Below are 69,928 nucleotides of genomic sequence, written 5' to 3'. Positions count from 1 at the left end.
ACATTAATACGTCTCTTCTTACATTTAAGCAAATTTGTAATCATCGCCATATTAATTGCTTAATACTAAAAAGGAAAAAAGTCCAAATTTCTTTTAGTCTTATCTCTTAGACTTAAGCATGCATGACTCTGAAGAGGGTACAGCTCCTGCACAAACTTGTGGAGTCTGTGCCAGCTCGAGTGCACAGTCATTAACCCCTTACCAAGCATTTACCAAGTTTTATAACACTTATTACACATTATACTTCCATTACCTGAGAAAAGCTCCATTAGTTTGCACTGAAGTCCCCGTAATTAGTCAGTAATAAGCTTTAGTATGTAATAAGCTTGTAATGTTAAGGGGTTAAAGCAAATTGGCGCTGGCAAACCATATTTAATACTAAGAAATGCTGAAATTCATACCAAAATTTCAAAGATTCGACCCTTTTACTTAAACTGCTATGCTGATAACATGATTTTTAATGAAAATCACGAATGAAATTAATAACAAATGCAAAACATAAACATTTCCTGCAGTGTTCTCAGAGATCACATAAGCCTGTCCTTCCTGCTTAACAACAACAATTTTCATATACTGGCCACTTAATTAGACACCATGTAGACCATGTAGACACCATGTAGACCCATGTGATGGAGCTTATAGAGGCATTAAGCTCTTCAGATTTGTAGTTCCTATCTCCACCACTGTGTTCAGTTCAGGTTATAAGAACAGTCTGAATGACATGTTGAATAAATGACATGATTATTTAAGCATGAAATTATTCTATATAGAACTCATATGTAACTTATGATAGACTCCTATAGAAATGTTTAAAAAATCAGTGGAATCGTCCTTTAAGCTGCCAGTGTAGGTGAAGATTTGTGTAAGAATAAACTGGAGACATAACATGTTGCCATAAAGCAACAGTTGAAGTGTGTCTGCATTTTGGCCAACAGGTTATTAGGAAACATGATCTTTGGAAAGAAACGAACAAGACCTCTTCAGTTTATTCATACCGTTCAACGGTCAGACAGTTAGACATATGTGGCAAACATGAACCACAAATAAATTAAGCCATTCAAGCAAAGCCGTCCTACTCAATCAAAGAATCAAGAGTCTGTGTAAAACGAGACAATCGGTTTTCCATTTTTCCAGATCTAATTTCTCCATATCCATTTTCGGAAGAAAACTTCGTATCTCCAAAATGACTTTACGGCAAAATAAAAAAAAGTCAATGGCACCAGACTTTTTTCTAATTAATTTTGGGTCATTTCTTTTGGTCAATTCTTCACGGAATTTACATACCATGTAATTCAAACTATTTCAAAAACTGAAAAACTATAGAGTTATATGGCTGAATTCAGCTCAGCACTACAACCGCTCGAGCACAAATACTACACTCTTAAAAAAGTGGTTCTTCCAGGTTTCTTTAGTAAAGACAACAGGGGTGCAAGGATTAACCGACTGAGTCGACTAAAATCAACGGGCAAATTAGCTTGCGACTAATTTCAAAGTCGAGTAGTTTATGATGTCATCATGGGTGTTTCTTGTGTTAACTAGTGTTTTGACGTTGACACTGGAGAGTTAACAAAAGTGCCACGGCAGCCTCAAGAACAAAACGTTGGGAGGCATTTCACACTAGACTCACACTAAAGTCACCTCACTGAATGAAGAACATACATCTCAGTAAGATAGTTTGTTTTCTCAGTAAGACAGTTTCAATATTTGTTTCAAAAGTAGACAGATGATCAAAATAGTCATTTGTTGCAGCCCTAAAAAGATAATGGTTCTGCTTAAAACCTTGAACACTCAAATAACCAATTCATCTTTTATACGTTTACGCACACACACACACACACACACACACACACAAACACACACACACACACACACTGGTGGAATTCTGTGTCTATGAATGTTTATATATTTGCAAGTTGTGGTTTTACATTTTAGCCTCTGTTGAAACACCAACACAAATATCAAGCAGCAAAACACTGTAGCCTTTTGCACGTTGTGCAGTCAAAAAGAGCTGCAGTATTGATCGTGTATAATAAAATCTCTTCACAGCAAATATAAGCAAGTTGAATAGCAAGTCAAAGAAACATGAGACTGATTGTGTTTGCTTATGCCACATCAGACTGAGCAGCAGGCATTGTTTACTCAGTGAGAGGGCTGAGGATGGCTGCCTTTGCAGACAGTGCTCTGTAATGGAGGGGGAAGCGTTCTCCCAGAAGCCGTTTCTCCAGCTAGGGACAGGGGGTACTGGACCATTTTAGGAGTCAACATGTAGCACCTGGATAGACAAAGTAGGAAGGTGATAAATTCAGACATAAATTCAGATATTCTTGTCCATTATTGGAAACATATGAACGATATTAGCGAGAGAAGCTACAAACACAGCAGAACACAGAATTAGTCACATTTCCATGTCACAGTAACATGCTTTTGTGCTGGACATGTCATCTGACACTGCTTTGGGGTACTAATTTATGATTACTCAAGGGTGTCTCTCTCATAATCAAACCAGCAATGTCACAAAATATGGCTGTGGAAAACAATGAGTACAATTTTTTTATTTTTCTTGTCTTTTTTTTCTCTCCATTTAATTACAAGCAACAGGAAAAATCAAAAGATTAGTCAAAATTTTATAAAGTATTGTAATTCATTCATCAATTCTGTATGCAGTTTATGCACATTATATGGCCAAAAGTATGTGGACATGAAATTTCATGAGAATAGCTGTTTCCTGACAATTATGCATTTATAGCTAGGGTTCCTTTGAGACAGTCAGAATGTGTGACTCTCACCCTTTGCATGGAATGGAAGCTGCAGTGCTGGCTCTCTTCAGCGGGAGAATGCTTGGCTTGCTGTCTAGTTCCCACAGTTTCTCTGTTGTGTGAGCAGCTATGAGTTTGCTGATAGGAACCAGACATCAAACCTCCTTGGGAGCCAAAATATTTTATGTTCATTTTACCATCTTGGCTGTAAAACGTATCAGTATGTGCTAATGTACCAGTGTAGACTAACACTGTAAACAAAACGCAGCTTTAGGCCATTTACGACATTGTGACTCCTGGTTCCTATCACCACCACTGTAAAGAAATCAGTCTATAAATTTCACATCAAACCACTCTGAACAATGAGGGTCAGTGATTGACTTCTGCAGATGTATTGGTGGGATTTTCCATTAAGATAACCACTAACTTTACAATAGATAGTGAAGATATAGAAGTGGTGGGTAGCTTTAGCTTTAGCTTTAGCTCAAATCAATCACTAACAATAGAGACACAGCATTCCAGAAATATGACACAGGCTGGCACTTGGCAGAACAAGGATGAAGGAGCTTGAAAACAGCTTCAAATGCACTGATGCATCTCGACACAGTACAGAGTGTGGTCTTTTCTGTAGATGTTTATGGATGTGAATGTTGGACAATAAAAAATTGTACAGATGCTTTTAAACGTTGGCTCTCGCAAATACTTTTGAGAGTACCTTGGACAGCAAAGACAACAAACGGATCTTTGACCAAATCAAACGTCACCTCTCACTCAAAGCCGTGGTAAACAAACTGAAGCTCTTACTTTGGACATATTCTGAGAAAAAATTATTAATTTCAAAAGACAAATATAATTGTAACAGTAGAAGGTAAAAGAGGAAGAGGACAGCCAGCTTAAAGAAACTTAAAGACCAAAACGCAAGACAGGATATCCTGGAGCAACACTATCCATATGTTGGCTAGGAGTCATCTCTGCCTTCTACACTGTAGACTGGGGTTCAATCCCCACCTGGGCAAACACCCTACACTATACCAATAAGAGTCCTTGGGCAAGATTCCTAACACCGCCTTGGCCTGCCTGTGTGAAATGATCAAATTGTAAGTCGCTCTGGATAAGAGCGTCAGCCAAGTGCCATAAATGTAAATGTAAATCTCTTTCACTGAATTTAATTATAGTAGTTTGGGTCTACATGGTGGGTCTACATGGTGTCTACATGGTCTACATGGTGTCTAATTAAGTGGCCAGTATATGAAAATTGTTGTTGTTAAGCAGGAAGGACAGGCTTATGTGATCTCTGAGGCTGGACATTTCTACAGTGCACGTGTCAGGGCTGAAAAACCCAGTGCTGGATTCTGTTCAGCTCCAAATCTTTTCTACTCTGCCAAATGCACCCTCTCCCTCCTCACTGCCTGCAGATATTCATGACTACAACAAAATCAGAGAGGGGAAGAAGAAAAGGCAGTAAGACGAGAACATCTAATGCCCCAGAGAACATTTTATTGGGGATTTGCTTTAGCATGTATGTACTCTCACATACTTCAGCAACAAGTACACTCACTGATGCAGCTGTTCTTCCATCCAGTTGTTAGCACTCTGTGCTCTTCTCCTCTTCATTTTTCTACCTTTCTTTGATTTGATCAGGACAATGACTTGGCAGTTGTTTATTATTTACTTTGCCAATTATTATGCATTCACTGGCCACTTTATTAGGTATGCTACACTCAATCTATCCGGTTTATCTACTATATAGATGCACCATTTATTACATATTGCAGTACATCTGTTTTTGTGCCACCCCTCTTTATCTTATTCATCAATGGTCAGGATCCCCACAGGAGCACCCCAGAGCAGGAATAATTTGGGTGGTAGATCATTCTCATCACTGAGGTGACACTGATGTTGTGGTCTATTAGTATGTGTTGTGCTGGTACAAGTGGATCAGACAGTGTTACTGGAGCTTTTGAACACCTCAGTGTCACTGCTGGACTGAGGACCAAATATATCTAGCCAACAGCGTCCTATGGGCAGCATTATGGATCCACTGAAGACTAGAGGATGACCAACACAAACATTAGATGAACTATCATTAATAACTTTACATCTACAAGGTGGACCAATAAGGTAGGAGTGTCTAATAGAGTGGACAGTGTTTAAAAAGTCCAACTGCACTGTTTCTGACCCACTCCACACCACCACCACATCAGCATAACTGCAGTGCTGAGAATGATCCACAACCCAAATAGTACCTGCTCTGTGGTGGTCCTGTGGGGGTCCTGACCATTGAAGAACAGGGAGATAGGGGCTAACAAAGTATGCAGATAAACAGATGGACTACAGTCTGTAAATGTAGAACTACAAAGTGCATCTATATGGTAAGTGCAGCTGATAAAATGGATTAAATTAAATGGATAAAATTTTGATTTAAAGGTTTCAATAAAACTGCTTGTTATATCAAAAGATACCTTTTTATTGATTTTGCTTCTTTAGAATGAGTCTGAGGAATGAGAGAATGAATCATTTACTTGCTGATTTGCAACTCTCTGCTACTATTAGGAGACAAAGTTGTACCTGTATTTACTGTTGATACACTGTGTTTATTCTATATGAACTCTAATAAGCAATGGCAAAAACTTACCATGTCTGTTTCAGCCCGTGTCTGATCACAGTGTGCTTCTCGACCAGCTACTGGGACAAGGAGAAGGCAGATTAATAAGGCACTGCTTAGTGAATCGCAAAGCACTAGAGTGAACAATATTAAAACTTATACTGAAGGACATAACTCAGATGCCTTTATGGATATTTATTATTCTTTTGTGGGACAACTATGAGACAAAAATAGATTGGCAAGAAAGTGTACTTAGCTTATATCCCATTGGGGAAAACAGCTCTATTAAACAATCTAAACTCACATTTAAAAGTTTGGAACAATATTAATAATTGCTGTTATTTTATTCCATTAATTTGAACTAATATTGTGTAGACTGAAATATCATAAGCTAGATGCCAGAAGATGTTTTATATAATATTTTAAGTTATCTATCTGAGATTTAATCACTATGTTTTAAATGTGAGGCACTCTGGTTGTTCATTTTATTAAACATTCTTTCTCAATGTTATTCAACTTTCTCCATCATTATGGAATCATCTACAGCTCGGTTCATCATTCTTTTTTACATAGTTTCCTACTAGACTGAAAAAATGGTTCATGATTTACTTTGTGAAGTGGTTGCATACAAAGCATGCTTTCTTTAAGTTCATTTATTTTAGCAATTTGAAACATTTTAAGTGCCATTTTTTTCAGGGCAACTGAAATCTGTGGAGTTCTAGAGCAGTAGCACCATAATATAATTATTTCACGCATTTATCTGCAACATTTTTTAAAATTATTGTAAACAGTGACCCACAAACCTTTGACTGCACCTGAAGCGCCTTTGTTGCTACACTCTTAAAGAAGGTGGCTCTTCAAGGGTTCTTTAATAAAGATTCTGTATAGAACCATGAACACTCATGATTTGCATGATTAAAGCATTCTCTGCATCATGAAAGGGTTCTTCAGATTGATACGTAATGTGTTGTAGATGAAAGTTTTCGTAAATGGTTCTATATAGCACCTCAAAGCTTGTTACAATAAAATACCCCTTTAGCTGTTTTATAGAACCATCCACAGTTCTAGGTGAATAAGTTTTAGTGATACCTAAAGAAATGTTTCAAATACAGTCAGAGTGCCGGTATCAGGAGATACTGAGTATGGTATAATAACATTACTGCACACTGTATTGCGTTACATCTTACCTGTGCTTGTGAAGGAAAGTTGGGAATGCCTTTGGAAAAGCTCTGGCTCAAAGTATAATGGAAGCTGTGGACATATAAAGCAGTCACACAATAATTTTTGTGCGTTTTCTTCTGACACCGTTTAGTGCTGCATTACTATAATAATCACTTACATCTGTTTCACTCAAAGGACCGCCAGCCTTCATCTCTCCACCTCAATGAAACATTCCATCCACGTATGCCTTCCTTTCTATCTGCCACTGATCAGCTTTGGGAAGATAGAACTGGCCCATTTGTCTTTTGTCATCAAGAGGAGTCTCGTGTTTATTCCCAAAGGGATGCTCATTCTTCTTTTTCCATTCCACCTCTCCTTCCAAACCTTCCAGCTCCTCCACACTGTCTCCCCGCTCCTCACCCATGACCTCTTACTCTGGAAAAGTCTCTCTGAGTCATTCATCACATTCTTTTTCATTTGTCCTCTCCTCCACAAACTCCTTCACCCATTCATCTTTCAGCTTTCACCTTTTCTGGCCTGTTTCTCCACAGAGAGAAAGGCTTTAGATGTCTTCTTCAAGTGTCCTAGGAGTTTTCTCCTTACTGTGGGCTTCTGAAGTTCTCTGTATTGGAGCACCTGATCAGTATCACACAAAATCCTCTTCCTTGTGCTCAACTCTGTGTAAGATAGACTGTAGGAACAGCATGGTACTACATATCATCTCATTAACCATTAAGCAAGAAAAATAAACCTTGAATGCACTGGGTGTTTTTTCTCCAGCCATGTAAATCTTATGTTTCAATGATCTATTCACAATTTTTTTAGCCATGGTCAAATTCACCTGTTAGTTAGGCTCCTATCACACTGCCATTAAACTGGGAGAGTAAAGGTTAGCATGAGTTTCTGAGAAAAGTGAGCTGCCGCTGATGTAATGTCTTTGGAAAATTCAACATGCACTGAGGTGAACACTAATGGCCACTTCTATTACACCAGCTAATAAAATGCTCACATTGAGTAGCATCATGCTCAGCAACCAACCCAGAGAGAGCCAATTATGCTCTATTTTTAGTGTCACTGGGAAGTGGGTTTGACAACCACCTTTCAGATATAAGGCATTCTGGATGTTTATTTAAAACTTTGTTTTGTTTCTTAATTTGCTATCCTTGCTTTTTCAGCTTCCTAGCATTATAATAATTATATGAAAGCTACAAAGTTTCAGAGAACTGAATTCATTCACAAACACATACACACATTCTCTAAGCCACTTCTCCTTCTGGGTCACGGGGGGGTGTGTGGGGGGGGGGGGGGGGGGGGGTTTGGGGGGTGCTGGAGCCTATTCCAGCAGTAATCGGGCAGAAGGTAGGATACACCCTGGATAGGTCGCCAGTCCATTACAGGGCTGAATTCATTCAATGTATTTATATTGAGGTTATACAAATTGCCTTGAAAGCAGAAAATCATCAACAATAACAAACTAAGAAATGGACTTTGTTAGATTTTTACATATAAAAATGCATAAATGAAAGACATTAATTTAAGGGTTAACCCAAAGTCAAAAGTTAAAGTCTATGAAACTATTCACTGTTCTATATTACTGTTTGTTGGTATTAGATTGTTGACACATTTTGGTTATTGGAAACAGACTGGTGTAGGTACTACCTGTACCAGCATGAACAGTGGCAAGAATGGGCCATGGCTTTTGTCTGGGTGTAAACCTTTTGGTTTATTAGGACCGACTCCAAGAAACATGTTTTCTTTTTCCTGGTGCAAAATTAATATATGTGACAATTAATAAGATTAATCATTTCTAATAACAAAACAAACCACATGTATTTATTTACCTAAACATTGTGCATAAGCATCAGTGCAAAAACACAACATAATGTGTATATTACAGAACCAACTGAAGACATCACATAAAGTAATGTGCTTATAAATAGCAACCAAATTCAGCGACACACCACTGAGCACAGAAATTGTGAAAATATCAAGCTGTATAGTTTTTTATTTTTATGAGCTAAAGGTTAGCAGCAGTTATTACTTGCGGTTAACAGTTAGTGAGAGCAGTGGTTGTTTTCCACCAAAGTATCTTTCAAAACATCACTGAACAAAGAATCAACCCAACCTCCTCTGCGTAAAGAAATAAAACTCATGACGCTGGTGTTTTCTCTGGCTTTATTTTGATTGGATTGGCAGGGTTTAAGGTGTCTCAGCCTCAACACAGCTGCCTTGACAGCAGGCAGATCCTCTTCATGCAGACCGGTACTTGAACCCCTTTTATCTCTGTTGTGCAGTACTTACTGCATGCAAACACTGTAACCAGAGATAGAGCGTTACCTTTTTACCTTTGGTGACCTTTGCCCTGGTGCTATTGGCCTCTTCCTGAGGTTCTTGAGATAGATGTTTGGTTCAGGTCACTTTAGATGGCACACTTGCCCTTTCTTTGACCTGACCTCTGGAATCAGCAAAATGGGCCAGTGACTGCCTGCTTTTCTTGGTATTCTGTAACACAGATGAAATGCTTGGTCAGTAGACAGTCGGTCACTACAGGTCAAGTTTATAGTCAGGTCAAATGCTCTGCTGTTTAAAAGTTGACATACAGTTCAAAGGCATTGCCAGCCTTGATCAGATTCCAGCTATTCATAGTAATTCATAGTGGTTATATAATTATTATTTTATTATACAAGATATAATAAAATATTAGCAGAAATGTGAGGGGTGTACTCACTTTATCTATCTATCTATCTATCTATCTATCTATCTATCTATCTATCTATCTATCTATCTATCTATCTATATGTACATACACAGTATCTCACAAAAGTGAGTACATCCCTCACATTTCTGCAAACATTTTATTATATATTTTCATGAGACAGCATTGGAATGAAACTTGGATATAACTTAGTCAGTGTACAGCTTGGATAGCAGTATATATTTACTGTCCTCTGAAAATAACTCAACACACAGAGAATAATGTCTAAAAAGCTGGCAACACAAGTGAGTACACTTCACAGTGAACATGTCCAAATTGTGCCCAATTGTGTCGTTGTCCCTGGTGTCATGTGACTCGTTAGAGTTACAAGGTTCCAGGTGTGAATGGTGTGAATTTGGTCTGACAAGACCAAAATAAACTTGTTTGGCTCAGAAGGTGTCCAGCATGTGTGGTGGCACTCTGGTGAAGAGTACCAAGACAACTGTCTCTTGCCTACAGTCAAGCATGTTGGTGCTAGCATCATGCTCTGGAGCTGCACAAGTGCTGCCGGCACTGGGGAGCTGCGGTTCATTGAGGGAAACATGAATTCCAACATTTACTGTGACATTCTGAAGCAAAGCATAATCCCCGATAATCCCCCAAGATAACGACCCCAAACACACCTCCAAGATGACAACTGCCCTGCTGAAGGTAAAGGTGATGGATTGGCCAAGTATGTCTCCAGATCTGAACCCAATTGATCACCTGTGGGGCATCCTCAAGCAGAAGGAGGAAGAGCACAAGGTGTCTAACATCCACCAGCTCCATGATGCCATCATGGAGGAGCGGAAGAGGATTCCAGTAGCAACCTGTGCAGCTCTGGTGAATTCCATGCCCAAGAGGGTTAAGGCAGTGCTAGATAATAATGGTGGCCACATAAAATATTTACACTTGTGTTGCCAGCTATTTAGACATTAATGGCTGTGTATTATTTTCAGAGGACAGTAAATCTATACTGCTATACAAGCTGTACACTGACTATTTTAAGTTATATCCAGTTTTCATTTCTAAAGTGCTGTCCCATGAAAAAGATATAATAAAATATTTGCAGAAATGTGAGGGGTGTGATCACTTTTGTAAGATACTGCATATACACACACACACACACACACACACACACACACACACACACACACACACACACACAGATATATGTATATATATATATATATATATATATATATATATATGCATACACATATATCACTTCTTTTTGGCTATAAAATAAATCAGTGTACAGTCTACATTAAACCATTGCACTTCAAACCACTCTCAGTGAAAGAATTGTGCATATATACATAAAAACTGCTGAATTTTCTTCAGAAAAAGGGCTGTGAAGTGTTCAATTCAATGCCATATGGTGGGTAAGGCTATCATTAGTTATTACTTATTATTATTAGTTATCACTTATGAAGTTACTAAGCATTTTTTTAAATGAATGATGAGTTTATTGCTTATCAGAAGCTACTGTGAATTGAAGATAAACAGAGGTACACTGTGGAGGCTTCTTCCATCCATTCTGTAACAATGGCTGATGTAAAAACATTTTTAGAGGCATAGACATTCTTAGAGAGGGTGTGTGGTCTTTTACCTGTTTCCTCTGCAGGGCTGGGAAGAACAATACACCCCTCTAAAAGGGTGATGTGAACACTAGATCATCCACTGTTTTTACTCTGGGTACCTGCTGAGAATTTTGAGTTACTGTGTAAATACAGATCCAACAGTAACTCTGCACAGCCATGTGATGCCATACCATGCTAATTTGTACTTTTATTTTCAGATTTACCACTACATATATATATATATATATATAGTAATCCTGTCTTCTCTTGTGGTTTATAGGATATGTTTCTGTATTCACTCTCTCTAACTGGACACTCCACTCAGCAGGTTTGTAATGATTGCTGACCCAAGGCTCAGGGTGTGTGGAGTCAGCTTCCAAGGCACTGCTACCAGGTAGTGGAGACTCCTCTACAATCAGGTCTTCTGCTACTACCAGTGATTTTTACACAGACTTAATTCTTGTCTGCAGTACTACAGTACTGTGCCAAAGTTTTTAGCCAGGCAAGAAAACTGCTTAAGACTATCGATCTGAGCAGTCACTGTGTTTCTGTTAAAACAGTACACACTACGCACATAAGTGTAAATAAAGTTTCATTCACTAAAAAATAAAAACATTTAAAATCTTGTTTCAAAATTGTTGCTACTCAGATAAATCACTATTATAGGAGATTTTTCTTGAGTCTTTTTTCTCTGAAGTCCACTTATGACATTAGTGGGGTTTGCTTACCAAAAAAGCCATAAATTATTTTAATATTTTCAAAAATCTCTTCATCGCTTAAAATTAAACTGGCTCTTAGGACTAATCCCATTTCTCATTTTACCACTACCACTTGTTTTTGAGTGTCACCTTGCCCCTTGGAATTGAGTTACAAGGGTAGTGGTTGAAATCTTGCCCTACCAAATGGGATGATCCTCAAATGAAGAACATTACTTTATTAACAGGCTACTAGCAGAGCTCTGTAGATGACCATGCCAGTCTGCAGTGATAGCACAGGGCGGAAAAGTTCAGCGACCTCACTGCTGGGCTTCCGCTAAGTTTAGGGCATCATATGCTCTTAAAGAGGGGGATAACACAATTATTTATTATCGCCTACCTTTAATTCTTCAATCACATGAAGCTGAAGTCAGCTATTTGCCAGCTTCAAATTTTCCTGTTCCACATCAAATAGAGCAGCAGTTACATTCTGGCGCTTCAGGTGTCAATACTGCTGGAATATTTCAGATTCAGATTCCTTTATTGATCCCAGGGGGAAATTGCAGTTGTTACAGTTGCAGCCATTTCTGTAAAAATAAACACTTTACTAATAATTTAAGACAATATATAAGGTGGTATGGGAAATTTGGCTAGCAAGCTCTTGAGACAGCAGCATACTAGTAGTGATTTTTATGCTTGCTATAAAGAAAAGGCCCATAATACATTGAAAAGACAATAATATGTATCATAAAATGTCACTTTTATCAGAGAATATGCGCATATTTGTGGGTTTCTTCATATGCAGCCATCTTGCCCCACCCCTCTTTCTTAGCAAAAATCAGGACACCCTACCCCTAGACATGAATGTGCAAAATGGAGGGCTAGGGGCTAAGTGGTAGGGGCAAGGGGTGAAAGGGGATATTTGGTTTTAATGCATTTATGCATAATATATGTAAAATACTGCATCTCTGTTGCAATTTGCTGCTCTGTATTGCACCTCATTCAAAAAGCAGAGTATGAACAGTGTGTTTTGAAACATTACACACATCAAAATCTTTTATTTAAAAAAAGATATTAACATGAGGCTTTCTGTAATACAAGCCTGTTAAATATAGTTTCCTTATGTCCTTTAAGACTTCTGCACTGTAATGTATGCTGAGTCTAACAGATGCCCAAATATGAGAATGTAGAGAGTTTGTGTGTAAGAATGTTTTCATTTGTCATTAACTATGCTGACAAAAAAGCAGAGACTTTGAAATGTTCAGTATGTCATTAAGGATCTGAGATGATTCTTCTGTTGCAAACTCAGACTCAAATATTCAAGCTGGCTGTCTTTATGCCTGGATTACGTGTAAACCCTTATCGTGAGATCCCTGTTTCTTGCTTTCATCATTGTTCTTTATTGAGTTGCCAGTTAAAGCCTCTGTCAGACGTCTGCAACTCACCAGCTTATAGCAGTGCAACAACAAAGGCTTCTGAATAATGAATTTAAACCACCCTTCTAAAACACATATTTAGCATGCTCCCTGGTAGTAAAGTCACACTTAATCATGGAGCTTTAGATGAAAAGGCTATTTTCAAGCACCTCAAGCTTGATAGCAGCCTTGAATTAAGAGTTTCTCATTGTGCAGCCAACTAAGCTTGAGCTGACGACTCCTGTGGTAGTTAATAAACATTGGATAATTGTCTGGCTTTCAGCGTAATGGAGTCACAACACAAACAGTGCAGCCAAACATTCAAAACAGCAGCTTATTCATGGTTAAAGCTTTGCCCACAGTGAAAATGTACCTTTTGAAATCCAATTAAAAACCTCTAACTCTAACCATGAGGCCACCAATCAAGCAGACGTAAGGCTTTTCCACAAAAAGAGATGTGCTTTTTGTGAGCTTATTTAATTTCTACTCAATTCTTATTTAATTTCTACTCAATCCACAGGTGTTTCTGTCCATCCTTCCACTGTCAGAAGACAATTCAGTGCTATGGGTCTGAAAGGATAAGTAGCTGCCAAGAAGCTTCACTGAGAAAAGGAGACAGACTAAAAGAGAAGAATCAAATTTCTCAGAACAATGAACTGTCCACCCTAGAGCCTCAGCAGTATTAAATGTGTTGGACATTACTTGCACTAGCGGAACAAATCAGAGCCGGGCCAGGGGCGGGGCAAATGACCAGGCCCTTTATACGCTTTATTATTTAATAAAGCTGATCATAGCATCATTTTACAACATACACATGCCCGCAACATGTCTGTGGCAAGCCCCGTGTAAGACTTGAATGATGGGTGATGTAAGGTAGGCTATGCCTTCTCCAAGTCTCTTCGGACATGATAGAGGCCCGGCTTCTTGAAATCTTCTCCTCTCTCCCATCCGGGCCCCCTCTAGGATGATTACTTGTATTGTGAGAAACAGAAAATGCAACCAACTTCTAAGACTGGACTTTTGAGGTGTGAAAAAATATCCCTTCAGATTTCTTTTAAAAACTAAGAGAAAAAGACTGAAAAGAATGGAAGCTGTAATAAAGGTAAAGACTGAACACTAAACACTTGAAAAAATGGATATTGAGGCTATTGATATTATATTATTATATGATACTATAGGATAAATACAAATTCTTCCTGACTCTGACAAATGGACAATTAGTACTCACTGTTCTACTGGAAAGTAAATACATTATCTCAATCTCTCACTTTTGCACAGTAACATAAATGCATATAAATCAGCTCCATCGTCAGCAATATAAACATATGGGATGGGATCATCACAGATATCTCTATTTTTGTGGTTTTATAAACTAATATACAGTGAATAAATTACATCATCTATCAAATCTTTTTTCATTGAACCTCTCAGATTTCTTTGTAACAATATATAACGCATACACATTTCCATATGTATTTGGTCATCTGCCTTTACACGCATGTGAACATGAGTGACATCCCATTCTTAATCCACAGGGTTTAATATGATGTTGGCCCACCCTTTGCAGCTACAACAGCTTTAACTCTTCTGGAAAGGCTTTTCACAAGGGTTAGGAGTGTGTTTATGGGAATTTTTGACCATTCTTCCAGAAGAACATTTGTGAGATCAGATACTGATGTTGGACGAGAAGGCCTGGCTCACAGTCTCTGCTCTAATTCATCCGAAGTGTTCTATCGGGTTGAAGTCAGGACTCTGTGCAGGCCCGTCAAGTTGTTCCACACAAAACTCGCTCATCCATGTCTTTATGGACCTTGCTTTGTGCGCTGTGCCGTCATGTTGAAACAGGAAGGGGCCATCCCCGAACTGTTCCCACAAAGTTGGGAGCATGAAATTGTCCAAAATCTCTTGGTCTGCTGAAGCATTAAGAATTTCTTTCCCTGGAACTAATGGGCTGAGCCCAACTCCTGAAAAACAACCCCACACCATAACGCCCTCTCCACCAAACTCTACACTTGGCACAATGCAGTCGAGTACCGTTCTTCTGGCACCTGCCAAACCCAGAGTCATCCATCAGATTGCCATCCGCTGACCCCGCTCTGCCATTTTATGTGGCCTACCACTTCATGGCTGAGTTACTGTTGTTCCCAATCGCTTCCACTTTGTTATAATAGCACTGACAGTTAACTGTAGAATATTTAGTAGTAAGGAAATTAGACGACTGGACGTGGTGGCATCCTATCATGGTTTGGAAATACAGTGTGTGTACATATATATCGTGCACAGTTATCAAAATAACTAGCTTTTGAAACGGTATGACTATCAGTAGGTATATAAAGTGAGGGCTCATTAAACCTGATCACATCACTGTTTGGTGACTGGATGTAAATGTAGCTCTCTTGTTGATTTTCTCCTGAAAGTATGATGGTTCTTTTAGAAATTAAAAGACAGTGTGGATACCTAGTGTAAAGCATCTTTCACCTTGTAAATGGCTGAGGTCGGTGCTGGAGTGCGCAGGTATGAGGTGGCGCTCTCTAATGGACAGGGTTGAGAAGGTGGACACAGGACTGGGCAGAGATTGATAGGTCAGGGAGAGTGCATGAGGGATTTCTTCATCACTACTGCTGGACTACATCTCCTTACACAGTTCAGGTAAAATTGTGAACTGAGTCAAAGGGAAGTAAAGAAGGCTGATTAGCTACATTTGAAATAATGCTTTTTTTAACTGAGTCATGCCTTTAAAGCAGTGTTCTTAAATACTGCTGTAAGGTGCTACCTCTGACAGAGACAGATGTGCAGATTAGATGACCCAAGATAATATCCAGGATGATAATGTCCTTCTTACCTTTTCTTCCTCTTTCCCACTGTCCCTACTGAGAAGCTAAAAAAGCCAGTAAGGTCCAGTCCTCTATAAGGCTCCTGCAGTGTGCAACAGACTCAGACACAAGTGCACGACATTTGAGACATACATTCATATTATTTATTTATCATTGTTCATTTTCCAAAGAGGTCCCAAGTTCCCTAAAAGCACTATTAACATCATCTTAAATATTAGAGTCATTATTCAAACAATAATCAATCCTCACAAATAGAATTAAATGTTTAGAATAATCTTTAATTCCCTCTTCTAGGAATTCCACTTATTTTTCAGCATTTCTGCATAATTCAGTTGTCAGGTTGTAAACAAATTACTTCAGAGTGTTTTTTCTTCACAGTGGTAGTGACAGGAACCATACAACCAAATTGCCTTTCAAAGATTATTCACAGAAATCTGTGAATCACACAAAATGATGACAAAAACACTGTTACATGCCTGAGACATTGTTTTATGATAGTTTTTATGATAGAAACCACTCCAAAGTACTTTACTTTCTCAACTGGAGACATTTTGGCAAATTGGTGGAATTTCCCATTTAAGATTAATAACTTGATAATAAGCCTAGCTTTTAAGGGGTTAAACTTGTACAAACATATTGAAGCAGCATATATGTTTCCTAATAAAGGGAGCCTAACTGGTGTTGGAGGGCCGATGTCCTAATCTTAATGCTAACTCAAAATAACTCTTATTCTGAGCCTCAGCTAACTAAGGGTAGTCAACACCGACTATTTAACTAATTAAATACTCTTTCACTTATTTTGACAATTAAACAAGTAATCAAAGACATAAAAAAAAAGGAAAGTAAAGAAAGCCAATTAAAATAAACTTAACTAAAAAATTTGTTAAAAAATTGTTTTTTTTTTCCAAAGATTCCATCATACCAGTGAAAGAGGTCTGTGATGTTAAGATGGTGTCTACAGATGATCAGGAGATGAGATGAAGGTGCGAGAGTTTGTAGAGGTTCATGCAGAAGCCCAGCAGCAGGTCACCATGTGGGCAAAGAACCTCAGCTCCAGCACCACCTCCGACAGCAGATGGCACTGTGTGTCCCACAGTTTCACCACTGAATCTGCACTGAATAGACCAGAACAAGCGCACAGTACTGGGTTATGATTTTCTTTTTCTTTCTTTTCTTTACAAAGTTATCATTATATTATGTTCTATCATTATTTCATGATAACTGAAAGGAACTTTGTAAAATAATTACATTTAAAAGATTTTTAATGTATATAAAAATGATTCGATTGAGCTTTGGAGGTTTTGGTTCTTCTCTTTATGTTCTGTTCTGTGATTATCTTATGAAATGGCCTGGTTATCTTAAGTTCCGAGCCCACTGACCCAATGTTCTCCAAACAACACCAAAAAATACACGTCGGGTTGGTTTGTCATTACTAAGATTGATTGGTTCCAAACTCTAAAATATTCTCCCCCATTTACACACAGACAATCTGTCACACAAGCCGCTTATCATCTTGGGTTCCGGGGTACTTAGGGACTGGTCAGTTAGCAGTGCCCAGAATCAGAATCAAACAGGGTGAGGCAGCATATAGTCATTGTACTGTCAACTGCTGGAACAAACTGCCAGACGAGGCCAGATACGTTCCAATTGTAGCCAACTTTAAGTCCAGTTTAAAGGCATTTGTGTTTTCTTGTGCCTTTGTTTAGCACTGCATTTTATCTTCACATTATGTTAATTTCATTAAATCACTTATTTTATTTATTATTTTATTGTCTTTTTTCTTCAGCACTATAACTTAAATTTTTGTTGCAAATGCCTTTCTGAAGGGCATCATAAGCTTTATTAAACAGAATTTAACTCTTTTATGTTTTTCCCACTGTATGAAAGTTGCTATACAAATAAACTTGTCTTGCCTTCTAGCTTGTTCTACCAATTCACACTGTTCTAGACTGCTATCCTTAATCACTCTGGTCTAGAATGTTTTACCCATTCATACTGTTCTAAAATGTCCTTCTCTATTCACATAGTTCTAGAATGTTAATTCCCACAAGTTTCTCTCCCCTATTCACACTATTCCACATTCTCTACACGTCGTATTGTTCTAGAATGTTCTCCCTCCATCACATTGTTCTAGAATATTCACATGGGTTCATATGGCTTGTCAGTTCATATTCCGGGACACTTTAAAATAATTGCAACATTAGAGTAATCTGTGTTCTCTTGAGAATATTGGGTCAGTGTGCCAAGGCTTTCATGGAATGGCCTTTATTCTGGAACCACTCTATGCCAGGCACAGCAGATAGATAACCTCATAAAAACTGTGAGTTTTCTCCTCAGAAGCAGAGAAAGAGATAGATGATTCAACTAGTCTAAACCTTTGAAGAAGCAATAAAAACAACATTACAGTATGTTTGTCTGCTTATTCAAAGAAATTCTGCAACCTCCATCAACATACATAAGCATCCACTATGCTGAAGATGGGAGAATGTACTTACATTCTTATAGGGAATTTTTCTAAATGTAAATGTGGATCAGAGATGTGAACTTAGTCATTCTGAGGTGTTTGATGTGATTTTAAGGTTCATAGCAGGCCTCAGTTTTCTACTCTGCAATGTGCTTACTCTTCAGAAATATTCATGTATAATTGTTCTAAAATGTAACTGTTATTATTTTAGGTTACTGTTACACTGGGAGACCCACAGCTGAGGAAGATGTTTAGGTCAGAGCAGGAATCCGCTGAGAGTACAGCACCACAGTCTCCTGAAAGCAAACACAAGAGAGCTGTCCCACTATTTCTGTGTACCAACAACAAAGCCCAAACTGGAGCATTCTGAGCTCCAACTCTTCTAACTGCACACAGCTGTCACAGGATAAACACTCATTATAGTGCTTTAGTAAAACAGAATAAAAAAAAGATCCTTTACATATACAACAGATCTAGACAGACTCAGTCATCAATGTAATTTAAATGTAGTCCTCAACAATGTAGGTGTTACCTTTCTACACATCTCTCCTCCTTTTTAGCACTGTGCCGAAAGTCCAACACTGCAACTCTAAAAGGGGGGGGGGTCTGTTCTGGACCATCCGACCAAGAAAGACAGAAAAGAGAGTGAATAAAATATGAAGCTAGTTTCTTTCTAAAGCATTTATAATTTACAATTACATTTGTAAAACATGCTAAAAACACAATGAAAAAGACCTTCCTACATGCTGGAGTTTATTATTAACCACTGAGCAATATGAAGGACAATGTTTTATAAAAATTCTGTGGCCTCAGAGACCCCCCAGAAACCACTGTTCTGCTCTATCCCAGCTCCCAACATACATAAACCAAGAAATCAAGAAGTGAGCAGTTCACAAATCCTGGTATATACAGGCAAATGCAAACACTGCTGGTCAAATGGCATGTTCTGTTGAGTTTCTGTGTGAAAAAGTTAGCACATCCTCTACAGGGAATACAATCAAATGAGGATGTTTTCTGCACATTTTAGTGCACCTTTTACACACATTGTTTTATTTCTTTTCCATCCATCCATCCATCCATTTTCTAGGCCGCTTCTCCGTCAGGGTCGCGGGGGGGTGCTGGAGCCTATCCCAGCAGTCTTCCAATATGTTAAATTCAACTAATAAACTGTAATTGTGCAGAAGTGTGTTCTCTGTAGAGGATGTGTTCAATAAAACATGTCAATTGACTGGGGGTGTTCAAACTTTTCCATATAACTGTATACCGTATATTTTTTGGTGCTGTCTAATATGTTGTCTCCTTCTTGTCAATTGTGTTGCTACTACGAGTGTAACAATGTACCTTATTGTATCTTTCAATACAAGCCTTTCAATTCAATATTCACAGTTAGCAAACAATACATTAGCTAATTTGTGGCTCACAGCATATAAGCATATTAACATAAGACAGATTTTCACTCACTCTTTCTAGCATTCTTTACTTTATGGAAATATGCATTAAAATGAGACAACACCATATTGTAATGAACTGCATTAAGAATTTTGTAAATTGCCTCATATCTAGTTACACCCCTTCTTATTTGATGTGCTATATGCTTGGGCTTAAAATACCCTTAAATACACTATATGGCCAAAAGTATGTGGACACCTATACATTGCACCCATATGAGCTTGTTGGACATCCTGTTCCAAAACCATAGAGATTAATATAGTGTTGGCCTCCTTCGCTTCTATGATTGCTCCACTCCTTTGGGAAGGCTTTCTACAAGATTTTGGAGTGTGTCTGAAATTTGTGCCCATTCAGTCAAAAGAGGCTTTGTGAGATTGGAAACTGATGCTGGACTACAAGGTCTGGCTCACAATTGATGTTCCAGTTCATCCCAGATGTGTACAATGGAATTGAGAACAGGGCTCTGTACAGGCCACTGGAGTTCCTGCACACCAAACTCATCAAACTACAGGGGCACAGTCATGTGCTGGAACAGGAAAGGGTCTTCTTAGTTCCAGTGAAAGGAACTCTTAATGCTTCAGCAGACCAAGAGATTTTGGACAATTTCATGCTCCCAACTTTGTGGGAACAGTTCGGGGACGGCACAGTGCACAAAGCAAGGTCCAGAAAGACATGGATGAGTGAGTTTGGAGTGGAACAACTTGACAGGCCTGACCTCAACCTGATTGAACACCTTTGGGAGTGGAGACTCAAAGCCAGGCCTTCTCGTCCAACATCATTGTCTGACCTCACAAATGTGCTTCTGGAAAATGGTCAAAAATTCCCATAAATACACTCCTAACCCTTGTGGAAAGCCTTCCCAGAAGAGCTGAAGCTGTTATAGCTGCAAAGGGTGAGCCAACATCATATTAAACCTTATGGATTAAGAATGAGATGTCACTCAAGTTCATATGCATGTGAACAATGGAATTGAGAACAGGGCTCTGTACAGGCCACTGGAGTTCCTGCACACCAAACTCATCAAACTACAGGGGCACAGTCATGTGCTGGAACAGGAAAGGGTCTTCTTCAAACTGTTGCCACAAAGTTGGAAGGATATAATTGTCTGAAATTCTTTTGCATGCTGTAGTATTAACATTATCCTTCATGGGAACTAACATGCCAAGCTCAAACCCAGTGCTTTACTGGCACTGTGCATTCTGATAGGTAGCATTGTCCTGATATCCGCCAAACCAAGATTCATCCATAGCTGAGTCCAATGGTGGCATGCATTACACCACTTCAACTGATGCCTGGAATTGCACGTTTTGATCTAAGGCTTGTGTGTAGCTGTTGGCCACAGAAACCCATTTCATGAAACTCCCTTTCAACAAAGGATAGGTGCTGTGTACTTAAATGCTTGGTGGCCTCGCTCTGTGTGCCTGCATGGTCTGCTGCTGTGTGGCTGAACTATTGTCAGTTCTAGACAGTTCCATTTCTCAATAATAGCACTTATGGTTGACTGGGGCAGGTCTTGCAAGACAGAAATTTCACAAAGCGACTTGTGGCAAAGGTGTTATCCTGTAACAGTGCCAGGTCACTGAGCTCTTCAGTATGACCCATTCTACTGCAAGTGTTTGTCTATCGAGATTGCTGTTAGCAATGGGTGTGGCTGAAATGCCTGAACTCAATAATAATGAGAGGAGTCCACATACTGTTGGTAGTGTACACTCAATGGCCAATTTATCAGTTGCTTGTTAACACAAATAGCTAATCAGCCAATGACATGGCCTCAACTCAATGCATTCAGGCATGTAGAGGTGGTCAAGACAACTTGCTGAAGTGCAGACCGAGCATCAGAATAGGGGGAAGAAAGGTGATTTAAGTGAGTTTGAACATGTGATTTAGTTGTTGGTGCCAGACGGGCTGGTCTGAGTATTTCAGAAACTGCTGATTCTACTGGGATTTTCACGCACAACCATCTCTAGGGTTTACAGAGAATGGTCCGAAAAAGAGGAAATATCCAGTGAGCGGCAGTTGTGTGGACGAAAATACCTTGTTGATGTGAGAGGTCAGAGGAGAATGGGCAGACTGGTTCGAGATGATAGAAAGGCAACAGTAACTCAAATAACCAAACAAAATCTCTGAGGAATGTTTCCCAACACCTTGTTGAAAGTATGCCATGAAGGATTAAGGCAGTTCTGAAAGCAAAAGGGGGTCCTACCTTTTACTAGCCAGATACCTAATAAAGTGGCCGGTGAGTGTATGTACAGTATATTTCCAAATGTATTCACTCACCCATCCAAATAATTTAAGTGTAATAATTAGGTATTCCAATCACTTCCATGCCCACAGGGGTATAAAACCAAATATCTAGGCATGCAAACTGCTTATACAAACATTTGTGAATGAATGGGTCACTCTCAGTATCTCAGTGAATTCCAGCGTGGTACCATGATAGGATGCCACCACATCCAGTCATCAAATTTCCTTGCTACTAAATATTCCACAGTCAACTTTCAGTGGTATTATAACAAAGTGGAAGTGATTGGAAATGACAGCAACTCAGCCACAATGTGGTATGCCAGGTAAAATGACAGAGCAGGATCAGCGGATGCTGAGGTGCATAGTGAGCAGAGGTTGCAACTTTCTGCAGTGTCAATCGCTACAGACCTCCAAACTTCTTGTGGCCCTCAGATTAGCTCAAGAACAGTGTAGAGAGCTTCATGGAATGGGTATCTATGGTCAAGCAGCTGCATCCAAGCCTTACATTACCAAGCACAATGTAAAACATCGAATGCAGTGATGCAAAGCACCACCACTGGACTCTAGAGCAGTGGAGACGTGCTCTCTGGAGTGACTAATCACACTTCTCCATCTGGCAATCTGATGGACGAGTGTGGGTTTGGCGGTTGCCAGGAGAATTTGTCTGACTGCATTGTGTCAAGAGTAGTTTGGTGGATGGGGGATTGTGGTGTGGGGTTGTTTTTCAGGAGCTGGGCTCAGCCCCTTAGTTCCAGTGAAAGGAACTCTTAATGCTTCAGCAGACCAAGAGATTTTGGACAATTTCATGCTCCCAACTTTGTGGGAACAGTTCGGGGACGGCACAGTGCACAAAGCAAGGTCCAGAAAGACATGGATGAGTGAGTTTGGAGTGGAACAACTTGACAGGCCTGACCTCAACCTGATTGAACACCTTTGGGAGTGGAGACTCAAAGCCAGGCCTTCTCGTCCAACATCATTGTCTGACCTCACAAATGTGCTTCTGGAAAATGGTCAAAAATTCCCATAAATACACTCCTAACCCTTGTGGAAAGCCTTCCCAGAAGAGCTGAAGCTGTTATAGCTGCAAAGGGTGAGCCAACATCATATTAAACCTTATGGATTAAGAATGAGATGTCACTCAAGTTCATATGCATGTGAAGGCAGACGAGCAAATATTTTTGGAAATATAGTGTATGGGACAGGTCCTATTTATGTAAAAATGGTAATAATGATCAAGGACACAAAAATGTGGACCATCTGGGATTCTCCAAGAACCAGATTCGGGAAAACTGGATTACACAAGAACACTGCATTTAAGCTATCTTGATTCTAAGCATCAGCATCAGAGCTGACAGATTCTAATTTGACTGACCTGGTAGTGTAGATCTATATTGCATGAGCACTGAGAAGGAGGAGCATGATGCCGCTGGCATGATCATAAATGGTCAGGCAGCTCCCTTAGAAGGGAGAGGAGGCAACATACACCCCAGGCAACTTCCTCTTATCCACACAGAAGACTACATGAAGCCTGTAGACAGAGAGATGTTCTGCTCAAAGCAGAGCACAACTGTAAGAGAGTAGAGAACTCCCCAGTAAAACCAATGAGCATTTCTCCAAATAGTCTTATATACATCTAGTCTACAAATTTCCATATTGTAAAGCCATAAAAAATTGTTTGACAATAAGAAAAAATAAGTTCTTTTATTACTGTCATAAGAAAATCTTTTACGTTCAAAATTATATGTTTATAGGATGAAAAACTTATACACTCAGTGGCCACTTTATTAGGTTTATTAGGTGTTCAGTTGCTTGTTAACACAAATACCTAATCAGCTAATCACATGGCCGTAACTCAAAGCATTTAGGCATGTTGAGGTGGTCAAGACAACTTGCTGAAGTGCAATCTGAGTATCAGGACTGGTTCTGTTGAGGAAGGAGAAGGCCCTCTTCATTTATCAAGTTTCAGGTGACAATTCCGCTCTCGGATTGCCAAGATGCAAAGATCCACACATCACATCAGTATTTATAATGTTTTTTGAATATGGTCAGTGACCCTCCCTGGGGTGATTTCTTCACTCCTCCTCTCCGACCATCCTAGGGTTCCCATTGGCTATCATTATATTTACTATGTTAAATTTACTTTTTGACACCTCTATGTTTTGTCTGACAAGGACCATTTTTATGACTCTGGGCCTTTTTAATTATTTAAGAGTTACGACCCGTTCCTGCTTGCTGCTTATCTATCTCCTCACTAAAAGCTAGCTTGTTTTTAATGAAAAGGCAGTTTTTCTTACAGCTCATATCTGCTCATCTCTCAAGGCTTCTTTGCGCTGCAAGAATGCCTGGTACAGACCCACTCTCACCTAAAAGCTTGAGGCCTGTTTTCCTACCTAAGACATCCTTGGCCTTAGTTACAATGACTCTATACTCTATTTTAATCATTTCTAAATTAATAATTGCTGCAAACATTTAATTAATGATAACTCAAGCATATAACCATCCATCCATTATCTAAGCCGCTTCTCCGTCAAGGTCGTGGGGGGGAGCTGGAGCCTATCCCAGCAGTCTTCGGGCGGAAGGCAGGATACACCCTGGACAGGTCACCAGTCCATCACAGCGCAGACAGACAGACGCAGACAGTCACTCACACACTCACACCTAGGGGCAATTTAGCACATCCAATTGGCCTGACTGCATGTCTTTGGACTGTGGGAGGAAACCGGAGAACCCGGAGGAAACCCACGCAGACACGGGGAGAACATGCAAACTCCACACAGAGAGGACCCGGTCACCCGGCAGGGGAATCGAACCCAGGCCCCCCGTGCTGTGAGGCGACAGTGCTACCCACCACGCCACCGTGCCGCCCAACTCAAGCATATATTTTATCAATAATTTTGACACAAGCATCAGAATGGGGAAGAAGGGTGATTTAAGTGACTTTGAACATGGCATGGTTCTTGGTGCCAGACGGGCTGGTCTGAGTATTTCAGAAACTGCTGATCTACTGGGATTTTCACGCACAACCATCTCTAGGGTTCACAGAGAACGGTCAGAAAAAGAGAAAATATCCAGTGAGCGGCAGTTGTGTGGACAAAAATGCCTTGTTGATGTGAGAGGTCAGACGAGAATGGGCAGACTGGTTCGAGATGACAGAAAGGCAATAGTAACTCAAATAACCAACTCAAATAACTGATTTAACAAAGGATTTATAAGCCAAAGCATGCATTGGATGATAACTACAGTTAATACTGGGTAATCTTGAAGAGAGGTTTGGAAACTCAGTGACAATAATAAAAATCACTTCTTGTATTAAAATGATTTGTATTAGAGATTTTCTAAACAATTAAACACTGACCATATTAAGCATCTTTTTAAATACAATTTAATTAGATGCCTAAAACACACAACTTTGGACCATTTTTACTGGTGTATTCATCATGAGATGTTCATGTAATTTAAATGTAAGAGATTTTGAGTTGACAGCAATGATTGAAAGGTTAAAGAATTAGAATTAAGTGGTCTTGCATATAGCATGAGTGATGCAGCATTAATAGTATTGAAACAGAGACCTGTTGTCCTCCCTGAGAGTAAGCAGCTGGGTGGTCTTGCCTGGAGCTCTGCAGAGACTGAAGGCCACAGCTAGGTAACGCAGGTGACCCCAGAAATCTAAGAAGTGGTTCAGGTGGTAGAGATGGATACAACGTGTGGACCACAAGTACAGCAAGTTCTCCTCAGTCAAACCTAAGCCCAACACATCTTCTGTACATGTGATGCTGAGAGAGACTCAGCTGTGCTCATCTGTTTTGTATATACACCAAGGGTGCACAACTCTTAGAGGCATTAAATGATGTCTGGTTCCTTTCAGCTAAATCATGAGTAGTGAAGTTATCAAATCTCTTTCTGCTTTGAGGAGAAATCAAAACTTTCCTCTTCTGATCAGCTCACAATATAGCAATAATTTTACTGAAAACTACAAAAAATCACATTTATTTATTGTAATATATAGTGCTTTTACAAGCAAAAGACTTCACCCAGATAAACAGCTTTCCAGTTTTCTTGGCTGGCCTTTTGTACTCTACTGTACTTAATGATGGAAGTTGTTTTGCACTGTTGATAAGACAAATTGATCTGATGAAACTTTAAGCACTAGAACTCCATCTTTGTTTCTTTGTGTTGGCTTTGTGTGATGGGCTGAACTCACTCTTGTGGTCCATTGCCGCTGTGAAGAGCATCATGGCGCAGAGGATAAAGACTGAGGCCAGGACCATACTGTCCTGTGTGATATTCAGCTTGGTGACCAGTGAGCCTATCATGTCATAGCACAGCAGGTTGTGGTCATAGAAGCAGAAAGTCTCTGCTGGGCCACATCCAGCTCAACACAGAAACACCAGTTACCGTCTGCCAGCTTAAACCCCTGCCTACAAATCGGCACAGAATGCTTAGATCCAGGATGTTCACACAGATCCTGGAGAGCCATTAGAGGTATTTTGGGTGTTTTTTGTGTTCTGGTTCTGAATCATTTCACTTGTCAGCTAATTATTAAGTTTTCATAAATGTAACCAGCTGTCGAGGAGCAACACAACTGAGCACTGTGTTGTGGATTTCTAGCAGAACCTCCGGATACCATTCTCTATACTTTAACAAGGTTCCATACAAGGTTATCCCTTGTGAAAGAAAAAGCACAATATTTTTTTTAATTTGATAAGTACATACCTTAATGTTTACACTTTAAAATTAGGAAGGAAGAAATAAATTAAAACTATGGGATCATTTGGCCGTTTTCCTGTAGGCCATACTCCATCTTCATGTCCAATTTTCCATTACTGATTTACTTCAGCCCTAAGTTGGTTATGCAGATGGACTGAAATATAGATATTCAATAAATAAATAAAGCAACAGTACACTGTACTGTAAACATTACACACCTACTATGTACCTACATCAGTCCAATTTCACTAGATGGCCCACATTCATCAGGAGTGCTGACTAGAGGCCCTAAGCAACATGCAGAGACGTGAAAATGAAAAGTTTACAAAATTAGAAATATTTAATTACAATATAAACATCGCTCCACCCTTGTAAACAACATACATCTTATGATGATAGCAGTACAATTTTCATGCAATTCATATACTAGTCAGTAAAACTGAGCAGGTTCACACTTTAGATGAATAAAGTTGAAAATACAGGTCAGACTCAGCAAACAGCAGAGTGTAGTACTGTCTGTGCCCACAAGATGGCGCAGTATTACAAGATTACAAGTATTACATAAAAAGCAAACTCAGTAGATTCTGGAATAATCTACTGTACTACTACTACTACTACTACTACTACTACTACTACTACTACTACTACTACTACTACTACTACTACTACTACTACCACCAATATACTTATACAAAAGCTATGAAAAGCCTTTTTGGACAAGGACTTTCACTCAAGGACTGGTACACATTGTTTTTAATCTGTCAATATTTTGTACTGATGTATTTCTGTACACGTTCAGCATAAATAATTGCACTTGTTGGACATTTCAGTAAAACCAATACCTTTTCTGAAACCTTTTCTCTCTACTGCCCAACATCACTGACAGTTCCCCAGACCTTTAAAGGCCCCATATCATGGAAACCTAAGACTTTCCCATTTATTTTAAAATAAGTTTTATGTAGTTTCAAAATATACCTTTCACTCTCCAGTCAATATGGAAGGTAAGCTGCAAAGTAGCCAGTTTTTAATTGTTTGTGATGTCACAAAAATATTTACAAAAATATTTACATATATTTGCTGCGTCAGCCTAAAGTTGTTTATTCCCACCCATTAACCTTGAAATTGAAGCTTGCTTTTTTAAACAAGACCAATAATAAGACAGAATAAAGGTAATCAACAACTGTCAGTCTTAAATGCTTGTAAAAAAAAAAAAAAAAAAGCCTGATTGATCAGATTAATAAAATAAAAAGAGGCTAGAAAATGTTCAGGGAAAAACACAAGAAAATGGTCAAAGTTATACACAAATGCAAAATGAAATGAAACATCAAACACAATTCTGCAAAGAGAAGACAACTTTATTTTTGTTGACCAAGTTAAAAATACAGAATCTTACATTACTGTGGAAATTGCTGGTATAAAAAAGTAACCTCAAAATATTTTAACTTTTTTTTTTTTTTTTTTACTTCTTTATGTCCACCCGACATCTGTAGCTAAGACATTCAGCTTATAATTATATAACATTAATATCACCTTAATTCTATTGCAGCACAAAAGAAAGGTAACAAGAATTTTTAAGACTTTTACACAGTTATCTCCTAATGTTACCGTTAGAGGAGACGAGAACCTGGTCTCAGCTTTAGGGTAAGTGCATTTAACAAGCACAATTTCTGTTGGTTCATTAATCATGAAATGTTCATACAAGGTAAAGAAAAGCCGGTGTTTTCAAATTGTGTATAAAACAATTACACCTTGAAAATGAACTAACTTTCTGAACCAGCTTTTGCTCAGTAAGTAGTTATTCTACTTGACACAGAGTTGAAAAGCTTTTAAGTGGTTTGTATATCCCAATAGCATCAATCTTATACACACAGACAGACACACACACGCCTCCACCCCGAATCTCTTGTTCTGTTCTGCTATCTCTGGCTGGTTTCTACAGAAGTGGCCTCCCTGTATTGCTGAGTCCAAGACTGGGGCTCTTGGTTGTGTAGCTGGGTATAAAACAGAAAAACACATGCGAACTAAATTTAAAGCACACGGGCGGGTGGACACTAATTGCAGTACTTGGGTAGTGTTTGGAAAAGAAGCAGGCGGTTATCCATATAGAACCACCATACACATAAAATCCTCATATGTTTTTGCAAATGGGTGTGAGATGATGATCACATGACTATCATCGTGCTTTTCATGATATCGTGGATATTGTAAGGGCGTCCACAACACAAACTTAAAAACAGACCCCCAGAGAGGTGTAGCTGTCTTAGGTACTTTCTGATGACAAACTCAGGTGCGCTTCTTCTAATTTCGTCTGTGGAGTGACTGAAAAGTACTCCTCTATCCTGCACCACATGCTTTGTGTTTTCTTTCAAAACTGTCAACTACAGCTACAGCACCTTCCAAACAATATTGAGCATGCCTTCTCTTCACTCATTCATCCAGCAGGGAAAAACTTCTGGCTGTTTTTTGAACATTGAAAGACAAAGACATCCAAAATTCATAAAGAAGGAGTTGCCCATTTACTATTATAATACGTCAGTTTCTAAATGTTTATTGACACATTGGCCTTTTTGGTACCTGCTTGATTACTGCAATGCATTTTTCACAGGATGTCCTACAACACAAACTACAACTCACACAAAATGCAGGAGTATGAATATTAACAAGTGCTAGAAAATGAGATCCTATTAGCCAAAACCTGCTTCTATGATTGATTTATTTATGAAATCTGTGAAAGGTAAATTGTTTCAGATGTGGCTTAGACCTTGACACACCTACTGCTCTCCTATTGGCTACACAGAGATGACATGAAAAGCTGAAAACATTTAAATTTATGACCCTGCAAGTTGGTCTTAATGGACTCTGCATCTGCCGCTGAGCTCAGTGTGTTGGAGACTGTGCATCCTACTGAAAATAATGTGTATGTGAGTGAAGAGGTGATTTTTTTCATGTTTAACATGAAAGCAGATTTATGTCTTGCCTTTTGCTGGAAAATTGAGAGTGAATCCCAACAATGCTGGCAGTATAACTAATCTTGCTTAAAAGGGTGTAGAGCTGCACTCCAGAGTGGATTTTTACTTAATATTCTAAAGCATTTTAAAACAAAACCTAAAATACAATTATAAAACATCATCAAAATGCATCATGAATATGATATATATTTTCCATATTGCCATCACTGTGCAGTTGGTTTTGCGTTAATTAAAGCAGGGTTTGTTAATGCTGCTTGTGGGGACCCACTGCACTGCACAATTTCAACTGTTACCCACCTCAACACACCTCATCCATCTCATCAACTGATTGTCAAACCCTTTATAATCTGGATCAGATTTTCTGGCAATAATTTACATTTACTTGGCAGAAAATCTCATCCAGAGTAACTTGCAGTTTAAACATGTTGGTCATGACTCAGGGGTTTTGTCCAAGGACTCTTACTAGTATATCATGGTGTGCTTGCCCAGGTGAGGAATCAAACTGCAATCTGCCACATGAGGAAATGTGACACTTTACAGTGCTATACAAAACATAGATTCCTAATGCTAAGCCACTGCAGAGTTGGACAGTTTGAACTGTGCAGGATTAACAAACACTGTCAGTCAATAAAGTCAGTAAATTGATTAAAGGACTTTTTCACATTGTGCTATTATCTTCAAAGAGAGTGAAACCTGCTAAAATGGTAAAATAGATCAACCGACCTCTCCGATGAATTCGAGCACTTTCATCTTGGACACCTCCTTCTCAGCCCTCTGGCCCCAGCGAAACTCAAACTCCAGCGGATCAGTGTGGGGAATTCGCACGTACTCCAGGTATCTACAAAACAAAGCAAATACCTGAGACTGCCTCTTGCCTCACATTTACAAAGCTACCTCAAATCAGAGCTATTTCACCGTTCTTATATCATTTATTTTTTTTAAAAGATGTTAAATATCACTTACAAGAAATTCATCAATTTAAAACAAGTAAGCAACAAGCAATTAAATACTTGTAATTAAATACTTGTTTGTCTTAACAAAGGAAGAAAAAAGTGTACAACAAAACTTTTAATGCAGTCATGAAAACTGTTTACAACTACTTTTCTCACAACAAAGTGCACTGACTTTGTACACATTTTTCAACACATTATTTTCTTTTCTTTTAGCAAGAACTGAGTTGATGTAGTTTACTCATGTGGAACTGATGTATGCTTTTAAATCAAGTAACATCAGCATACTTTTTCCTGCAGCAATATTAAAACAAACTACATATACAATGTTTAGCTCAAGACTAATTTAATGCTGACTGGCTGTTAATGTTAATTTTTATTTATGTAATGTTAGTGTCTTTAACAAATAAATGCATGCCAAATACATAGCTTGAAATATTCTTTTCCCAGATGGCACAAGACTTTTTAAAAATAAAATAATATAAAAAAACAGTGTGGCTCTTTGTACAGATGAGTATGTACAAACATATGAATACTGTGCACTAACATTTCCATTATTAATATTTTTTTGACTTTGTTTTATTTTCACAATGCAAGAGTTTGTTTGGAGCCATTTGAAGCTTAGACTGATTGCTTTTGTAAATCTAGCTCTCTTCAGTGCTCCATTGTACTCTTTGGTGTGATATAAACCAGCTGTCCATGGTCTGAGGGACACCAGCTCTGAACACACCAACAACCTCAACTGGGATTTGAACCTACAACCTTCTGGGTTTCTTTCAACCGCTGTAACCTCCTGAGCTACCTGAATAACAGATCTGGAAAAGGTGAGAAAGATGGAAATGGAGGGACATGGAGAGATAATGGCAGTGAGGTGTGATGACGCCACATTCATCTGACCTTTTCTGACCTTACCTGAAAAGGTATGCATAACAATGACAAAAAAAAAATAAGAGTAATCCGACTTTTTCCAAATCTGGAATTGTCATTGGCCAAAAGAGTTTGCTGAAAGTCACATCATGTAAACCAGTAGATGTATTAGTACTCAATTTACTCCACCTTGCTGAACAAAAATAAATAACTAAATAAAAATAATAAAAGAAATAAGGAAGTTACAGTCACTGGTACTGTACTTACTTTTGTCGCACAAACTCATCGATGATCACTTTCTTCACATCACCGAAGTCTTCATGCTTCTCCCTGTGTGGAGAATTTATACAGAGCTATCAGACACAGTTTTACATAAATTAATTTAAAAAAATTAAATATTACTTTTAATAGGTATCTCACCCTACATCCACTCTCAATTTCTTCAAGGTGTTCCAAACCACATCTAACAACAGCCATTAAGATAGTTAAACCCTTGATTTCTAGTTTGACACAGTTCATATTTATTTTATCTTGCTAATTTACTGTATTACATAGTCCCTATAGAAACACAACCTCATATCTCTGAGAAGGAAAAAGTGCTATTTAACATTAGATTTCAAGCATATTCACAACAAAACATTCACAAATTATAATGGGTAGAACTAAAAAAAGTGATATAAAAGAATATTAATAATGCAGAATTCAAGAACCCAAATATTAAAACTCACTTTCTTTAACTGTTCCTCCCTTCATGAAAATTATACTGAGAATGACGAACAGAAGTCCTGTCTTCGGGTTTCCAGGACACCTGACAAAGAACGCATAGGATACAGTTATACATCACTTTTTAACACTACAAGCAATATTTACTAAAGTCAAATCAGTGTTGTCAGTGCTACTTACATGCTGATCGGCTCCCCAGGCACAGGCTGCAGCTTGTTGACGAGGATATAAATATGATTCTTGGAGTCTATCTCTACAAGCTTTAGCCCAAAAACCTGTTTGGAGAGGGGGACATCACTATTTCACCACAAGATATGTTTACCACCTACAGTCCCAAAACAGAATAACAGATTAACCATACCTGCTCAAATGTGCGGTCAGCTCTCTTCATGATGTCCTGGTACAAGGCTTTGTACTCCTTTATTACATGTTTGGCAATATCTGCCGGAAAGGCACAAACAATTACAAGTGTATGTAAGTATGTTCATTACAGACGTATACTATGGAACTCATTCAGAGCAGTGATCTTTTAGTCCAGATCACTTGGTTCCAAATATTTCCATCTAGTCCAGGGGTCTGCAACCTGTGGCTCCAGAGATGCATGTGTCTCTGCCCGGTTGCGGCTCCACAGCAAAATGTAATTTTTAGGTAAAAATAAAATAATCCTCCTTTACAGTAAAATAAAGCTCTGCTGATCATTCTAACACAGTTTTAACAACAAATTGTCTTAACCACTGGTGTTTATGTAAAACTGCTAATTCACCCTTTAGCCCTGAAGGCTGAAGACTGCTGGTCACCATAACAACACAGATAACAGTCTTGCCTAGCTAGCAGCTAACAAAAAGGCAAAGAAAAAGATTTAAGATGAACATTGATCATTTGGACATAAATGTGCTTATTTGCATTTATAAGCACTGCAGCTGGTTTAATGATATGTTTAATCTGAACGAGAAACTGTCAAATACTTAAATGGTGCAACAGATATGTAGTTAGCTACATTCTGGTGCCTCAGGCACCATTTAAGGTAGAAAGCGAAAATTCCAACAAGAAGCTGAAGAATGAGAAGATGACTTCAGCCTCGTAAAAAGTCGACTGTTCAGAGACATTTCACAAGAAACTGCTCTTTTTTATGAAAATATTTCCTGTCAGAGATGTGAGAAAAGCAAGTAGCAAAGTAAACCTGGATTTTTCTTTATACTATTTTAGCCTATACTATGACATTAGCACATACTGAGACATGTTTACAGCTGGCGAAATGTTACTAAAATGGGCATGAAATGTTGTGACTCCTAAAGTTGTTAGATTTCGTTTGAAATTTGACAAACATCTGGGTTGCTGACCCCTGAGCTAGCCTTACCAGTACCAAATGTTGTGAAATAAGACCTTCCCTTGGAACAGGAGTCAATACAATAATACATTTTCCAACGTGCACTGCTTACAGATCAAACCGCCTTTATATTATAAACAAATACTTAGTACTATAAGTCTTAAATGTGTAAATGTGTAGATCTCTACTACACACTCCACTCTTTTGGGGAATTCACACAACCAGAATGCACCACACTTTAGAATACTTCTCAGGCAGGATGGGGAGTTGGGGTAATATGATTTTAAAACAGTACGACTGTAATATTTTTGAATAACTTCAACACTGGAATAATTGGATTTGTGCATGGCTTTATTCATTATAGCCGCATCAAACTACAGCTAATTTTATAACATGGGTTTCATTTGACCTAGTGCTATTTCTAATGTTCATTTTGTAGCATGAAATTATTATAGCCTGATCTTATCTCTATAGCTGGTCTTAAGGCACTGTGATAAAGCGCGTTCCTCGACCCAGCAGTATGCCGTGGTAGAGAGCACATGTTATGGGTAGTGTTGGGCAAATGGTCTGAGTGACTGTAAAGAGTACAGTTGGTACAAGAGTTCTTCTCCCCGTCACCATTATTTACACACCAACACTCATGGATATATTCATATTTGCACACATGCACGCACAAAAAACAAAAAGAAAATAGTCTCCACAACTATTTTCAGCCCAATGACTGCAAAGTCATACAGTCTCCACACTCTTCACCTTCAGTCATCCACTGAGCTAAAAGAAGGGATCTCTCATAACCCCTCCGTAATGCTGCTTAAATATGGGGTGCTCCACCCCTAGGATAAACCATTACTGGCCTGGGTTAAAACAAGTACTTTGCATATTTATATACATTTACATGCGACAGTAAATATAATTCATGTTCTTCATTTACTGTTAACATTTACATTTATGACATCATTTATATACTCATTTACAATTCAATATACACTTCTTAAATAATTTCCTCTTCTTACAGGTTTTGTCATTCCCTCCTCTTCTAAAGAGGATGGACTCACCCAGGTAAGTAAAACGCAGGTGAACCCATTCAGTTCTCTTTTGCGCCACAAAGGCAAGGATAATTAGTCCTCAGGTAAGTACAGGTAAGTATATACAACCACTCTTTCTGTTGTGATGTGTAAAGGGATACCTTACATCACCACAGGCACATAATTAATGTAACCTAGGGTTATTTCTATAGCTCATTTCATAGCACAGGATTAACATAATCTGGAGTTATTTCTAATGTTCATTTAATAGCATGGGATTAATACAATTTGGGGCTCTCTTTACAGCTTGTATTACAGAATGGGCTTAATATAACCTGGGGCTTTTTCTGAAGTTTTTTATAGTACAGGATTAGTATAGCCTGAGGTTATTGCTACAAGTAATTTTATAGTAAATGATTATAGCGTTTAACATAACCTGGGGTTACTTTTGCAGCTCATCTTATATCATGGGATTATTATAACCTGGAATTCTTTCTACTGTTTGTTTTATACCAGACCAGACAGGCTGCGAGAATCTTTACTGAAATAGGTGTGCTGTCTGCTAAAGACAAGTTATGTGAGAGATTTACACAAGACCAAAATCGCCAAGAAATGCCAGAATAAATTTCTCTTTCTTTCTCCCATGTAGAAGCAATCCCCTTCTGAATAGTACTCTCCCTGTCCGACTTTTATCCTGTTCATTTACTACTATACTCCTATATACAGTGACTATTTATACTTTGTCCTGTACCCTGTGTAAAACACTCACACACTTATTACAGGAGTACCACTAACCTGCTCTGCGGATGGGTATTTTCTTCTGGTCCTTTATCAGGATGAATTGTACCACTTCAGCAACCTTCCAATTACATAAATGGCACAAATGGAGTTGACAAACAGCAGAGCAACTTCAACATTTTATACTAAATGCATAATTCAGTGTGATGCCCATGTAATCTTCCATAGAAAATACTAAAGGTGGACTTGGAGTCTACAGAAGGGGGCTAGTACTAAAACAGACCTCATGATAAAGGTAATTGTCATCTACACTTTGTGAAAGTGTATATTAACATATTCATGTCTAAACAGACTGTTTACAAGTTCAGTGAGCTTGAATCACCTTACGATCCACCTGAACAGGTGTGAAGTTCTCCCTGGCCTTTTGGACCTGGGATGACGTTGGCTGCGTTAAGGACATGTCACCATCATCCTCATCCAGGACAACCTGCTGTGACCGCTGTGAAGGTCCAAAATTACACAGAACAGCAAGTGTTCAGAAGTATGGTAGCAACTCTTTGTCTTTACTTTAATGTAAAGGTGGGCAATATGTCTATTTTAATAATAATTACAAGCTTAAATGGTTCTTTGCATGGTGAAATGGTTCTTCAGATTGATGGAGAATGTGTTGTATATGGTTCTACATAGAACCCTTGGAAAGGGTTTCTATATAGCACCAAATTTGCTCTGCTCAGTTATGATGTCAAGCTTGCAACAACAGAAGACCCCTTTTTGGTGCTATAGGCAACCATCATCAGGCAAGTTCTATATAAAACCATCTACAACACACTAACCATTAAACTGAAGAACCACTTCACTATGCAAAGAATCAATAAAGCATGAAATGGGTCTATATAGACCTCTAATGTATGACGTGGATGAAAATCAGGCTTTACTGTAAAAAGCTATCAACAATGCGAGCTTTACAGTCATAGTAAAGTACTTATGCAACAGCTAGCAAGATAAAACCAAAGTAAGAAAACGTAACTGAGGCTGGCTTCTTATTCGAATTCACCGTTCCACCTTAAACGGTGCTGCAGTAACAATTTAGCGCCACAATGTAACCGTAGCATCATTTAAGGTGGAACGGGAAATTCGAATAATAGACTCACTTTAGTCTAACAGGAAGAAAGCCTTCTATCGTCCTTACCCTGAAATGTTTGGTCTGGGAGCCCACAGCCGCGACTCTCTTCCTCTGAGACATCTTTTATTCAGTTTTTCAAAAATCCCGAGTTTGTGAAATGAACGGTAGCCAAGTTAGCTCATCCTGTTCAGTTGACGTTACAATGCAACAAAGTGGCAGCTAACGAGTTAATCTGATCAGACGTAGACTCTCAGATTAAAAGAGCGGAGCGTCTCACTTTTAGTAGAAGATCCTGAAAATGATCACTACGAGTAATTAGTGCTAATATAACAAAAAAATAAGACAATATAATCGCGTATTTATGATTTCAAAACGAAAGCAATGCCGCAGTTGCCATCTCCCCAGTCACGTGCTACCAATGGACTCATCTGATTGGTTGAAGTGTGACATGGCTTTATTTTTTCCCACCTTTTTCCGACAAATCCCGCGTTATTTGTTCACACCCGCATTCCGACACGTCTTGTCGTGATTGGCTCCTGATATTCCGCCAAGCCAATCACAGCTCAGTTCGGCGGGGCTTGTCGGAAAACAGGTCGAAGTAAAATGAACTCTCTACGCTGCTCGGTAAACTAGTCATTCTTCCTTCTACTAGATCTTACCTTTTTTCTTTACTTTTGTATTTTTAATATTTTACTACAACTCAAATTCGTTGTTTTGTTTCGCTATTATCATTATTTCTATTATAAAATTTGTATTACATTATTAAAAAAATAAATACTTATGCATTGTTCAATATTTCAATTATTCATTCATTTATTTAATTATTTTTATTGTTTTTGGTTGTTCTCTCATACTAGTTTTTTATTTGCTCCTTCGTAAAGTCTTTGTCTAAAAAAATACCTCGGTGTGTATTCCACGTACGGACACTGGATGGCACTGTTGTATTTGGATTGTGAAGTATGAAGTATTTACACTGGACTCTTGCTGACATTTGCAAGCTATTAAGATTAGCCTAATGAAACAGCGTGTAACATTTCTTGACGTTTTATATTTGCACATATGTAGCTAAATTTCTCTGCCTAGAGTTTTATCTGCCTCTAATCAGTCAATTTAGCCATGGCCTTATGAGCAAAATGAGTACACTGTGGTCTACCAAGAGAGAGAACATTTTAAATTCTTATTTTTTTTGTTCCCCAGCTGTCTGAATTAGTATTTTCCTCTAATCAATCTGTTCTAGTTGTGCATGATTACTGATTTGGCTGTATGTTTCAAACAAATCGTAGACTATTCAGTCAAGCCATTCATAAAAGTACAAATTTCCTCACAGTGGTGGTGATAGGAACCAATGTCCATGACAAATTTTACCCCAACCTTTTTTTTTTAAACCACCAGTGAACCTACATGTACCTTCTTATAAGTAATGATAGTTGGTACTGTTCTGGGGACTTTTATGCCTTACAACGTCCTGCTTGAATCTGTCTGTTGTGAATGCTGTTATAAAAATCAGTTTTAACTCCAAACTGTCACAAAACATGTCTCAGGTATTAGGTTTTGCATTCGTAACCAATTAATGCAATAAGGCAATAGCTTTCTGCAAGGTACCCTTAAGACAAGAGCTGACCAAAGGGTTTTGGTCATTTTGTTTTGGTAACAGAATGATATGTAATACAGTAAAATAAGAAAAATCAATTTTGAACACAACTGCCTTCTTTATTTGCATATTGTTTTGTCTTTTTGAATTCGGCTCATCACAAACCTTGCACTGTGGCTCTTAAGACAAAAAGTGTGAGCCCCCCCACTTAAGAGGTATTAAATGGTTCAATGAAACAATGGTTCTATCACCACCACTGTAAACAATTCTGACTCTAAGTTTCTCTAGAATGGAGCTTTCACCCCAAACCACTCTGAATGACTTTTAACTGTGCATCAATTTTGAAAAATTGGTGGGACTTCCCTTTAACCGGACTGTGTAAGAAGTGCTTGTTTAAAAAAAAAAAAACAATAAAAAATGTCTGTATAATTGCATGGCTAAGATGTAAACAAAGTCATTCAGAGTGCTTTGATGTGAAACACTTCATGCAAGAGAACCTTACTAAGTGATTTTTTACAGTAGTGGTGAAAGGAACCAGGAGTCTTAATATCTAAAATTCAAATATAGCCAGTTAAACTACACATGGCCTCCGAGTTTAATATGTAGTGTTGATGATGGTAAAATAGTGTTAAGCTATTAAAGCATACATCAAATCTATCAAACACTGTCCCAGACATCATACAGCAAATTAATAACAATTTCATGTAATAGCTTCCTGTAAAGGAGCTTCAGGAAGCTTTAAACTCTTCAACTGCTGGTTCCCATCACCACCACATCAAAAGATTTTAAATGACCTTTACACATTAACAAATGCATTATGGCGAAAAATTGGTGGAATGTAAATTTGTTTTTTTAAAAGGTGCCATGGCTTATGGTTAAATGCTTCATTTATGGCATATGTTAGACTAGTATTAATACAACAATGCATTTTGTAGGCAGCCCTAGGCCCATTTAAATCTCTACATTTCAGCTCGGTCGATGAGCTTGAAAATCTTTTACAAGGAAACACATTTCGGCAACAGCGAGGTTAATTTCACTGCCCATAAATTACAGCAGTTCAGTTTCTCTTCCCCCTCTTAATGCAGTGTTGTTCCAGGCCCCGCCACCCCACCCCACTCCCTCCTGTCAGCGCACTGCACACACACAGCTGGGGGAGAGTCGGATTTGTGTGTGTGAGTGTGTTTGTGTGATAGCATTGTGCCAAGGGCAGGGAAGGGCAGGCGGGCCCAGACTGAGTGGCGCCGGCGCACACCTGGGGAAGTTCAGGTTAAATAGCTCCACATTCCTCGGCGCACAGCTGATTGAAACATTAACAAACAGTAATCCGTGAGCCAAGCTGCAGATGGGCTGGGACCGCAGCCAAGGGGGAAAAAAACAGCTCACTGGACTGTGGTGTGTGTGTGTGTGGTGCTGATCGCTTCTCTCTCTCGCTCTCTCTCTCTCTCTCTCTCTCTCTCTCTGCTTAGTTACAGTGCAGTTTATACACAGTCTAATCGAAACACTTGTGTGTTATGTGCAGATAGATGATGTGCTATATTCATACTATTTCCCTCAGGCCTTCAGCTGCACTGACCATGTAGGAATTAATGCAGGAACTAGCCTATTTACATGGTTTCAGATGTGTTTAAATAATGGTCTGTATTTTTCAGTAGCTTGTATACAGAGAAAATTAAACTCATGAGGTCTTGTAGACATTTATAAATGACTTTTCCCAGCAATCTTCATTAGGTGAAACAGCCTCATAATGGCCACACACAGCCTTTTATGGCACATGACACTTGTTAGTGTGAGCTTATCGGTGTATGTCAGTTATGTAGCCTTCAGTAAAGCTTTGTTACTCCTTTTATTGGTAAACCTTTGCTTTATGCGTCTGCATCGTTTTTGCTCAAGTATATTTGCGAGCAACAGATTCTTTTTCCCTCAGGTTCATTATATCAGTAATATTACATCTGCAGGTCTAATATTGCAGCATTTTATTCTCTTTGACATACTAACATTTGGTCATGTTTCCTAAACTTGTTTTATGATTTGCTTTCGTAATGCACTATCATTCCGTTGAGTTCAGCTAGAAGTCAAATTGTGAAGAAACAATGTTTTGGCCTATTAATTTCTTTCTGCCCCAACCACATATTCACTGATTCATTAAACCTTATACAAGTAAACCACAGTCAACTTGAGCAGACTCAGGATGAAAATAATACAAAAAACAACTTTTCCAAAATACTATCTGTATTAATAAAAACACAATTCAGATACATTGTAATAAAACAATACGATGACATCATAAGGCATTGTAATATACAATACAAATATAGCTCAGAAATCTGAGAAGCTGGATTTTTTTTCTTTCATTCTTTCTTTTTTTGTACAAAATATAAGTTTCTCTATGTGTACATTTTACAAAATACAAAAGAGAACAGGAACGTATAAGACAGGAGTGTCCAGCGCCAGTACTGGCTGACCGGAGTCCGGCACGATTTTGGGGATTCGCTGCTCAGACACATTAGCTTTGACTCAGTAGTTGAACTACGGAGCTTAGTAAGTATCAGAGCCGATCACCAAAGTTAGCAGGACTGTGGCCATCCAGGTCCAGCACCGGTCTCCCCTGATGTAAGGCATGGTCTTTTTTTTTTCAATGACATCTAATACAGACAACATATTTACTTATGAAGCTCAGTCTCAGGCGGACTCCAGGGCAAACTGGTGGAACTAAACCACACGTAACACACACGCTGTGGACCTCTACTCGCCGACTCTGACACTTCAGGCAAAGAAGCAGTCCCAGATTTTTGTTTTTTGGTGCATAGCACTCGACGGCGCTGCACGGACGCTGGCTGGTTCTCTTTGCATCTTCTGCTGGAACAGCACGGGCTGAATACGTCAATCAGGACAGTTTACTGATGACCAGCGACCTTCTCAACCTCAGCGGCACAGAATCCTGTCGTCTGAGCAACCGTTCTGGAGAAAGACAAAAGTAAATCGTCAGACACAACATTTACTGGACGCTGATTGCCACAAATGCAAAAACCCATTGCTAGGTGGAACAGCCTGTGATGTGACAGATTTGAATGGGAACAAAGTGCAATAATGCTGCTAAAGGACATAAAGCACGTACAGCAGGCATATTGCTGGCTCAATCATAAGTTTTGGCACCCATAGCCAATTTGGCAACCATGTCCACCATCGTACAATGTCTCTTTAATAAGCTTTAGTGTTCTTGATTCTTATAGCATTAGCTTTTTGCTCCCAAGTATCCTTAACACGTTTAGTCCCCTACAGCACAAGTTTCCTGGTAGTCAATTTTTCTGCCAACAAGTTTTTGCCCCCCTGTCTTTCAGCTTAAGTTTTCGTGGCACTCATGGTCCTTTGCTGTTATCACTGATGCATCCCTATAAGCACCCAACCTTACCTCCACAGAGATGCTGCTAAGCTCGGCGTTCAGGGTGGTGAGGGGCGTGCGTGTCCCAGCTGTCCCCTGTTGCCGGTGACCACCAGGGCCGTCCAGCTCCACCTGCAGGTCCCAGATGTAGTCGATGACATGCTGCAAGATCTCCACCTTGCTGTGCTTCTTGTTGGCGGGCAGCGTGGGCACCAGCTCCTTCAGCTTGCTGTAGCAGCTGTTCATGTCCTGCAGAAAGGCGGTCATCTGCTCGTCCAGCAGGGGAAGCTTGCACTTGGAAATGGCCAGGCTCTGCTCGGACAGACCAACCTTGCTCTTCAGTGCACACGTGGCTCCGACCACTTTCATTTTTTCCTCGAAGTACGAAAGATAAGCGCACAGCAGCAGCGGCTCCTGAAGCGAGTGTTTCGGCGGTTGCGGACTGCGTGAGTGAGTAGCTGCAGCGCGAGAGCGCCCCTTTATTTTGGTGCGGAGCGTGTGGGCGGGACGTGACGCGGGGAAAATTCGAAAGGCTGAGAGCCAATCAGAATCGAGCCCTCTGGGAATAGGGCCGGCTGTCCGCCAATGAGGAAGCGCAAAGGGGCGGTTTAGCCTATCAGGCTTTACAATCAGGGAGGGACGGTGGTAGAAAATGGAAACAAATGTGTTTGTGTCTGTTGGAGCGGGTTTTTAGCGCTTCATGGGAACCGAAGGGGCCCAGGATGATGGGTAGCATGAATATTTTGAACATTTTGGGGACTTGTAGCTGATTCCCATGCAATAAATGAATGTGCAAATAAATAAATGCATAAATAAAAACTTAATTTGAAAAAAGAAAACGATTTACCACAGTACTATTAAGCTACAGTCATACAGAATGAGTAGAAATCCCCCACAAAGACAGCAATGCATACTAATGTGTGTGTGTGTGTGTGTGTGTGTGTGTGTGTGTGTGTGTGTGTGTGTGTGTGTGTGTGTGTTTCCCTTGCTTCAGTGTGGGAATCCAGCTGCCCGCCGCCCGGGGACTCCGCAGGTGTAGTGATGGCCCACGGGTGTGTTATAAAGAATGCTGCAATTACTCTGGATGAATAGGCTTTTAATTAGTGTCTTTACAGCAGCATAACTATTGCGAGCTTCTCTTGGCAGCTTAAAAAGAAACAGGCTGCCATAGAAGCTCTTGGGCCGCCCTGCTAGGATTCACTTTCTGCGCTTTTATTATTGGAAACACTGAGATGAAGCTTCGGAATAAGAATGTGGGCTAATGCAGTGACAGCAGATGTGTAGCCTGCACTGGGCTTGTATGGTAAATATTCAGCTTCAGCAGCGTGCTTTTGACTGATTTATCTAATTGTGTAATCAGTCGTTTCACCAAAATGCCTTTCCCACAGGGATAATGCTTCTTCTACATGGGTCTTATGTTTCACTCATCAGTCTATAGTCAGACCTGCGTAGTTACATTCACTCAGTTATGAGCACATTTTTCATGCATTTGCACTTTATTATTATCCCTCACTTATTTCAGCCCATTTAGTTGTTCATTCTCTTTATTTCATTGTGGAGAGCTTGGTCAGCTCTTGGGCTCTTTTGCTGTGGCTCATACCTTTTACTTTTAAGCCTAATATAATAATGGCTCCTAATATGCTAAAAGATGGTGAACAAATGTTTGACTGCAGTGCTGTGGTATAGGGGAAAATGCTGGAGAAGCAGATGCCTTAGCTTTTGGTAGCCAGTTTTTATTAAAGTTTTTTAAAGTTATTAAGTGTTTAATGGCATGTAAGGCCACAATGAAAATAAGCCTATGGGCTTTATTGTGTTTTTATTCTTAATCATTTAAAATGTTTGCAAGCTCTGTATCGAATGCAGTCTTATATGTATGTGATATAAATGTCAAAGAAATCTATCTATCAATCTAAAAAGAATACATTCACTTCGGTGTGGGCATAGGTTCCTGTGGGTCATGAAGTCTTAATAAAAGTGATCACAGCAGTCATGCTTTAGCATTAATCTCAGGTTATGGTGCACATCTGCTGTGCAGCCTGTGACAGCTTGGGCTACATTCCAGAGCATGTAGCCTTTTGCATGGCTTTCAGTAAAACAAATCACATATTTAACCCCCCCCCCCATAACACACACACACCCTCCTCCTACTACTTTTGAATAAAACACAATGAATAGACTTACAGATTCTTTCACATGATGTTCCCACTGTGTGTTCTTTACTGCATGTGTGTGTGTGTGTGTGTGTGTGTGTGTGTGTGTGTGTGTGTGTGTGTGTGAGAAATCTTCCCCAGATTGTCCAAACAAGCCGAAGCAGACTGGCAGGCGCCAGCGCCGTGACGTCACCCATTCATAGAACCCCGTGACGCCTGACAGCCTGGCGCCGCGCGGGCGGTAACTATGGAGACCGCAAACAACGGAGCTCGCGCTCGCTCCACCTGCAGAGAACACACATACACACTCACACACGTGCACGCGCGAAACTCACTCACTTTTTCTTTTACTGTTTTTTTAAAGCTGTAGTTTTTTTTCTTTTAAATAAAAAACTCCCACATTTTTTTTCTGGCGAGAGCAGACAAAGTCCCCACAATGTCGCCGTGTTCAGGTTTCTCCGCTCCTCCTGCAGACATCTGGTCCCCACAAGGCGCTAAATACACATACACACACAAGCCCTTCGTTCATTTATCACGCTAAAGCGAGGAGATTAGTGGCCCGCACACCTGCGAGAAAGTGCCATTGTGGCTCACTGTGCTCGATCGACTTCCAAAGAGCGGCGAGAGAAAAGAACAGAGGGAGAAAAAGGAGGAAGGAGGAGGAGGAGGAGGAGGAGGGAGGGAGGGAGGGAGGGAGGGAGGAGGCTGTGAATGAGAGCGATAGTGCTCGAGCCTCCAGCTCGAGCCCCGTGGCCTCATTCTCAAGGCAAATTCCTCCACTCAGTACTTTATATGGACTCTCTTTTGCAGAATGCCGTCTGTTTTATTAAAGGGGAGTTCCACCACTTTTCCCAAATTTCTGACCAATTCAGTTTTAAGATCTTAAAGTCGATCAGATACGTTTGATGTGAAGTGATTCATTGTAGAGGAACATAGTGGTTCATATTTCTTTACAGTGATAGGAACCAGGGCTCACAATGTCTACAACACAACCATTTTATGTAGCATCCAAAACTACTAGTGAACCTACGTGTGTCTTCGAGTTTTTATATGTACTATATATATTAGAATATACTCTATATATATATATATACAGTGGGTTGCAAAAGTATTCAGCCCCCTTGAACTTTTCAACCTTTTGCCACATTTCAGGCTTCAAACATAAAGATATGAAATTGTAATTTTTTGTGAAGAATCAAAAACAAGTGGGACACAATTGTGAAGTGGAACGAAATTTATTGGATATTTTAAACTTTTTTTAGAAATAAAAAACTGAAAAGTGGGGCGTGCAATATTATTCGGCCCCTTTACTTTCAGTGCAGCAAACTCACTCCAGAAGTTCAGTGAGGATCTCTGAATGATCCAATGTTGACCTAAATGACTGATGATGATAAATAGAATCCACCTGTGTGTAATCAAGTCTCCGTATAAATGCACCTGCTCTGTGATAGTCTCAGAGTTCTGTTTAAAGCGCAGAGAGCATCATGAAGACCAAGGAACACACCAGGCAGGTCCGAGATACTGTTGTGGAGAGGTTTAAAGCCGGATTTGGATAGAAAAAGATTTCCCAAGCTTTAAACATCTCAAGGAGCACTGTGCAAGCGATCATATTGAAATGGAAGGAGCATCAGACCACTGCAAATCTACCAAGACCCGGCCGTCCCTCTAAACTTTCAGCTCAAACAAGGAGAAGACTGATCATAGATGCAGCCAAGAGGCCCATGATCACTCTGGATGAACTGCAGAGATCTACAGCTGAGGTGGGAGACTTTGTCCATAGGACAACGATCAGTGGTACACTGCACAAATCTGGGCTTTATGGAAGAGTGGCAAGAAAAAGCCATTTCTCAAAGATATCCATAAAAAGTCTCATTTAATGTTTGCCACAAGCCACCTGGGAGACACACCAAACATGTGGAAGAAGGTGCTCTGGTCAGATGAAACCAAAATTGAACTTATGTTTGGCGTAAAAGCAATACAGCTCATCACCCTGAACACACCATCCCCACTGTCAAACATGGTGGTGGCAGCATCATGGTTTGGGCCTGCTTTTCTTCAGCAGGGACAGGGAAGATGGTTAATATTGATGGGAAGATGGATGGAGCCAAATACAGGACCATTCTGGAAGAAAACCTGTTGGAGTCTGCAAAAGACCTGAGACTGGGACGGAGATTTATCTTCCAACAAGACTGATCCAAAACATAAAGCAACATCTACAATGGAATGGTTCACAAATAAACGTATCCAGGTGTTAGAATGGCCAAGTCAAAGTCCAGACCTGAATCCAATCGAGAATCTGTGGAAAGAGCTGAAAACTGCTGTTCACAAACGCTCTCCATCCAACTTCACTGAGCTCGAGCTGTTTTGCAAGGAAGAATGGGCAAAAATTTCAGTCTCTCGATGTGCAAGACTGACAGAGACGTACCCCAAGCCACTTGCAGCTGTAATCACAGCAAAAGGTGGCGCTACAAAGTATTAAAGCAAGGGGGCTGAATAATATTGCACGCCCCACTTTTCAGTTTTTTATTTCTAAAAAAAGTTTAAAATATTCAACAAATTTCGTTCCACTTCACAATTGTGTCCCACTTGTTGTTGACTCTTCACAAAAAATGTCAATTTCATATCTTTATGTTTGAAGCCTGAAATGTGGCAAAAGGTTGAAAAGTTCAAGGGGGCTGAATACTTTTGCAACCCACTGTATATATATATATATATATATATATATATATATATATAGCATATTCTATTTGGATGCTATAGTAATATATATATATATATATATATATATATATATATATATATATATATATATATATATATATATATATATATATATATATATATATATATATAGCATATTCTATTTGGATGCTATAGTTATATATATATATATATATATATATATATATATATATATATATATATATATATATATATATATATATATATATATATATATATATATATATATATATTCATTACTATATTTTGTATGTACTGTGCATCAACTGACAGCATGTATCCCTTCATCATGCATTTTAAAATATATGTGTTTTAGGCCAAAAAAGTCTCACGTAACAATCATAACCATGTCTCAGGCATCAGGCAGTGTATTCATAATAATTTCATGTAATAACTTTATGTGACGGAGCTTTTAGAGGCATTAAACTCTTAACACGTTTAGTTCCTTTCAGAACTGCTGTGAATTATTCTGACTAATGCTGTTTCTCTACAATGAAGCATGTCACCCCAAAACTATTTTGAATGTTTATGTTTACACTGGAAAAATTGGTGGAATTTCCCTTTAACGTACTTGTAATTTATTTCATTGCACATTTTTTTTTACTGTAAATACTACATACTGTAAAAAAGCAGCCATATACTTCACATTCACCTGAACTACAAGATTACTGTGACCAGAAGGTTGCCGGTTCGATCCCCTCGGCTGACAGTCCACAACTGAAGTACCCTTGAGCGAGGCACCTAACCCCGAACTGCTTCCCGGGCACCGTGGATAGGGCTGCCCACCGCTCTGGGCAAGAGTGCTCACTGCCCCCTAGTGTGCACGTTCACTAGTGTGCATGTATGTGGGTGTTTCGCTGCACAGATGGGTTAAATGCGGAGGTCTAATTCCATAGTGTGCAAAACACAGTTGGCTGATGGTTCTGAATTCAATTCAATCCAATGCTGTACGCTTACTGTAAAAAGATGTAATGATAAATATGACCTAAGTTGTTTTATCAGACCTATAAATATTAATATAAAACAGCATAGATGATTAACAAATAAAATATATATATTCACCATATTTCGTGTTGTATATTCAAATATACATTTTACAGATATTTTAACTTACAATTAGCAAGCATGACCAAAACTTACCAACAACATTTTTGTCAACACCCCAGTGTTCCAGCATAAAACTTTAAAAAATACAAAAATCTTTTAAACACTGGTCGGAATAAAAACCTTTTTATTTTAAAGTAAAAATAAGCTTTCTTTTGGGATTATTTTGCCTTACAACACCCTGCGTGTACCCCTCTATGTACATAAGGTTTTAGGCCAAACCTTATCATAAAGCCATAAAGTCTCAGGCATCAGACAGTGAATTCATAACCATTTCATGCAATTTCCAGTGAGAGAGCTTTTAATAGCATAAAACTCTTTGGAAGTCAGGAAAGTAAACAATTCTGACTCAGCTTCAAGTTTCTCTGGAACTTGGATTGGACTTGGAATGGATTTGAGCCATTTAACTGTTCAGAATTCTTGATCCTATAAGCTGCGTTGAGTTGTTAAACAGTATCAAATAGATTTGCTTATATTATTTCTGACACTATGACATTCTGTTGTCTTTAAAAATAAGCAAATGTAGGCAAAAATTTGAACAACACTGGTCAAATTACATGTCTCGTTGATTGTCAACATGAAAATAAGTTTACATCTTCTACAGAGAGCAAACTTAAATATGACAGTTTATTATTTTGGGGAAAAAAAAACATTGCCAGGTCACATTTTAGTTTTTTTTTCTTTAATGTTCCATTCAATAAATACACAATAGTTGTGCTTTAAAATGTACAGAGGTGCATTCTGTGCAGAGGATGTGTTCACTTGTTTTCACTTGGAAGTTTTTACCAGGGTGCCTAGACTTTTGCATATATCTGTATGTTTTATTTTACAATTCTTTACATGAACTATTACAGCCCTGTTTTTATGTCAAATATAACAGAGCAGAACTAAGAAGAACCTTTTCTGGCCAAACTATAAATTTACCCATGTAACTTTTATCAATAATTAACTTATTGCATATTAAAAATGTAATGAATGATGCAGCAAGTGTGTAAACAGTTGAGAAATTTCCATGGTAAACTAGTGCACAGTCACTGGCCCCCACCACCTGAATCTGAGGGTACTCAGGGTCTCCCTCTTTTGGGTGAAATCCTCAGGCTGAGAGTATGCTGTTTCAGGTCATGGTAGCGGTTGATGTGGGTGAGCGAGCGGGAGAGAGAGAGAGGGAGGGAGGAGGGGGGTGTCCCGGTCTGAAACAATGAGACTGCAGAGTCCAGCCTGTGGGAGAGAATCTCGACTGGAGCCACTGAGTCTGGAGCTGGCCCTCAGAGCGCCCATCCAGCTTTTGTTCTGCTGCAGGGCTATCAGCGCTTCATACTGACAGCAACAATAACTCCACACAGCTGGCCTCTTTCATCTTGTTTACAGCACATCAAGGCGAGAGGGAGGGGAGGAGAGAGGGAGGGGAGGAGAAAGGGAGGGAAGGGAAAAAGAAAAGTGAAACATATTAGCCCCTGATTTTTAGGGACAGGACAGAGCAGAGAGTAGAAGTGTCTCATTAATCAACATGTGATGGTTTGTGTAAAAAAAAAAAAAGGGCCCCAATTTTGCCAGATCAATCAACTGGGATGAATTTGTTTCTTTAGTTTTACACTGGGGCGACCTGATTAATATAACAGGTGGTCTACTAAATGCTGGAGTTAATGTAGCTTACAACTGCTAATTCAGCCTTTAACCGTATAGGATCGCACGCAGACTGCTGGTCACATAGCAACACAGACAACAATCTTGCCTAGCTAGTAGCTAACAAAAGGGCAAACAGAAAGATTTAACATTGATAACAGTAATTTGGAGACAAATAGACTCATTTGCAGTTACAATCACTCCAGCTGGTTTCTATATACAGTTAATTTGCATGAGAAACTGTCAAACACTAAAACGTCATGAAGATGGATCAGTTTCTCATTCAAATTTTCTTGTTCCACCTTAAATGGTGCAGCAATTACATTCTGACACCTCAGGCACCATTTAAGGTGGAACAGAAAAATTTGAACAATAAGCTGGAGAATGACGAGCTGATTTCAGCCTCGTGAAAAATTTAATGTTGAGAGACATTTAACAAGAAACTGTTCTACTTATGCAGAAAAGTTTCTGGCCAGAGATGCGAGAAAAGTCATAATAGCTGAGCTAAAGCTTAAAGCAGAGCAAAATACAGTAAGTCTGTGTTCTTGTTCATATTATGTCTGCTAGTCTATATTAGTACACTAGCACATACAGAGATATTAACAGCCAAGATAGTAAAATGGGCAAAAATGTTTTGGCTCCCAAGGTGGTTAGATTTTTTTGAAATGACAAAATTGCTCTTCATAATATTTGGGTTGCCGACCCCTGATTTATACCAAGCTAAATGCATATTCAGTGTTTTTTTACTTTTTTTTAAATGGGTGCCAATTAATGTGCACGTGTTTACAATGAAAATTCCTCCATTCCTGTTTATGCACAAAATGCATTTACATTACAAGCAAGTCTATACAACAGTGTGGTAAATTAGCATAATGTTAATTGGTGGGGTACAGACTTTCATTTCTTTGCTACTTTAGCTTCATATCTCCACTGCAAAATGGCAAATCAAAATGTTTTACATTAAAAAGCAAAATTAAAAGAGTGTAAAAATATAAGAAGGAGCCAAAAAACAATTAAAACCCTTGCTTGGAATAGAACATTTTGCTGTAGTGCGCAAACATTTTTAAAGTTTAAAAACATGCTAGTCCGGGCAAAAACAGCCTGTTTTGAGTTTTTCATTTCATGAAAAAACAGACGATTTCTATATAACCTGCTGTTCAGCCTGTTGGCATCAGCTCCACCCAATCACACTGAAGTTATAAAGAGTGTTTCAGCCTGGAGTGTATTTCCTGATAGCATCGTTGAACAACTACCATAGTTAAATGATAGAAAGACTGTCATTTTGAACAGTCTCTCTCCACAGTTGCTGTGGTGGTTGCTCAATGACACTTTTAGTAAATGTATTCCAGGACTGCTTTCTGTAGAGGTACAACACAGGCCAGCAAATCTAAAAAAAGAGGTTAAATACATATATCACTCTTAAAGAAACAGTAACATAAACAACCTGTTTAATTCTATGGGATAAAGAAAGCTTTGAAAATGGAAAAGTATTGGAAATGTAAAAATTTTAAGTTTTTTTGTACAAAAAACAAAACAATTATTATGAGTGGATCTCAAAATGGAAAAAAAAATTAATATGAGAAAACAGTAGGACATGGGCTCTTTAATAATAACATCTTAAAAACCAGAAAAAACAAAAGAACTCATTGTGTGAGTTGCCCAACCAGGGCAAAGTGCAGTAAGAGTTGCTTTCACACAGCCAGCACCGGCTGAAGGCTTTCCTCCCCCTTTTAACACTCTTTCCTCTTTCTGCGGAAGAGGGGAAGTTTATTGGCTGAGGAACACCCCCTTTATCGGCCGAGGAGAGGACCTGGGAGGCTGTGTTCAGGAAGCAGGGTGGTGCCCCGGGACCAGTGAGATAACGGGAAAGGACATTGCAGAAATGTTTCACCACCTAGCACTGCAGCCGCTGCAGCTTTGTGCACACTTTTTGTGGTTTGTAGTCCTGATACTAATCCTGATACTGCTGAATTGAGTTAGGTATGTTTCTTAAGCCACCAGAACTCTCAGTTTAAGGTAGGATAGTTGGCAACATAAATAACAAATTTGACAGTTAGCTAGAAAGATAGCAACAAACAGCTTGTTAGCTGAATATTTGTCTCATGTAGCTGTCTGTACTGTTAGCTATCTGTCTAGCCAGCTAGCTAACTTCCTATCTGTCTATTCACAAACAGGCTAGCCTGATAGACACACCAAAATGCAGCCAAAAGTACACTATGTTTCCAAAAGTATACAGTCACCCATCCAAATCATTGAATTCAGGCGTTCCATTCACTTCCATGGCCACAGGTGTATAAATCCAAACACCTAGGCTGCTTCTACAAACATTTATGAAAGAATGGGTCGCTCTCAGGAGCTCAGTGAATTCCAGCATGGTACCATGATAGGACGCCACCTGTGCAACAAGTCCAGTCGTGAAATTTCCTCACTACTAAATATTCCACAGTGAACTGTCAGTGGTATTATAACAAAGTGGAAGCAATTGGAAATGACAGCAACTCAGCCACAAAGTGGTGGGCAACGTAAAATGACACAGCGGGATCAGCAGATGCTGAGGCACATAGTGCGCAGAGGTCACCAACTTTCAGCAGAGTCAATCGCTACAGACCTCCAAACTTCATGTGGCCTTCAGATTAGCTCAAGAACAGCATAGAGAGCTTCATGGAATGGATTTCCATGGCCGAGCAGCTGCATCCAATCCTTACATCACCAAGCGAGGTGCAAAGCGTTGAATGCAGTGGTGTAAAGCGCCGCCACTGAACTCTAGAGTAGTGGAGACATGTTGTTTGGAGTGACGAATCACACTTCTCTGTCTGGCAATCTGATGGATGAGTTTGGGTTTTGCGGTTGCCAGGAGAATGGTACTTGTCTGACTGCATTGTGCAAAGTGTAAAGTTTGGTGAAGGGGGGAATTATGGTATGGTGTGGTTTTTCAGGAGTTGGGCTCAGCCCTTAGTTCCAATGAAAGGAACTCTTAATGCTTCAGCAGACCGAGAGTTTTGGACAATTTTATGCTCCCAGCTTTGTGGGTACATTTGGGAAACGACCCTTCCTGTTCCAACGTGACTGCACACCAGTGCACAAAGCAAGGCCCATAAAGACATGGATGAGTGAATTTGGTATGGAAGAACTTGCCTGGCCTGCAGAGTCCTGACCTCAACCTGATAGATCACCTTTGGAATTAATTAGAGCGGAAACTGCTAGCCAGACCTTCTCGTCCAACATCAGTGCCTGACCTCACAAATGTGCTTCTGGAAGAATGGTCAAAAATTCCCATAAACACACTCCTAAACCTTGTGGAAAGCTTTCCCAGAAGAGTTGAAGCTGTTATAGCTGCAAAGGGTTGTAATCTCAACAGATAAACACTGGAAGTAGAATGGGTCATACTGAAGAGCTCAGTGACTTTAAAACATGGCATTGTAACAGGATGCCATTTGCAAAATTTTTATCTTGCTAGATCTGCCCCTGTCAACTGTAAGTGCTATAATTGTGACATGAAAGTGTCTAAGAGCAACAATAGCTCAATCATGAAATGGTAGACCACTCAAAAACTTACAGAGTGAGGCTGCTGAGTGCTGAAGTATGTAGCATCACTGCTGTATCACTCACTACAGAGTTCCAAATTACCTCTAGAAGCAACATCAGCAAAAGAACTCTGTGTCAGGAGCTTCATGAAATGGGTTTCTATGGCCAGCTGCACACAAGCCTAAGATCAAAATGTGCATTGCAAAGTGTCGGCCACAAAGCACACTGCCACTGGACTTCAAAGCAGTACAAATGTATTCTGAAGTGTTGAGATCCAGTCATACTAAATCTAACAATTTGTGTATTGATGTCCACCCCCTAATTAAAATGTCCTGATTTTACAAGATGCTGGCAATAGACTTCAATGTGTGAGAATATTTTCATAATGATTTGACTTTAAGTCGTCAGAATTATAATTTTAAAATGTGCAAGACAGAAAGGCATTATGTTTACCTGGAGAAATACTAGAATGCAGACTGCCATTAATCACTTATACTTTGAGACTAAAAACCATTCAGTCTGATAGACTTCCTGAGCTGTAGATTATTATATTATAGTATGTAGTATTACAGTAAGTTATTATGATATAATTGACTGTTGTAGAGAAGGAATGAGATATAAAGAGACACTCCCAGGCCTGCTGGGCTCAGCTTTGTAATATATCTGTGTTTTTTCCATGGCTGGTCATACCTGCTGTGCTGATAAACAGCACCTGGGAGCAGGTGTGTGGGTGTGTGTAGAGCCTGGAGAGAGGGAGGGGGAGGGCAACAGGTGGAGGGCTGGACCACACCCCTCTGGAACGCGGGAACCCAGCAGGGTGAGGTAAAACATTAACAAGCATTAACAAGCAAGCAGCGTTTTGGAAAAAGAAAAATACAAACCAGATTTCAGCTTTGTTTGCAGTACTTATGTGATTTCATATAGGATTTAAGAAGAGCACGTGGATGCTTGTTTGAACAAAAAGGCCAGTTGCACTGAATCTAGGACAACAGTTCTGGTTAGCACTATGATGCATGGTGCCTAAACACATGAAGATTTGACTTCTGGTGTCTCAAAAATTTCTAGAGTTTCTATTTTAAGGTTTTGTTTATGGTCTAGAACACTTAAATCTTAGGAATCAAACAAATGATTAATCAATCAATTTTTTACCTGCACTTTCTTCACGCTAGAACCACTCTGCATGGTTGTAAAATCTATACCCAAATAGGTTGTTTCTGTTTTTGTTTTTTTAAGTGATTCCGGTTATGATGGTCATAAGACATTTGTTTGAACTTGTTTTTTCCATAGGAATGAGTGGGGGAACGTTCAGTATTCTGACACTGAGTCATTCCATTTATAGAACATCAAATGCTTATACCTCTAAATCAAATGTCAGTTTGTATACATCATGTCAATCAGCCAATTTTTTGGATGCTCTACTTATGTCACCATTATAGAAGAATGCTACCAACCACATGTGATAACAGCAACAGCTTAGCAACACCTAAGCAGTCACCTCGGATAGCATAACAATGGCGTAACACCACCTTAGCAACCACCTGGGATACTATAGCAATAGCCCAGCAACATTTTAGCTACCTCCTAACAGCTACCAAGCAACATCCTAATTACAAGCTAGAATACCACAGTAAACCCGTAGCAACACCATGGCAATTACCTGAAATTAGAGGTCCATACAGGAGTGTTTTTTCAGTTCCACTCCAGAAACATCAGAATCGTCTGTCCAGCCTGCCCATGCAGTTCCGTCAAGGTAAAGGGACATTCAATATCTGACATGGTCTATTCACAAATATATTATCCTCTGCTGAAATAATGTGGCAGTCATGGTCTTCGGGCTCACTGTTAAGTAATTTCACCAAACGCCATTTATTTCCAGTAAACACGAAGCAGGAACTAAAACACAGAATGGTTATTTTGGTATTTTGCTGGGCAGCTGTGGGCATCAGACTCAACCATCTCTGTCAGCTACAAGAACTTGTGTGTTGTTCATGTGATCAGTTGCTTCACGACTGTTTATAACAACTGTTTTACAGTTATCATTTTATGTTGTTTTTAAATATTGTTTTTATATTATATTGCTTGTTAACACAAATAGCTAATCAGCCAATCACATGGCTGCAACTCAATGCATTTATGCATGTAGAGGTGGTCAAGACAACTTGCTGAAGTGCAGACCGAGCATCAGAATGGGGAAGAAAGGTGATTTAAGTGAATGTGGCGTGGTTGTTGGTGCCAGACGGGCTGGTTTGAGTATTTCAGAAACTGCTGATCTACTGGGATTTTCACGCATAATCATCTCTAAGGTTTACAGAGAATGGTCAGAAAAAGAGAAAATATCCAGTGAGCGGCAGTTGTGTGGACAAAAGTGCCTTGTTAATGTGAGAGGTCAGAGGAGAATGGGCAGACTGGTTTGAGATGATAGGAAGGCAACAGTAACTCAAATAACCACTTGTTACAACCAAGGAAGGCAGAATACCATCTCTGAACGCACATGTTGAACCTTGAAGAAGATGGGCTACAGCAGCAGAAGACCACACCGGGTGCCACTCCTGTCAGCTAAGGACAGGAAACTGAGACTACAGTTTGCACGGGCTCACCAACGTTGGACAATAGAAGATTGGAAAAATGTTGCCTGGTCTGATGAGTTTCAATTTCAGCTGCGACATTCAGATGGTAGGGTCAGAATTTGGCATAAACAAATCCATCCTGCGTTGTATCAATGTTTCAGGCTGGTGTTGGTGGTGTAATGGTGTGAGGGATGTTTTCTTGGCACACTTTGGGCCCCTTAGTACCAATTGAGCATTTTTTAAATGACGCAGCCTTCTTAAGTATTGTTGCTGACCATGTCCATCCCTTTATGACCACAGTGTGCACATCTTCTGATGGCTACTTCCAGCAGGATAATGCACCATGTCACAAAGCTCAAATCATCTCAAACAGGTTTCATGACAATGAGTTCACTGTACTCTAATGGCCTCCACAGTCACCAGATCTCAATCCAATAGAGCACCTTTGGGATGTGGTGGAACAGGAGATTCGCATCGTAGATGTAGATCCGACAAATCTGAAGCAACTGCGTGATGTTACGTCAATATGGACCAAAATCTCTGAGGAATGTTTCCAACACCTTGTTGAAAGTATGCTACGAACAATTAAGGCAGTTCTGAAGGCATAAGGGGGTCCTACCTTTTACTAGTGCTATTTCTACCTTATGTAGGCTATACATTCATTTCTCTTCATGTGTGCTTTGTCCCGCTCCTGTCTGCACTGGGCTAGTCCCGCACTGCGAAATACTGTGGTGGTGTTCCACGGATCCAGACTTCATGCAGACCTCAATCTGGGATTGCTATATTTACTATAATTAAGTCAAATGTGTTTACTATAATTACATTTGTAAAATAAACAAACAGTGTAGTGCAACTGATTTAACTTTTGAAGCATTATTACATTGCATTACCAAGCCAACTTCAAGTTTATTAAAAGTACTTCACAGATATTCAGAAAAGAAATGAGCAAAAACTAAACTAAAACAGTTTTAGTTACAACACAATAGCATGAAATGAAAATATATCAAACATAAGTAAAATTTAATGAAGTAAATGTTCAGGGAAGATCTGTAAAATTGTCCAAAAATGGGATCAAAAGCAAGAAAAAACAAGACAACTCAGAAATAATAATGAAAAACAAAAAGACACTGCAGAAAATCCAAGATGCAGTTAAAAGTTACCACAGTTCTATTTGTTCAAATCAATTATTAACCAGGGGTTTTCCTTCAGGGTGATGCTTTGACCATCAAGGAAGATTTTTGGTGGGGAGGTGGAGGGGGTGGGTGTCTTGCCTCCCCTTGCCTGGGGATACCATGTGTTTCACTGGGGGGGACCAGCAGTGTTTGGTGTGGGAAACGCATTTCAGCCCGTCGTTTAGGTTGGGGTCAGCAGACCGTGACTGACCTGACAGAGAGAGAGAGAGAAAAGATGCACGCCACAGTTACTCTTTCCCCCAAGCGCTTCAATAGAGTAAAAGGGAGGGAGATGTGTCAATACTGTGTTAATGGGAACATCAATAAATGTCTCAGACAGAATGCCCCCTCCCCACCGCCAATCCCCCCACCAACGCTCTGTTTAAAATATGTACGGGTTAACAGACATCCTAAAAATCTCCAAGCTATTTGTAACAGTTGTGTAGGAGCATCCTGTTCCACGACTAAATACATTTAGCACCTGTTATGTGTACATTCCACAGGATCTATGCTGTTTTAATACACAGTTAATTTACAAAAATACAAAGACATTCAAAAGCATCATTTATAGGTTATGAATCATTGTTCAACTTGACAACTTCACTGGGTTTCAGTTGATTAGTAAAACATTAAGAAGCTGTATAAAAAATGCAGAAATGTTTGTGTAGAAATGACTGAGAAAGCTGTAGAACATTGAGAATGAAGGTATAATACAATTATTGTGCCAAATGTTTTCAGTGGTGACAGGTCTGGATTGCAGGCAATCCAGTTGAGGACCCAGACTCTTTTACTACAGAGCCATGCTGCTGTAACACATGTGGATTGTGGTTTGACATTGACTTACCAAAATAAATAAGGCCTTCCCTGAAAAAGATGGCACATGGATGGCAGCATATTTTGGTCCAAAACCTATATTAATTCATACCTAAACCCATATCATTCAGCGTTAAAGATGTGCAAGTCACCCATGCCATGTGCAGTAATGTATATACCATCACAGATGATTTGTGTTCTGCATTTTTCTTTTAGTATTAATCTTAAGAGTAATCATTTAGGATTACTATAAATAAATTAAATAAACTACCATTAAATTAAGTTTGTTTGTTTCAAGAGGAAACTAAATGTGTGCATGTGTTTGGTGAAAAAAGCTAATGTTACTAAAAACAAATGAAAAAACAGCCACCAATTAGCATTATGCAAATAATGTCATGCTAATTGGTGACTACCAGCTTCCATTCACCATTAGCCACATTAGCATGTTTGTTCAAACTGTTCCTTTAAGGGAAGATCAAAGATGGCCCTACAGAGCCTGCTTTCTGAAATGTGCTGACCGTAAGTAATTAATAGAATCTAAACAATGCTGTTTGTCCTCTTTTGCAGTAGAAAAGTCACGTTTTTGTCCTTGGTGGGGTGAGGGTGACTCCTGTCCTAAGCTGAACTGGAGCCTCTGTGTTTCCGGCTGCTGCCTGACAGACAGCTCGCTAATGACCATTCCCCTTTGGCTGTTTTCACCTCGTGACCTTTCTCTGCCACCTCACTGCTGAGCCATTAGTCGGCTGAGCCCCAGTCAGAGCGTCCGGCAACCCGCTGCTCACTGGCACAGTTACCCAAAGCTAGCAGGACTAACAGGAGGGGGGGGGGGGGGGGGGGGGTTTGGGGGACATGGGGGCTGAGTAATGGCATCAGGGTTGGGAGGGGTAGGGGTGAGGTGGGGGGTCAGTTGGCATCTGAGTACATGAAAACATTGCTGTGTACATGCACTTGCAAATACATGCATGCTCCACCCCCAGCATCGGTGCTCGACTGCATTCAGCACAGTTCTCACCCTCGAAGGCATTCCTCGAATCAGCACAAACAAGTGAATATCTAAAATATGAAAGAAGGTTATGTTGAGAAAAAAAGTGTCTCTCACATTCTCGATTATTAATTGCATGATTAATTGCATGAATACAAGAAATGCAAACATAACACAAAGGAAAAATATGGAAAGGTAAAAGCAATAAAGTTTATTTTGCTTAAATTCAGGATAGCATTGATTTAATCCAACAATAACCACTCAGATTACAGGCTTATTTTTCAGTTATTAAAAATAATTAAATATACACACACTGCATCATACTGGATTAAAATCTCTCCACAATTATTACTGTCAGACTGTAAAACTAAACACACTGCAGATTCATACTGGATTAAAATCTCTCCACAATTATTACTGTCAGGCTGTAAAACTACTTCACACCTCAGATTCATACTGGATTAAAATCTCTCCACAATTATTACTGTCAGACTGTAAAACTAAACACACTGCAGATTCATACTGGATTAAAATCTCTCCACAATTATTACTGTCAGACTGTAAAACTACACACACTGCAGATTCATACTGGATTAAAATCTCTCTACAATTATTACTGTCAGACTGTAAAACTACACACACTGCAGATTCATACTGGATTAAAATCTCTCCACAATTATTACTGTCAGACTGTAAAACTACACACACTGCAGATTCATACTGGATTAAAATCTCTCCACAATTATTACTGTCAGACTGTAAAACTACACACACTGCAGATTCATACTGGATTAAAATCTCTCCACAATTATTACTGTCAGACTGTAAAACTAAACACACTGCAGATTCATACTGGATTAAAATCTCTCCACAATTATTACTGTCAGACTGTAAAACTAAACACACTGCAGATTCATACTGGATTCAAATCTTTCCACAATTACGATTGTCAGACTGTAAAACTACACACACTGCAGATTCATACTGGATTAAAATCTCTCCACAATTATTACTGTCAGACTGTAAAACTAAAAACTTAAACTGCAGACTTTTTGTTTAGCTATTAATGATAAAATCAGAAAATGATAAAATCAGAAGAAGATTTCTGGCTTTTTTTTAAGGAAGTTGGCACTAAATTTCAATAAATAATTCAAAGCATTCAGTATGTGATTATATATTTTTTATTTCATATTTTGTATATTTTATATTTTATAGTTTGTAAATCCAATACTGAACAGCCTTCAAAATCGTTAGTGTTTAAAAACGAAAATATTCGTAATATAATATTCAGCACTTATTGTATACACTACAATGACAACAATTGTATATTACAATATACAATTGTATAATTTTATACAATGAAAAAATTGTATATGAGCTGACATATTTTAATCATGCACATTCAAAGCATCTGGTTTTTCTGTGTAGTCATGAGTGTGAGAAACATCACAGGTTTCAGGATTTACAACCACAAATCTCACTATTTAAATTACAGTACTTCCTCAGGGCACACTAATCCAGCTCCAACGGTGCTCATGACACCATATCCAGGTTGAGGGGGGATCCCACTGTCCTAAACCCAGCAGGGTGAGACCGTTTTGGTCATCATTGCAGCATGTCCCCCTGTGTCACCCTGTATTGGAATCTCAATTGTTTTCAACTGTGAGTCTCAGAGGAGGAAGAGAGAGAGAGAAAGAGAGGGAGAGAGAGGGAGAGAGAGAGTCTCCTGGGATCAGCCTGGTTCCCACAAGTCCTCTCAAAGCACTTAATAGCGTCTAATTAGCTCGCCATCTGCTAGTGACAGTGCACCAATGGTACACAGACATCTATTGAGAGGCACACACATTGTGCTGTGGGATACTTTCCACTTCAGTGGCAATCGCCTGGAGAAGCCCAAGGCCTGGGGGGCGCACTGCTGGACAGGGGGCTTATTTTAGCAAGGGAGGGGGTCATGGGGGGAACAATGCTGGACACTGTTATAGCTTGTAGCAAATCTAATAGCACTGAAGCTCTTTTTCTAGTGTGTTTATGTGGTGGGGGATGACACCTCCAGCAATGTCCACCCCAAGCAGCTTTCTGAATGCACTTCTTCAGCCAAGAATGGGATGGGTTCCAGTAAAAGTGAGCAAATTGTGACATCATGTCTCAAATTTTGTAAACAAACATAACATGTATTCGTTTCAGGATGAAATAATGTACATTACTGTTTGTTCCAGATCTAAAATCTGATTGGCTGGGCCATGTTTGCAGCACAGTAAAATTCTCAGTACACACATTTGCTTGGACAAATTACTCCATATGCTGTTCATGGAGTAATCTTTGACTTTTCTATTGTTTGGCAACCATAACCAGCCACAGAAGAACTACACTGCTTGGAGAAGGAATTGTTTATTTTAATTATTACTAAATTAAGTTATTTATTGATGTGCCTAACAACACCCCTGAAATGACAGAATTGCTGTAACACACGGCCTTGCGTTGCTTATTGCTTTCATAAGTTGTAAGATTAATTACTGTATAATAAGCCTTGGGTTCAAGGCGTTGACATTTTCAGGAAGCAGTAATCAGTCACCCCATAACAAGCCAAACACAAAGTCATCTTTGATTATAAGCAGCTGGGGGACATCAGATGCGGCTGTAGCAGCTCTGACAGAACTGCGCATCAAAGGTTCATGTGTCTACACTGTTTAACAGATCTGTATGTACTGAATTTGATTAATCTCTGCATGAATAGTATACACATATATCATTCAAACGTTTGGAATCACTTGCCATTTTATTGATTTTCATTATCTTATATACAAGAATGAGCAAAAGTTATTGATGTAAGTGTTACACAGTGGTTTAACAATATGCTGTAATTATCCACTTACATCAGTTTTTGTCAGGATATCTACCTTTGAAATATGATGAATTCTGAATGTTAATATGATTATAACTTACACAGCCTTCTCAGTCATATTAGAATTTTCTACAGTTCTTTTCATCATTCTGCACACATCTATCATTTTCTCTTTTAGTTTAATTACTTCTTTGTAGTCATGTTGATGTAACAGGGATGGATTATGGTGTTTTAAGAATAGAAAAGAGTCTTTAAAAGCTCTTTAAAAAACACAGTAAAATTACAGTAAACTGCTGGCTACTACTTGCATTACTTACACTGTGGTTTACTGTCCTATATAAACAGTAATTAACAGCAAAAAATATGTACAGTGACTTCAAAGTCACCAGGACTACCTGCACCACCTGGACCATTACTGCCATTGCATTCTGTTGTACTCTTACAGTACTAATCTGCAATCAAAATACAGAAGTCTTCTGTATTTCTGCACAACTGTAAATGTAATGTATACACTTACATAAATAAAAACTGACATTTAATTTTAGTAGAGCATTACTTTAAAAAAAAAAGTAAAGGAGAAACTAAATAAAATCAATAAAAAATGTTTGTTTACCATGTTTTACACTGTATATGCAAAAACTTGTAAACATTTAAATGCAAATAGACATTTTACAGACACGTGCAGTTTGACTTATCAAAAGATGTGACAGCAATAAACAGCATCATTTCTTGTCAACACCTCAGTGTTTCAGCGGTTAATAAATTCTTAAAATGTCTTTAAAATGTCAAAACCTGAATCATTAGAACAAAAAACACTTAAAATTAAAATTAAATTGTTCATTTGTGTTTAAAAGTCTCAGTAACTATCATATCCCACAATTCTGTGTGGTACAGCTTTACATTGATCTCACAGTTATTTGCTGTGTGATTTTATTATATAAAATGATGAATGCAGTATTTTATGGTGAAAAATTTGTGCTAAATATTGTGAAATCCATCGATAATTAACAGTGTCTTTATATATACCATCTATATCTGTGACATACCATATATTAATGTGACAAAGACAAAGGAACTGGTGGTGGACCTGAGGAGGGACAAGGCACCGGTGACCCCTGTGTCCATCAGGGGGGTCAGTGTGGACACTGGAGGATTACAAATATCTGGGTGTGTATATTGACAATAAACTGGACTGGGCTAAGAACACTGATGCCCTCTACAGGAAGGGCCAAATGCGTCTCTATTTTTTGAGGCGCCTGAGGTCCTTCAACATCTGCTGGACTATGCTCAGGATCTTCTATGAGTCTGTGGTGGCGAGTGCTATCCTCTATGCTGTTGCATGCTGGGGAAGCAGGCTGAGGGTGGCAGACGCCAACAGACTCAACAAACTGATCCGCAAGGCCGGTGATGTGGGTGTGGAGCTGGCCTCACTGACGGCCGTGTCGGAGGGGAGGACGCTGTCTAAGATGCAGGCCATTATGAACAATGGCTCCCACCCACTCTACGACACGGTGATGAGACACAGGAGCTCATTCAATGCAAGACTCATCGTACCAAAATGCACCACAGAGCGCCATGGAAGTCATTCTTACCTGTGGCCATCAAACTCTATAACTCCTCCCTCAGTGTGTGATTCGCAAAACTCAATACCAAACTGTTCAAAGGGGTAATAATAACAATGTGTGTGCAATAACTTTAAATAATTTAACTGCTTTATAGTAGATGTTTCATATTTACGATCACATTCACCGCTTTACTATATTCATAAGTACTTAAATCTTGTGTATATTTTGCAAATTTATCTTTATCTTGTTTTAAATTATTAAAATGTTTATTCTTTTACATAAATGGCTGCACTGTAACAACTGCAATTTCCCTCTGGGATCAATAAAGGAATCTGAACCTGAATCTGAATCTGAATATGGTATATATGGCACTAGTGGCCTGGTCAGTAGTCCATTCCTGAGATCTCATATATTTTATTGATTATGTAATTAAGTACATGTTTAAATCAAATCAAGTCACTGCAGCCCTTTTTTAAGCCAGTGACAAACATATGAGTGTAATGATTCATTTCTACTCTTGCCCTGTCTTGGTGCTAATTGAGTGTTTAAGATGTGCATGTGTGGTCATTGTGGAGCTTGTGCTGGGGAAATAAGGCCGGAAAAGAGCTGCTGATGTGCTAACAACCCCTGCCACCTGACATCTCAGCCAAAAATCAAGTGTGCGTGCACTGATTGGGCCGCTAACGAGAGCCTATTAGTGAATCTCCACCAAAACAAGGGGCTTTGTTGTCAATCACTCAGCTAATGATTGCATAATATGATTAACTCTTTAAATGGCCAGGAGGTGCCAGCAGGTCTGCTTATCTAAAAAAACTTGAGTTTGCAATGTTTGCCATGTAATTACTGAGTACTAAGCATTAGGATATACTAAAGCTTGGAACAGAAGGGGCGAAGTGTTTCAGGAGATACAGACAGAGTAAAAACTGCAAGGATATAAATGATGAGGTAACAACTGATATGCACTAGTTCCTTTTTTATCCTTTTTCCTCTGTTTTTCTGCATAGCATATCTAATTTTATTGACTCATGGTGCATGTTAATGTATGACACACTGATGTACACCATTAAAACATGAAAATGAGAGCCAATCATGAATTTACTTATGAATGCATTTTGAACTTGCTTATTTCAAATGGAACTACTTCAACTCTAGGCTTATTATTCAGTTAGCAATATTAAAGCGTATTAGTATAAGGACAACCAGGAGCATTAGTAGGCCAGTAAACAGTAATTGTGCATTAAAATGTGTTGAAGTGTGTTCTCTGTAGAGGATGTGTTCACATATTTTCACTTAAAAAATAAACAAAACAAAGGGAGTCCAAACTTTTGCACATGACTGCATACCTGCAAAAAACTCCAGTTTTATCTAACTGAAAGTAGCCATTCTACACCTTTGATATGCCATTTAAGAGCAGAACTGGTAGAAAAGGAGTCTCACAAGCTTAAATTAAAAAACGCAAACCAAACAAGAAGAAAACATCCCAACCATTCAGTTCTTTATCGGAGGCCCAGAGGAGCTAAAACAAAAGCAAATGAGCGCGATGGCTCCTCAGAGGAAACACTCTACCAGCCTGGTGACTCCAGCATGGCGGTTAATTTATAAAAAGACAATGACTCAGACTGTGCAGAGCTTTAAAAAAAAAGAGAATCTGTTACCCTGGGTAGCCCTCAAATTAGCTTCCACAATGGGCGGGCATCTTAGGAAAGTTCCGGGGGGCGGTGAGGGGTGTGGGAGCGCACACTTGTGTATGTAGCAGCTGTGCACAGCTGGGGAACGGCCCCCCGGCTCTACAGCATGACAACCTCCCAGTCAGAAACAGAGATTTAGGGCCTAACACCAGCTACAAGCATCTGTCACCTACTCTATGGAGACAGAGCAAGAGAGAAAGAGAGAGGGGGAAGAAAAGAAAGGAGCATTTCTGAATAAGAAGGGGGGACAGACGTTAAGATAATGGCTAGAGTGGGGAAAAGGACGAATAGAGCTGGGAGTGTGAGAGAGAAACTGACAAAGGAGAGAAAATGGAGGAAAGAGTGGTGAGCACAGGGACAATGATATGTATGTTATATTAACTTCCCATGTCTTATCTACTATAAGTACCTATATATAGTTATATGGTTCAAATGCATTATATTCAGTAGTGTGCATACATCTGGGACCATTCTTCATGTATTATTATTCATTTATTTCCAGTCAAAACAGCAAGAGTACAAGTTATTCATTTTTGCAGAGGCAAGAAAAAAGCAGAAGTACATTAAACCACAAATTGTTCAGAAGCCTCAACAACTAAATACAATTTCATCATGTACAGTATTTGGTGTGTCTATTTTTTTGTCAGTATTACAGCTTGCTTCTTCTTGCTTTTGTTTTTTTAAGGTTTACAGGGATGTTTTTCCACACCTGTAAAATTCAGACTTAGGAGTTGGTTGCATTTTCTGCTTCTCATGATCCACATAATCCCAAATATTCAGTGATGTTGTGGTCTGGACTGTGGAGTTTGATCAGTACATTTTGGTCTTCTGAGCAGTGGGCTTGGAGTCGTTATCTAGCTGTAGAATTGATTTCTTCCCAATCGTATGTTTTCCAGGAGGGACTGCATGATGCATCACATGTTGCACTACAGCGATAACAATGTCTTTTTAAATAATGATGAGTGGTCTCTGATTTTTCACTTTTCATAAGTGCCAACATGTAATAATAGCGTGTCCCTGTAGGCCCCATGGACTTTGTAGGTGTACTCTCTCCCACCAATCATGAAGCTGATCTTCCACATCTCTCTCTCTCACATACACACACACACTGAGTCAAGCATGTGAGTACAAATAGTCAAAAAGTTGCTCTCACTCTCCCCACTCATGTGTTGAGCAAACACCTTTACCCGGGCTGACCTACATAGCTTACATATTTTACACATCATCCATTTACACAGCTGGGCACACACACACACACACACACACACACGCACACACGCACACACGCACACACGCACACACACACACACACACACACACACATACACACACACACACACACACACACACAGTGTGTGTGACTGGTTACCTCATACATTTTGCTGTATTTGTTTTATTTCTTTTTATAAGGATTTAAACGGCCATTGAGCAACACAGCTTCACTTAAGTCCAGGTATAAGCCCTAAATGAACAAGCCTGGTATTCATTTTTTTGCTTTATTCTATTGCATCTTTTATTAAGGTATTCTGTCTTTCTTTGCTTCCAATTCTGATGCTAATTTTAAATCCAATTCAGATTCTGAGTTCAGAGTCTAATTGTGATTTTAATTTTGATTTTGATTCTAAATCTGATCCTAAGTCAGCATCCAAGTCCCAACTTAAAAAGCCAAAAGGGATCTTTTTGTTTCATTCTATTGCAATTGATTGATATATTCTGTCTTTTTGTGATTACAATTCCCGATTTTAACTCTATTTCAATTCTAATTCTGAGTCTAAGTCTGATTATGATTTGAATTTGATTCTAATTCTTAGATTAAATCTGAATTTTTATTCTGATTCAGATTCAATTCATCATATTTTGATTATGAATCAGATTCTGATTCTGAGCCCAATTCTGAGTCTGAGCATCCAAGTCCCATGCAAAAAAATTTTTTAAATTCTGATTCTGATTCAGATTTCAGGTCTGGTTCTGATTCAGATGCTCATATAGACTTATCTTATCAATTAAGGTTTGGCCAAACATAACATTCACCCACTTTTGCCCTTACCCCAAATCTAGTCAGCTAAGTCATGTTTGTTGTCCAAAGTTTGCTTGTTGATTTTGTAGTGAAGCTATGAGGATATTGTAGTTAACAGGTAATGGAAGCTTCTAGTCACTGTTAGCTTTATGTAATCTGTATGATTAATTCTTTAAACTTTTGCATCAAACTGTGTGGAGTTGTTAAGTAATCTCAAAAAGACTTGCTTATGTGGTTTCTGACTACTGTATGACATCATGTAAAAATCGTCATTGTGTCACTAGAAACAAACAGTACTAGAATTCATGTTGAAGCTTGAGGCTTTGACTAAAACACACTCTGTGCATCATTAGATTATGATAAAGTCTGAGCTGATTTGTCTGGCACCATTCTGCTGGTTTATATTGTAATTTTATTATATTACATTTCCAAATCCCACTTATGCCTGCAGAGTCTCTCACATAAGCCCTGGTAGAGCGATGCTCAGGTACACGGGAAAAGCAATCTGAGCTGAACTGTTAAAACTGCAAATTGAGTCAATTTGTGAAGCATTTCAGAATCACAATGAGAATCGGTATCATAATTTAAATTAAAAATGGAATCTGAATCCAAATTGGACTCAGAATCAGAATCACCTTAAAAGAATTCTCACCAGTTAACCCACATGTACATTTGTGTATTTTGTGTCCTTTTGTTTTCCTAAAGCTTAGGGGCTCATCTAATATTTTCTTATATGTACTGTCCCAAATGTAAATTCTGTAATCTGCCAACACATCCTGGAGAGGAAGTGGGAGGTGGGAATTGAAAGGGGATGTTCTGTGATTTTATGATAATATGTATGCTAACATATACATAAAGAAAAGAAAACAATTGTTTACAAAAAAAATTAGCCAAACAAATATTATATACAATTTGTATTTCAAAAGTGAGATCAAAAAAAGACAAAATGTATAAATAAAAGTGTTATAGAAAAAAGAAAAAAGTAAAATAAAAATAAATACATCCGACTCTTAGAATTAGAATTACAACTAGGGTTGGGACCAGAACCAGAATAATATATTAGCCAAGTACATTTTCACCAAATTATTTCTTCTTGCAAGTGATCACAAAAAGACTATACATTTGGAAAAAAGTCATGGGGCACCTACAGGAGTTTTCATGGCATCCTATTCTAAATCTATAGACATTAGTATGAAGTTGGTCCCTCCTTTGCAGCTATAACAACTTCCAGTCTTCTGTGAAGCTTGCTACAAGATCTTGGAATTTGTCTGTGGGAATTTTTGTCTATTCATCCAGAAGAGTTTTTGTTAGGTCAGACATGCTGTTGGATGAGAAGGCCTGGCTCGCAATCTCTGTTCTAGTTCATCTCAAAGGTGCTTGATGGGGTTGAGGTCAGGGCTCATGCCATGCCTTTATGGACCATGCTTTGTGCGCTGGGTCACAGTCATGCTGGAACAGAAAAGAGCTTTCCTAAACTGTTCCCATAAAGTTGGAAGCGTAGAATTGTTCAAAATGTCTTGTTATGCTGAAGCATTAAGATTTCCCTTCACTGGAGATAAGGGGTCTAGGCCAACCCATGAAAAACAACCCCATACCATTATCCCCCTCCACCAAACTTTACAGTGTGCATTCAGGCAGGTAATGTTCTCCTGGCATTTGTCAAATCCGGACTCATCCATCAGATTGACAGATAGAGAAGCGCGATTCGCCACTCCTCAGAATATGTTTTCAATGCTTCAGAATCTAGTGGTGGTGTGCGTTACACTACTCCCCTCTGACACTTGGCATTGTGTATTTTGGTCTTAAGTTTGTGTGTAGCTGCTTGACCTTGGAAAACCATTTTGTGAAGCTCCTAACAAGTTAAGCTGTTGTTGCTCCAAGATGCTACCATTTCACCATAAGAGAACTTACAGTTGGCAGGGGCAGATCTAGTAGGACAGAAATATCACAAACCGATTCCTGGCGAAGGTGTAAACTATGACTGTGCCATGTTTAAAGTCACCAAGCTTATCAGATATAACCCATTCTACTATTCTACTGCCAGGGTTTGTCTATCAAGACTGCAAGGCTGTGTGTTTAATTTTATCCACCTCTTAGCAATGAGTGTGGTTCAAACACCTGAATTCAATAATAAAGAGGGGTGTCGTAATACTTAATCCTAATACTCAGTATAGTGTATATCAACATGTAAAAATAGTCCCATTTAGATTTTAAACATGTCACATCTTACCTACAGGAAGCAACACACACACACACCCACACACAGAAAAATAGTAGCAGGTCTCGTGGCCGTGCCCAGCCGGCCACTGCAGGTGCAGGCACAGGTGTGAAAGGGTGGGGCAAATGCTGTAGCTCTGACAATACAAACCCATTGTTCCTTATTCATGCCCTCTGGGGTCGCCTGGGCTGTTTTCTGTTGTCATGTATTTGTATGTGTCCTCTCTCTGTCCCTCCCTCCCTCTCTCTCTCTCTCTCTCTCCTACTATTCTATTCTCTTCGCACCACCTGAACACAGTGCTAACCATGTCACCAAACTGAAAACACAGGTCCTGAAAGGCGAATCCTCAACAGGGGTCATGTGAAAAAAAAAAGAAAGATAAAGGAAAAATGTTGAGAGTTGCTTTTGTGGCCAGAGTACAGCGACACCTGCCCATTGCATTATGGGAGTCTTTGTGAAGTTAACGGACAAAAACAAAAAAAAGGCACAAAAAATCCCCGCCCAGCATACAGAGCCTGGGAACAGTGACCAGGTGCAGAGAAAGAGAGAGAGAGAGAATCTTACAGATATACAGAGAGAGAGAGAGAGAGAGAGAGAGAGAGAAGGACATATAGATACTCAGAGAGAGAGAGAGAGAGAGAGAGAGAGAGAGAGAGAGAGAGAGAGAGAGAGAGAGAAGGACATATAGATACTCAGAGAGAGAGGGAGAGAGAGAGAGAGAGAGAGAAAGAAGGGTAAAGAAAGAGAGAGAGAGAGTTGGGAAGTGATAAAGAGGAAATGGATTATAGTGTTAGTGAACTCTGTGTCAATATTTCTCTTCTCAGCGTCTGTTCAGTTTCTCAACAGTTATTATCAGTCAAATTAATATTTACACTCAGGCGGCTCATACAAAGGAACTGTGAGAAAATGTCCTCTGCTCAGTTACGTGCTGCATGAGTCAGTGACGGTTTGGGTAAAACGGGTCTGAGTTGAAGTGAAGTGATGAATAGAGAATGTGCCGAATTCCTGCTGGATTAGCGTCCGGCTCTAATAATAGCCACGGCTATGATCCCATGTTAATAGCAGGACACAGGCCGCGGCCCCTGGTGGCCTGTCACTGCTCACAGGACAACAAGCAAAGGGCCATCTGCTCCTTTACACACCCCTCCTCTCTCTCTCTCTCTCTCTCTACAGACACACATACACACATATATACACACACTCATATAAACTCCTGTTCCCTTTTCTCCTTTCTTGGTTAACCCATTAAGCTATAAAGGCCTGAATCTGGCCTGCTACATCAGAGACGAACCCTCAGGGTCTACTAGGCCTTCAGAGAAGGCCTGATCATTTCTGTGTAAAAAAAAATGCATGGCTGGAATGTTTAGGTAATTTTTATTTAACAAGATCACCATGCTTGTTTTTAAACTCTGCATTCATACTCATTTCATTTAAATTCTTAATTTAATTTAATTACTTCAGAACTGATCTGAAGGGCTAATCGGTAAGATTATCCACCAAAATAATACTACAGATGTGAATGACATGACAGCTGAATTGATGGGTGAGATCAATCAATCTAGGCCTTCTTTGCATTCTAGA

The 69,928-nt window shown here is 39.2% G+C and overlaps 2 protein-coding genes, 1 long non-coding RNA gene and 1 other non-coding gene across 4 annotated transcripts; all 4 read right to left on the bottom strand.

The window, feature by feature from the left end:
* Positions 1 to 16,724: 16,724 nt before the first annotated feature.
* Positions 16,725 to 23,477, bottom strand: LOC119263978. Its single transcript, XR_005130681.1, has 4 exons — positions 23,313 to 23,477; positions 18,780 to 18,858; positions 18,484 to 18,543; positions 16,725 to 16,898 (listed from the first exon to the last, which is right to left on the bottom strand). It is a non-coding gene; the product is annotated as an uncharacterized LOC119263978 (long non-coding RNA).
* Positions 23,478 to 28,017: 4,540 nt separating this feature from the next.
* ndnl2 (necdin-like 2) lies at positions 28,018 to 36,783 on the bottom strand. Its single transcript, XM_017706743.2, has 10 exons — positions 36,436 to 36,783; positions 35,629 to 35,745; positions 35,304 to 35,367; positions 32,518 to 32,597; positions 32,337 to 32,431; positions 32,162 to 32,241; positions 31,854 to 31,896; positions 31,701 to 31,763; positions 30,340 to 30,454; positions 28,018 to 28,638 (listed from the first exon to the last, which is right to left on the bottom strand). The coding sequence occupies exons 1-10, from the start codon at positions 36,487 to 36,489 to the stop codon at positions 28,564 to 28,566; spliced, it is 786 nt and encodes a 261-aa protein (XP_017562232.1). The 5' UTR covers positions 36,490 to 36,783; the 3' UTR covers positions 28,018 to 28,563.
* LOC119264121 lies at positions 31,167 to 31,299 on the bottom strand. The gene has a single exon (XR_005130782.1). It is a non-coding gene; the product is annotated as a small nucleolar RNA SNORA11 (small nucleolar RNA).
* Positions 36,784 to 40,169: 3,386 nt separating the features above from the next.
* Positions 40,170 to 41,807, bottom strand: LOC108432700 (DNA-binding protein inhibitor ID-1). Its single transcript, XM_017706730.2, has 2 exons — positions 41,370 to 41,807; positions 40,170 to 40,918 (listed from the first exon to the last, which is right to left on the bottom strand). Exons 1-2 carry the CDS (start codon positions 41,706 to 41,708, stop codon positions 40,883 to 40,885), a joined length of 375 nt encoding a protein of 124 aa, XP_017562219.1. The 5' UTR covers positions 41,709 to 41,807; the 3' UTR covers positions 40,170 to 40,882.
* Positions 41,808 to 69,928: the final 28,121 nt, after the last annotated feature.

The sequence above is a fragment of the Pygocentrus nattereri genome, chromosome 9, assembly GCF_015220715.1.
Source record: "Pygocentrus nattereri isolate fPygNat1 chromosome 9, fPygNat1.pri, whole genome shotgun sequence".
NCBI classification, from domain to species: domain Eukaryota; kingdom Metazoa; phylum Chordata; class Actinopteri; order Characiformes; family Serrasalmidae; genus Pygocentrus; species Pygocentrus nattereri.
Note: the sequence above shows the minus strand (reverse complement) of the source record. Positions and strands in the feature narration are given on the sequence as shown.

Coding starts and splice junctions, on each gene's coding strand:
- ndnl2 (XM_017706743.2), bottom strand. CDS start 36,489: ATGTCTCAGAGGAAGAGAGTCGCGGCTGTGGGCTCCCAGACCAAACAT. Junction 31,897..32,161: donor GGGAGGAACAGTTAAAGAAA/GTGAGTTTTAAT, acceptor GGCTGTTGTTAG/ATGTGGTTTGGAACACCTTG. Junction 28,639..30,339: donor TGCTCGAATTCATCGGAGAG/GTCGGTTGATCT, acceptor TTTTATACCCAG/CTACACAACCAAGAGCCCCA.
- LOC108432700 (XM_017706730.2), bottom strand. CDS start 41,708: ATGAAAGTGGTCGGAGCCACGTGTGCACTGAAGAGCAAGGTTGGTCTG. Junction 40,919..41,369: donor TTAGCAGCATCTCTGTGGAG/GTAAGGTTGGGT, acceptor GTCTTTCTCCAG/AACGGTTGCTCAGACGACAG.